The sequence below is a fragment of the Ammospiza nelsoni genome, chromosome 8, assembly GCF_027579445.1.
Source record: "Ammospiza nelsoni isolate bAmmNel1 chromosome 8, bAmmNel1.pri, whole genome shotgun sequence".
Lineage (NCBI taxonomy): Eukaryota > Metazoa > Chordata > Aves > Passeriformes > Passerellidae > Ammospiza > Ammospiza nelsoni.
The window spans coordinates 2144192-2205139 of record NC_080640.1 but is presented as its reverse complement, the minus strand read 5'-3'; the positions used below and the strand labels follow the sequence as shown (position 1 = coordinate 2205139).

At 43.4% G+C, this 60948-nt stretch overlaps 1 protein-coding gene across 4 annotated transcripts; it reads left to right on the top strand.

Annotated features, from left to right (window-relative positions):
- Positions 1–1717: 1717 nt before the first annotated feature.
- Positions 1718–19295, top strand: MKI67 (marker of proliferation Ki-67). Of its 4 annotated transcripts, none has more exons than XM_059477307.1 (16): positions 1718–1742; positions 3121–3234; positions 4009–4090; positions 4172–4287; positions 4628–4697; positions 5287–5347; positions 6435–7868; positions 8173–8411; positions 8942–9338; positions 11106–11221; positions 11611–11782; positions 11871–12005; positions 12384–13831; positions 14617–14689; positions 15016–17994; positions 18675–19295. In XM_059477307.1, the coding sequence occupies exons 2-16, from the start codon at positions 3143–3145 to the stop codon at positions 18806–18808; spliced, it is 7548 nt and encodes a 2515-aa protein (XP_059333290.1). In that variant the 5' UTR covers positions 1718–1742; positions 3121–3142; the 3' UTR covers positions 18809–19295. The 4 variants fall into 4 exon arrangements, with proteins under 4 accessions (XP_059333290.1, XP_059333289.1, XP_059333287.1 ...); XM_059477306.1 differs by having other exon boundaries at positions 5284–5347; XM_059477304.1 differs by having other exon boundaries at positions 5269–5347.
- The last annotated feature ends 41653 nt before the right edge of the window (positions 19296–60948 follow it).

The following is a 60948-nucleotide window of genomic DNA, read 5'->3' as shown; positions in this document are numbered from 1 at the left end:
CCAGTAGCACACAGCTGTAGTAAAATAATAATAATAATAATAATAATAATAATAATAATAATAATAATAATAATAATAATAATAATAATAATAATAATAATAATAATAAGTGAGCTAAATTAAAGGCCCGCCAAAGCTTAGGAAATAGACTTCAAAGTCATTTATTTGAAAAAAATAACATCAAAAAAGCTGCTTACATCTGACTGTATCACATCTAAAGTCATCACAGCATATAAAATAGTCTTTGAGGCAAGCTAGATAATAAAATAGGAGTAAAATCAAAAGTTCTGCTTTGTAAAAGATCTGAATAGTAGAATTTTATCCCCTGAAGCACTAAAGGCTGGGTGACCTTGTCGTGTATCCCCTTCCCAAGCATCAAACTTGGAATGAAGGTCACACTTCAGATCTCAATAATGCATTGTGGTTGTTGCTGTTATTAATATTGTTATTTTTTTCTTCTGTCTTCAATCACAGATCAACACAGTGTTCATGTTGATTCTTGGCCTCACAGGTCCTCAAATTCCAGTCTCAGTAACAAATTCCTGTTTGGGAGCAGAGATGGGGATCAGATTTATATCTAAATGAAGGTAACTAATTTGTGGATTAAAATGGACTTAAAATACTAATTTAACTTTTATTTCTGCTCACTTGCTCCCTTTATTCTTCTCCCCCTCACCTTTGTGATTAATAGTATTTTTTGTGGCTAGTACTATTTTAATCTGATCAAACACAGATGCTGAAATCACTTTATAAAGCCTAAGTGAAGCTGAATTGATATAAAGCGAATCTGGGTGGGTTTTGTTCATCTGGGGAGGTGCAAATTTGGGACCACTGAGCTCCTTGCAAGTCCCCCTCCCTCAGAGAGGGGCTCGATGGGGCTGGACAGGTTCAGGTTTGGGAGCAGGTTTAGGTTCAGGTGCAGGTTCAGATACAGGCACAAGTTCAAGTGTAGGTTCAGACACAGATCTAGATAAAGGTTCAGGTACAGGTTCATGTGCAGGTGCAGCTATGGACAAAGGTTCAGGTACAGACACAAGTATCAGCACAGGTATTTTTTTGGGTACAGGTGTAAGGACAGGTTCACATACAGACTCAGGCACAGGTACAAGTACAGATTCATGTACAGGTATAGACACAGGTGCAGGTACAAGAACAGGTTTGTGTACTGGTTCATGGACAGGTACAGGTTCAAATTCAGGTACAGGTTCAGATTCAGGTGTGGTCAGAGGTACAGGTAGAAGTTCATGTACAGATACAAGCAGAGGTACAAGCACAGGCTTTGTCAGTGGTACAGGTTCAGGAAAATGTTCAGGTTGGGGCACAGATACAGCTCCAGGCACAGGTACAGATCAGGCACAGATTCAGGAGGGGACACAGGTACAAATCAGGTACAAGCATAGGTGCGGTCACAGGTACAAGCACAGGTTCGGGCCGGGACACTGGTACAGATCCAGGCGCAGGTACAAGCACAAGAGCGATGCCAGCTCCTGTTAATTTCTCCGTGTCCGTGCCGGTCCCACCGTGAGGGACCGGCCGCTCCCGCCGCAGTTCCCGGGCAGCGCCTGAGGCGCGAGCGGGTCCGCGGGGCGGCGCCTCCGTTTGAACTCAAACCGCCCCCGCCGCTCCCCATTGGCTGCGCGGCGCATCGCGCGCCGCCCCCTCCGCCAATTAGAAGCCACCGCGCTCCTTTTCGAATGTTCAACGGTCGGCGCGGTGCGTTCGTTTCTGCTTCCGCCGATCCGGTACGGGGTAAAGCTAAAAGAGTCCCTCTGCCCGGTACCGCTTGTCGCGGCCGGGGGGGTTGGGTGCTGTTCCGCCGCCATGGCTGCTGCCGGCAGGCGCGAGCGGTGGCGGCGGCTCCCAGTACATCCGTCTGCGCGGTTCCCGGGGGCTCTGTTTTGGTGCCTGGCGGAGGGATACAGCGGGGCGGAAAGGGGGACGCAGTGCGAGGGCTCGGGGGCGGCGCGCGCGCGCGGGAAGGGCTCAGTCGGCGCCGCGCCGTGCCGGGAGCGCGCGTCGGACGCCGCCACACGGGGCCCGTCAGCGGCCGCCAGCGCTCCGGCTGACCCAGGTACGGGTGTGCCAGCGGGGAGGGGAGTAGGGCCGGGGGACGCGGCTTTGGGGTGCCGCGAGGAGGTTGGGCTGCCTGACACCCCGCTTCGGTGACCACCTGCCCTCCCATGGTGGCCCCATGCTATGGCGGCTGTTGCCCTCTTCTCCCCCGGTGTGTACCTGTCCTGTGACCGCCTGAAGCCCGTGCTTATCAATTTCTGCTTCTGCAGCTCCTGTGGCTCGTTTGCCCTGTGGGCGCTTGTGGCTGCCGTGGGCAGGACCCCGAGTGTTTGCGTGCCCTAAAGCCTGAGGGACGGCCGGCTTCCCCTCCGAGTTGTGTCTTGTTTTCAACAAGTGTTTTATCGCATGAAACCCACCTAAAAATTACACGAGAGCCTCTCTTAACTGCGTTTAATTGCCTTGTTTTACTTTGCTGATTTCAAATAGAGTGTTAATAAAGGTGCTTCTTTGAGGCTCGCTTGTGGTAGTCGTAGTTATACGTTAAACAATTGTATGAAAATATATAAAAGGGTATCTTTTTGCGCTGTGGGTTTGGGGTTTTTATGCCAGTTCTGAGCTGTTCCTCCTTCTGTCGCGGTCTGTGCACGATCGCGACAGAGCTCGGGGGCTGCCCCAGCTCCGGCCCCTTCCCAGCTGTTCCTGCCGCTGCTCCCCTCCTTTTCCAGGAAAATAGAACTACAGTCAGCTGCTCTCTGCTTTAAATTCCAATCTGAGCATTTCCCTTTGGGTAAGAGATTGAAGGATTTAGATTTAGGTGAAGACGAGTGAGTTTTTAAGTTGTTTATGGGACGAAATCTGTGTTGCCCCTGAAGGTTTCCTAGGTTATGATGGGTAACAAAAGTCACCTGAACACCAACATTAGTCTGACAATTTATAAACATATTCATAATTTTTACACAGAAAAACACATATAAACAGCACTGAGATTCTTCTGCTGTCCATTAGAAAATATCTCTGGTACAAAATAAAGCATAAAAATTTACATCAATTTTCTCTCATGAACATGTAAATCATAATTAGGATGAGTAATCTGGGTGTTTTTCATAGGTAAGGTTCCTTAAGTTCGAAGATGCCGCGCTATGGAACAATCGTTGTCATTAAAAGGAACGGGACTGATGGAATTGTTTTTCCTCTCACCTCAACTTCTTGTTTATTTGGAAGGTGAGAATTTGCTTGCATACATTGAAATAATGAGTGCTTTCCTACAGATGATGTATTTTAATGCTTATTTACAAAAATAAACGCGTATTTAGGAATGGTGTACAGAGGAGGGAAGGTGATACTGGACTAGGGTTGATGTAAGAGTAGAAAGTTGAACTTTATTTTATTACTGCTTTTTGTCCTTTCCTTGCCAGAACTACTTTTATTGATTGATTGATTTTAAATTTATGGCCACAGGAAATCAGGGGAAGGGATTAAAGGTGGTAAGACTAACAGCAAGTCAAAAGCATTAGAGATTAGCTTAAGAAAAGGACAGAAAGGAAAAGTCTGTACATTTATGAACATGTTTTAACTTGCTAATAACTTTTAAGAGGGTAGAAATTGTTCTGCAGGTGAGACCAAGGTCCAGTGACCTGTTGGCAGTCTCAGTCAGAAATGTAAGCCTGAGAATGGCTTTAACAGCTCATTTTGTGTGAAAATATTCCACAAGTCTCAGGAAACTCTGGAGTAAGTTAATCCCACAGCAGCAGCCGTGCTGTAGTTGTGTCTCAGCTTGTTGTGATCTGCTTTTTTCACTTTGGGTGTTTCCCTTGTTTTCTGATCTCTGATGCTGGAGGAGTGTCAGCTGCTATTTTTTACCAGTTTAAAAAGACCTTGGTAGTTAATTCTCTTTAAATGAGAGACCTCATGCTGCTGTACCATTGCTAACTAAAATATTGGGCAATGCCCTAATTCTGGCAGCGTTTGTGTGGAACTAAGCTGTGTTTCCCCCAGGAAATCAGAATGCGACATCCGCATGCGGCTGCCCTGGGTGTCCAACGAGCACTGCAGAATCGAGGTCAATGAGAACAAGGAGGTGAGCTGCTGGTGTACTGAACAGGCCCTGAGTGCTGCATCCCTGCAGGTCACTCATGCCTTGCTTTGCTTTGCTTTTCAGGCAGTCCTGACCAATCTGAGCTCGGTGAACCCCACGCAGCTGAACGGGGCTTGCTTTGAGCAGCCTGTGCCCCTGAAGCACGGAGATGTGTTAACCATCATCGATCGTTCTTTCAGGTGGGTGCCAGCCTCTTCACTTATTTCATTCCAGATAATAAACACTGACATTTATTTCATATTTCTCTGTAAAATCTTATAGACCTTCATCAGAAGGCAGGATTGCTAAAGTTATCTCTTTATTGCTTATATTACATTAAGCTAAATCAGTAAAGATAGAATTGTTTAGAGACATCATTCTTATTTTGTTTTAGGGTGAAATTTAAAGTTGCTGAAGCCTTTCAAATGGAGATGTATACACTGTTGGGAGGGGGCAACATTCCTAGGTCATTCCTCTTAATAATCAGAATCGAGTCATCAATTATTTGACAAAACATGGTGTTTTAAAATATTTGTTCAGGTTTGAATATCCTCTGCAATCAACACCGAAAAGGAAGCGTTCCAGGTCTCCAAAAGATGAAACTCTGCAGGTAACTTTGTGGCTGTGGCTTTTTTCTTTAGAAACATATTGGTAGTAGTGACATAATTTTATATCTTCTTGTTCTGTTTTCTTATTAAAAGAAATTACACTTTTCTTATTAAAAGTAACTTTTCAGCCCTAAACTTCCCTTCTGTCATAAAATGCAAATCAACTTTCTGATAAGTGCTTTGGAAAATTTAGTAATTTTTAGTCTAAATTTGAGTCAAAAATTTGCCACTGTTTGGTATTAGATAATTCATAATTCATGGTGTTACTAAGACAGAGCTATAAATCTTCCACTGGGTTTGGTAAGGGGAGGTTCAAGTGTTTTCATTCTTATTTTACAGCTGCTTTGACAGCTCAGAATTTAAGTGATAAAACAAGATGAACTTCTGCCCTCTAGGGCCTCAAATGTATTGGCCAATGTTAAATATTGAAAAGTTCAAGGATTTAATTTGAATACTTTAAAGCTTGTTTAGGGTCAGTGCATATTCTCCTATAAATAGGTTTTTTCAATGTCAAATTGAAAGCTGAAGTATAAAATGTTTGTTGCTCTGCTGTAATGTTGTACAAATTTACAGGTTCTTCATGTTCAGCAGGTGGCAGAAGTGGAATTATTACCCAAACAACCTCCAGGAGCTAAAAGTCTTGATGCTTCAGGTTGGTGCCTGTTTTATGAGGGCTTTGTTTGCTTTTGCCCCCTTAACTGCATTTATTATTGGCATTAGAATTGAACCAAAGTTAAAAGAGGGGAGAAAAGGCATTTTAATACTTTCCAATCTGAGAGCACCTTGCAGTGTCAGTGATTATCTCATCATGTTTAAATACTGTGGATTCACCTTCGACATTAAAATGTAACTTGAACTGCTCTGCTGACCTACAGCTACACTTTTTTTCTTAGCAAATATGGCATTATCTCATGCATTCTTTCCTAATGAATAATTGAAAAAGTGTAATTTTGAAGGTACACAGTATATATTGAAATGTTTACAGGAACTGTTTCCTGTAGAACCAGAAAAATCCAGAGCTGCTAATTCTGGGTAATTATAACCCATAGACTACTTAAATGCCAGGACTTCACCTTCCCATCCTTCTTGTCTTAAATAATCCTAATTTTCAGAGAAGGCTCTTTATTATCATTTCTGACTGATTTTTTTGTCCCAGTGAAAAAAGCCCCAGGTGCTTCCAGGTGTTCCATTTCAGTAGATCCTGTCACTGACATCTTTTCATAAAAATCCTTTCTTTAGGATTTTTCCCCCTTCTGAGAAGCTGTGGCCTCAGCAACAAAATGTAACCAATGGTTATCTGCTGCTGTGGGATGCAACAGGTGCATCTGGGATTGTGTTTGGATTTACTGACCACTCACAGCAGAGCTGGGTCTCACTCTGTGCTTTATTTATTTATTATAGCCCTTTGTTTATTCATTCCTTTTCTATTCTTAGCTTAGCTAGCTTCTGAGAATCTTCCTTCTATTCCTTTTAGCATAGTAATAATGTAAAATATATAATAAAATAATAAATCAAGTCTTCTGAACATGAGGTCAACATTCTCACCTCTCTCTTCACCCTGAAAAACCCTTGCAAGCTCTGTAACAAGACCCTGGCTGACAAGGAAAGTCTTTGCTGACCTGGATCTTCCCCCTTGGGAGGGAAAATAAGGAATTTTCAATCTGTATTGATGGAACTTTTATTTTTAGTTCTGAAATGTTAAAGTAACTCTGTGTCTCTATTTTTGTTCATCTACAAAGAAAGCAAAGCAAATGCTGAGTGTGAAGAAAAAAATGCCAATGAAAAGAAACAAACTCCAGAGAAAAATCTTCCTGAAGCTTTCCCTGTCAAACTCCAAACACCCAAATCTTCACAGAGAATACATCATGTTCTTAAAAAGCAAAATGAAATGTCTCCCTTTAGTAAACTCTATGAAAGAGTGAAAAATGAGCTGAAAGTGGAAAAACCTCTGCACAGGAGAAGTTCCTCTCGGCCAGCCACAAAAGGAGACCCTGGGAGTGTTCTGCCAGAACCAAGTGCCCCCATTTCATCCCAGAGTTGTCCTTTTGATCTGGGCAGCCTGGCTAAAAGAAAGGAATCAGGCAGGATGGAAAATATTGAAAAATGTGTAATTGTGAGAAGAGAAGAAGAAAACAGCCCAGGGTTTAAGCAGCTGTCAGCTGGGGGGAGAACTCCCAGGAGGAGTTTTACCAGGAGTCCTCAAGGTCCCACTTCAAAGGAGGTGTCAGGAGAGAGCAGTCAGGGTTCATTGCAGGATCCCAAGGGATTGAGGACACCAGGCACTTCCAGAGGTGCTGCAGTTACACCCAGACCCAGCAAGGAGCACCACAGCAGCTCGCTGGTGCTGCTGGAGCAGTGCTCCATAGAAAGGTTTGAGTGCCCAGTTCAGAGGGCAGTGTGCAGCCCCAGCAGCTGCAGTGCTGCTGCAGCAGCTCCCCCGAGGAGGAGTCCTCGCTCTGCTCCTGTGTCACCTCCCAGAGGGAGCTCTGGAGTGAGCCCTGGGAATCCTGGCGCTCCAGGGACCCCACGGCGTGGGTCCCTCAAGCTGAAGCCACTTCCAGAGATCCCAGCTGCAGCTCCAAGGGAAGATCCAGCGTGCAGAGCTGAGGACACACAGCTGCCTTTGCCAGAAGAGAAAAGCTTAAAGCCAAGACGAAACAGCAAACAACAAACACCAGGAAAACCTGCCCAGGAGGTGCTGAAGGAAATCTGGGATCAGGCAAACCTGGAGAACTCAGAGGTGGGACATTGTGAAACCCCTGCCTCTCTCTCTGATTCCAAGAGTCCCAGAAGAAGCAGCAGGGAAAGTAAAGAATTCTTGGACAAAAGTGCCCATTCAGAGGCATTGGCTGCAGAGGAGATGTTGGCATCTCCTGCTGGTCAGACACCTGGAAGGAAAAGGGGGAGGCCAAGGAGCTCTGGAGGGCTGGCTGAAACAGCACTGCAGGCAAACACTGCTTTGGAGCAGCACAATTCAGGCAGAAAAGCCAGGGGAGCTCCAGCAGAGCTGGCCATGGGCAGGAGTCACCAAAACCAGGGTTTGGAAGTCACCAGTGCTACAAGACCTCGGAGACCATCAGGCAGGAGATCTCCTGGAAGTGCTGCTGAGCTGGGAGACACTGAGCCTGGCTCAGAAACCAAAACTTTGGGCCTCTTGCATGGGGAAGACTCAGGTAAATACATTGGATTCCCTACTTGGTTTTTGTATGAGAGAAATTCTGTAGCACTTTCCTAAGAATTCTCCTACTTGGGTAAAATGTACAACCAATTACTGACACTAATTGTAAAATATTTATCATGGAGTTACATTTGACCTTAACAATACCTAGTATGTATAAAATATCCTGGATTTAATCTATTTCCCTTTAAGGTAGGTTTCTCTGAGTTTTGTTTCCAGCTTTGAAATGCACCAGGAGAGGTTAAAATGCTGCCTTGGATTCTTGAATATCTAAAAATCATTTCAATTGTTCTTTTCAGGCAAGACAAAAAGAATCTCTCAGAAGAGGAAAAGTGGTGAAATGCTCCCTCAGGCTTTGAGCAAAAGGAAGAGAGTGTCCTTTGGTGGCCATCTGAGCCCAGAACTCTTTGATAAAAGTTTGCCTCCCAACTCTCCCCTGAAAAGAGGAGCCCTCCCTGCCAGGAGGAGCTTACCCCATGGAAACTCTCCTCGGGCTGTGCTCAAAAAGGCTCAGAGCTTGAAGCACTTGATAGATCAGGTAAATGTTCAGAGTAATCAAGTTGCTGAGTCCATTACTGTCATCAGAATTTAGAGATTCTATTATATATGTATTAATTCAAAATTAGTAGTAACCCTTGTGTGGTGCATGCTGGTGTCACTCATGAGTGTTTGGGATGCTCAAAGAATCATCAGCTAAAACAGCTTTATTATAAAGTGAAAGTACAACCAGGTTCCCTGGCAAGGTCACTCTGCTACTTTGTGGATAGGTAAAACACACAAGGAAAAATCAGGCTAAAAGTTTAAAATCAATCAATCTGAAATTAAATGGACAAAAAAAGGTTTAGTTGGTGGCTGAGGATGGATGAAGGGTATGGATGGGAAAAGATGAGGATCAAAAGTAAGGTAAACCCTCCTGCCTAACTTAGCCCAGACTTGATCAACAGTTTAGGAATCATTTATCATTTCTGAAAAAGTAAAATCCAAGTCTCAGGCAGGGTTTGCCTGCACTGATCACTTCATTAAAAAGAAGGAAAAAATTCTTAATTTACTTTTTTATTTTTTTCCTAGGAAGAGAAAAAGTCACCCAAGAATTGCCCAGCCCAGCAGCCCCCAGGTGCCTCACCCCCTGTGCCAGCCCCCAGAACCCCTGCGGGCTCTCCAGCCCCCTTCAGGAAAGGGCGAGTCTCCATCTCCCAGCCCCCCACTCCATTCCTGATTGCAGAGGAGAAGGATGCTGGCACACAGGGCTTGGATCCCGAGGGGAAGAGTGGTGCCCAAGGGAGAACCCCCAAATCTGCTGCTGCTGCTGCCCAGGATGCCAAAGCCTCGGGGGCAGCGACGCCTGCCAGGTCAGCCAGAGGTGCCCAGCTGTGCCTGAAGGGCTCTGCCAGGAGGAGCAGAGGTGGGGCTGTGGCTGTCATCAGTGCCAAGAGGAGAAGTGGTGCCTCCAGTGCCAATTTATTAGGTTGGTTTCAATAGTTAATTTCTAATACTCACTTTCATGCTTTAAAATACAGGAACCACACTGGAAATTACTTGTTTGGTTATGCAGAGACCACCAGGTAATTGGTGAATCTTCTGAAATCTGCTGGCCTTACTGGAAGTGCAAAGTGTTGCAATTTTTTTGTCCATAAAGCACATTTATTAAAGTATCTATGAACATAATTAAACACAGATATTAATGTTCAGAAGTTTTTAAATGGTAAAATTAACATTCTCTTTGCAAGGTTATAGTCATGATCTTTAAAATCTGTCAAGTTCAAGTAGTGTTAAACTAAACAATGTTTATCACATCACTTTTGTTTTGAGAAACTTCACCTTTCATAGCAATGCAGCTTCACTTTGGTTATTTTGTGCCTTCTTTTTATACAAGGCTCAGGAATAATGGAGTTATTGTCAAGGAACTGGGCTGTATTGAACTGCTCAAAGTGATACTTAGGTGATAGAAATAAGAAATAAGATCATAACTGGGTGTTACTTTCAAATCCTCAGAATTCCCAGTGTTGAGCACTGATTGGAAATAGTTTTGACAGCATTGGAAACTGTAATAGTGGAGTTCTGGTTCTTCGGGTTTTGACTTTTGAATAAACTTTGAAGTAGGGTGTATTTCTCACCTGTTTTCATCAGTTAAATCAGTTTGACAAAGTCCAATTCCCCATTCACCCAGGAATTTTTATTACTTTATTATTCTGTCCATTTTAATGGCAGCAGAGCTCTTGACAAATACCAGTGGCATTCCATTTCTCACCACCTCTGTGATGTGCTTTTTAATATCACTGCAGCAATTCCTTCTGTAATATGAAAAGAACATCACAGCTCTTAAAAACTTCAGATCCAAAGTAAAACTGTTTCCAGAGCTTTTTCAGGTAATTTCCTGGATGCTTGGCATATTCCCCTGCATCCTGCACACCCTGGCAATGTCAGCTCTTCAAAGTTCTTTTTATTTACAGACTGACATAGCAATTCTGACAAGAGAATAACAGCATCCTTTTCTTGGATGGGAAAGGAACAGCATTCCCCTTTTTATCTGTTTTAAAACAAGTCATTTCTTTTATATGATCCCTTTGTTCTGATAGCTTTTTTTCCTGAAGTAAACCAGGCAGGTGTCCTACAACTTCCAGCTTCATTTATTCCACAGCTGTAACTCCCTGCTCCCTCTGCTGTGTACAGAATGATGCTGTGATGAAGATGACCTTGCTGTGGGAATTTTGGGAGTGTGTCACAAGGAGAAAGTGATACAAGAAAAATTATGGGAAGGTTGTGTAGATCTAAATTCAGGATAAATAACTGAAATTCCTCAGGAAGGTGGAAAAGAAACTTCACTTAGAAACAATTTCTCTTCTGTTAAATCTCACCAGAGTAAAGCTCATCTATAATGAACAAGGCTGAAAAGCTCAAGTTTCTGTTGGGAAAAATGAGTTCCTTCCAAAAGAGAGAGGAAGGAACTGGGTCAGTGTTCAGCTGTAGGATCTGAGCTGTGTTTGACACTGTGTGAAACTCATTGTTTTGGTGTGGAAAGCCACACTGGGTACTTGGAGTCTCCTTAAACTTCAGCTGAAATTGGATTTTCAAATTGAGAATGTTTCAGAGAACACTTCAGCCGTTACCAGATTAATAACAACCACTTTCCTCTGCCAGACTGCAGAAAATGTATTGGAATCATAAAGGAATAATTGTGAACTTCCATTTACACAGCTGAGAGTTAAATTGGTTCTTTCTCCTTTTCTTCTAGTTGCAAAATCTTGGGCAGAAGTGGTAAAACTGGGAGTTGCAAGACCACAGCCAAAGACTGCTAAAAAAACTGTCCGTAAAGGAAAAGCCCTGAAGAGATTAAACCACCCACCAAAGGTATCCTTGTCTTTCTTGTGTTGCTTTGTTTTATTTTCTTGCATATCCACCAAGCAGCTTGGATGGATGTTGACTGAGAAGCTGAGCTCTTGGTGTGATATAAAATGGGAGTTGATGTCTCTCACAGCATGTGGGAAATGGAGGTTTTTACAAAAATAATCACAGAATTAATAGGGTTGGAAACGACCTCAAAGATCTTGGAATCCAAGCTCTGATCATAAAAATCAGGCAGGACCTGCCTTTCCTGAACTCAGGCTGGCTGGACCTTCCAGCCCTCATCCTGCAGCCTTCTGGAACCTCCCAGTTCCATAAATAAATTATGGAAGGAGCTTGGCCACCTCTTCCACCATGAATCTTCGCTTAATAACTTTTTTCTTTTCCCTCTGCAGACTCCAGAGAGGAAAATAAAAGGTCACTTCAGCACAGGTCATGCAGAGTCACCTGCTACCATAGTTGTAGGTAGAGCTTATTCCACCACAGTCAGGTCAGCTGGACAGGTCCCTAAAGTGGTAAAAAATCCCAAGCTGAAGCTAAACATGGACATGGATGAAAGTTTCACAGGTGAGATTTCAAAGTCTGTTGCTTCCTCTGCCTGCTGTGCAGTTCTTTTGTCAAAACCTCTGCTCATTTCCCCAAATGTCATTTCTAGGGGTACCTGAAATGTTCCAAACCCCAAAAACTCAGGGAGGAAGAACTCTTCCTTTGGCTGCTGCTCAGAATGCTGATGTTACACCCCCATGGGCTGCAGGGGACATTTCTGACTTGCACACTCCTGAGGAATCTGGTAGGCTTGGTATTTTAAAAAAAGAATATTGAGGTATATTATGGGTTAGCAGCAGTCTCAGCCAAGCAGATGTAACTGAGGTGAAGCATCCAGCAACCTCTGAGAGGAACCATTGAGATTTATCAGGTATTAAAAGAAAATGTAGTTCCAGTTAGTTTCTGAGTAGGATATTTTATTATTCATTGTGTTTGGTGTGGAACTTCAGGCTGCTGGTGAGACATTCAGACACTGAATGCCCAATGCACGTGTTTGGATTTTGATTTCTAGAAGGGTCTATTTGAATTTGAATTGGAATTTTTTTATTATGCACCAATTAAAATGCTTGGATTTTCTGCTTAATTTATTTTCCAAATGACATAAGTCTACTGCTTATTTCAGGAGAGATGCTGGTGTCACCATTAAATAATTCAGATGCTTCAGAGCAGAAGCAAGAGAGTCCAGGCATATTCCACCTTCTGAGAGAGGAGTCATCTCCATCTATGTTTGATGAAACAGCCACAAAAACTCCTGAAAAGAGAAAAGCTGTGCACAAAGATACTGTGGGTAGTTTGGCAGTAACTCCAGCAAAACCAGCATCTCTGGTGAAGTCAGCAAGTAAAAGGAGGACTCCAAAGCAGAAAGTGGAGCCACTTGAGGTCATGTCAAGCAAAAGGAAGATTTTAAGGACCCCTGAGCAAAGGTCAGAACCAGGAGAGGTTTTGTCAGGTATCAAGAGACTCATGAAGACCCCAAGGCAGAAGTCTGAGCCTGTAGAGGTTCTGTCAGGCATCAAACAACTCTGGAAGACCCCAGATCAGAAATTGGAGCCTACAGAGGTTTTGTCAGGCATCAAACACCTCTTGAAAACCCCAAAGCAGAAACTGGAGCCTGTAGTGGTTCTGTCAGGCATCAAGCAGCTCTTGAAGACCCCAGATCAGAAGCTGGAGCCTGTAGAGGTTTTGTCAGGCATCAGACACCTCTTGAAGACCCCAAAGCAGAAGATGGAGCCTGTAGAGGTTCTGTCAGGCATCAAGCAGCTCTTGAAGACCCCAGATGAGAAGTTGGAACCTGTAGAGGTTTTGTCAGGCACCAAGTACCTCTTGAAAACCCCAGATCAGAAGTTGGAGCCTGTAGAGGTTTTGTCAGGCATCAGACACCTCTTGAAGACCCCAAAGCAGAAGTTGAAGCCTGCAGAGGTTCTTTCAGGCATCAAACAGCTCTTGAAGACCCCAAAGCAGAAACTGCAGCCTGTAGAGGCTTTGTCAGGCATCAAGCATCTCATGAGGACCCCAAAGCAGAAACTGGAGCCTGTAGAGGTTCTGCCAGATATCAAGCACCTCTTGAAAACCCCGAAGCAGAAGTTGGAGCCTGTGGAGGCTTTGTCAGGCATCAAGCACCTCATGAGGACCCCACGGCGGAAGGCAGAGCCACTGGAGGACCTGTCAGGCATTAAGCAGCTCCTGAGGACCCCTCAGCAAGAGCTGGAAGCAGTCACAGATGAAACTGCCTTGAAAAGGTTGCTGGAGACTCCAGCAGAGAGCAAGCAAGCAGTGAAAGCTGTGCCAGGTGTGACTTCAGCCAGGAAAAGGCCAAAGCTGAGATCCCAGCCCGTGGAGGACATGGTTGGCGTCAGCCGCATTTTCCAGACACCAAAGGAGAAGGCGCAGCCTGTGGAAAACACGTTTGGGATTCAGAGATTGATGAAGTCTCCTAAAGAGAAATATCAACCAGTTGAGGATTTTGTGGGGCTACAGAGGCTCATGGCAGAACCCAGGCAGAAAGCTTCTGATTCTGAAGTGGACTACGCTGGTGTGACTGAAATGTTTGGTACCCCAGAGGAAATGAAGGTAAATGCTTCAGCTTTTGGAAAGGATGTTTTTAGATTTTGAAACTTGTGGTTGAAATGAATTTAGGCTTCCTAGTATGATACTTTCCATCTTGCAACATTTTATAGGGACAGCTGCATTTGTGTGTATTAAAATGGATTTATTTGAAAGGACCTGTCACAAATGAGTGTTTTAAGGTTGTTTAGGTATCATTAAAAACAGGCTGAATATTAAAGTGACATTCCCAGCATCTCATTCACCATTCCACACTGACCATTGCAGGTAGGAGAAGTGAAGTTCTGCAGTCAGTGGGTCAGGGCTGGTGATGTCTGTGCCCAGCCTGGTTTGTTCTGGTGCTGCTTTTTATTGTGACAAGACTCTTGATCCTCAGTGGAGATGTCTGGCATCACTGCCAGTATCATTTCCTGAAAAAATTATTTTGATTCTCACGTTCCATAGGTAAAATGCTGAGTATCCCTGGGCTTAGTGCTTAGAACTACAATGAAACACTACAGAACACTCAATTTCTCTTCAATACCCCAAATTCCCTTTGAGCACTCATTTAGGCACTTCTAAACCTCTCCACAGTGTTGTCTTTCACTTGAGATGGCAAGAATTGAATTTGATATGTTTATGGGTTTATATCACATAAATGGATGCATTTATAAGACTAATTGGTTTAATTTGTAAAGAAAAGGGTTTCACAAGCATTTTTATAAACATTGCTGTACATTCATCTGGCATTGGTTGGCTCCAAGTTCTTGTCCTGTCAGACACGCATTTATTGGTTTTTTTTATTCCTTTAGGTCAGATCAGTAAATGTTATGGATTCTCAGGGAGAAATTTCACCTCCTGGTTCTAATTCCAATCATAAACATGGTAAGGACAAATATTTTGCTTAGAGGAATAATGAATATATAAAATCATAAATGTTACCATGAAATTCAAATGTTGTTCAAACCTCTCTCAGTGAGCCCAGCTATTTCCTGAGCTAAGATATTTTTTTTCCCTTCGACCTATTCAAATAAATTAAACAACTTCAGTCAGAAGCCTGGCCTTTAATCTAGGAATTTGTTAAATATTTCTTTATTTGTTGTATGATTTGTTTGAGCAAGATGGTTCTGTGAAGGGAATGGGAATACACAGATACTTTGATCAGGCACAGGAATATTTAATTTTTGCTTGTGCTCTCTGCCCTGCTCTAGAAGAGAAAGGAGAAGTTTCCCAAGGTGAAGATTGCCAACAGAAGGACTCAGCTGGTAAAGAGCAGCCTACCCAGAGAGCCAGAAGGGGCAGGAGGGCTGTGCCTCCTGCTGCAGCAGAGCCAAGTGAAAATGGTGTGAGCTCAAAGGAGTTGCCAAGTCCTGACAGCCAAGAGGAGATGGGAGTGATCACACCTGAAAACAAGGGAAGAGCAAGGAGGACAAGGCGTTGCATACAAGAAATTGTTCCGAAGTGCCCTGATCAGGAAGGGCTTGACATTGTTTCATCTGTGGAACCACCTGGAGCTGCTCAGAGAGCAGGGAGAGGTAAAAGGAAAGAGCTGAAGGAGTTAAAACCTCCAAATGAACATCTGGAGTCTTGTGTGGAAGATTCCTCAGTGCTACAAAAAGCACCTGCAGATACCAAACAGAGTTTGCAGGAGTGTGGCACCAGTGAGACTGAAGGTGATCCAGGCACAAAGACAGGAGCTGGAAATGTTCAGAGTGAAATGTGGCAGCTGCAAACAGGTTTAAATAACCCTGATAGCAAAGCTGCAGACAGTGGGATGGAGGACAGTGGGGAAGTGCTCCTGTCACCGAGGAGGAGGCGCAGAGGAGTGGAGAACACAGAGCCAGTGATTCCACCAAGGAGAGGGAGACGAGCAAGGAATGACCAAGGTAAAGCAGCTTCCCCAGGAGACCTTCATGGAACAACCAGAAAGCTTCGTAAAGACCCATCCCCAAAGGTTTCACAGAGACAGGAGCAGCATTGTGACAAAGCTCCTGAGGCTGTCACTGCACAAGAATCTGAAAATGGCACTAAACTTGAACTAGAGGCAACAGAGAGAAGAGTTAAGTCTCTTAGAAGTGCTAGAAACAGAAAGCACTCAGCTGAAATAAAAGCAGACACTGGTGGGGTCGCACTTGAAAATACACAAAACGTTCAGAAAACTGAGGAAACATCAACTGAAACTGATGCTGAAACACAATCCCACGTGAAAAATAAGATGAAAGGATCTCAGGGATATGAAACAGAAAATGCTCAGGAAAATACAACAGAGGCAGCTCAAAGATTAAAGGCAGAGTCACCTTCTGCAGAGACAAACAAAATGCCAGTCAGTGCTCAGAACGTGGAAGCAAACAGGGCTAGAAACAGGAGAGGCAAAAAAGACTCTTTGGAGCAAAAAACTGAGGAATTTACGGAAAACGTGAACAGCCTAAAACCAATTGCTCCCAAATGTAAGTCAGAAGTGGATGAGTCTTCTCTGCAGGACGCTGTGGGCTCTGTTTGTGGCAGTGCAGCCCAGGGCAGGGAGGAGCAGCCCAGCCCAGGTGCCCCATCAGGCCCTGCTGCAGACAGTGCCAGTCCTGCTCAGGGCACTCAGAGGAGGACCAGGAATGAACGGGGAATCCTTAAAGCAGAGCAAACCGAAACCCGGCAGGGCAATCCAGCACAAAATAATGCAGTGGTGCCTAGAAGAGGAAGAGGTAAAAAAGTTAATTTTCAGCTTGAAGAAAGCAGTTCCAAAGCAACTGAAGGAGAAAGTTTACCTGAGGGTGATGAAGGGGTGACTGACAAAGATAATCCACATGAGAGTTCCGAAATTCCTCCTTCACAGGGAAGGAGGAGCAGGAGAAAGCAACCTGATTCCATCCCACAACAAGCTAGTCCTGCCTTTATGGAAAAACAAACATCAAGTGCAGATGAAAGGCGAGACGAGGCTGTTGTGCAGGAGGCAGGAGCAGCTTTGGGAGCAGAGGACAATGCACCCAGGCGGGGCCGGAGCCGCGAGGCGGCCGCAGCCCCACAGAGCAGATCTCCCTCTGTCAGAACCAGGCGTGGGCTGCTCCTGGAAGGTGCTGCCAAACAGGTGGCACAGAGAGAAGAGGAAAATCCAGCTCTGGGGAAGAAAACTCTACAGGCAAAAGGGAATGCACCAGCAAGGGACAGAAGGAAAAAGAAGGATCCAGCAGCAGAGGCAAGTAGTCCAACTCCTCTCCTGGGAAAATGTGCCCTGTCAGAGACTCAAGATGAAGGTACTCGGGAAGAACCAAGTGTGCCTTTGGAAGCACTGTCCTGTGCCAAGGAGAGGGCACCAGGAAGGGGCAGAAGGAAAGAAGCTGCTCTGGCATCACACACAAGCAATTCCATCTCTCTTCGAGGGAAGCGCAGGTTGGCCACAGGTGATGGAGAAGAAGCTCCCACAGAAGAGCACAATGTTCCCTTAGAAACTTGTGATCCATCTGGAAAGGAAAATCAACTGAGAAGAGGCAGGAGGAAGGAAATTGCCCCCTTGGTAGAAGCCAAAAGTTCTGTTCAGGGAAACCAGGTCCTGTCAAAACAAAGTGGTAGGAAAAATAACAGTAGGGAAGTTAAACAGAATTTGGACAATTCTTCCCAAGAAAATTTGGAGCTTGTAAAAGAGAGCTCGAGGCAAGCAGCCACTTCACTGGCTCTTAGTCCCACCTCACTTCAGGGTTTGCCAGAAGATGGTAAAGACAGAATTCCTGAAGAAAAAAGTAAAGTTTTGGACACAGCTCCACCTGCAAAAGAAAATCCATCAAGAATGGGCAGGAAGAAAACAACTTCTTCCACTTCTGAAGAAACAATTTCCACTTCTCTCAGGGGAAAACCCAACCTGCCCAGAGGCAGAGGTCAGAAGAGGGTTCTTCAAGAAAGTGAAGATGCATCTCCAGAAGATGCCCCATGCCAAGGAAGAACAAGGCAGTTGAGAAGCAGTAGGAGGAAGGTGGAGGTGTCAGAGGCAGCTACTGCTGCTTCTCCCCACAAAAGCAGTGACTTGGCAGGAAAGGGCAGCGCTCTGGGAGCTCAGGATTTGAGTGGAGCTCCCACTGGTTCTGAGGAGAATCAGCCAGGACAAGGCCAGGAGGGTGCCCCTGCTCCACAGGCAGCTCCCCCCTCTCGCAGGAGGAGGTGCCAGCTGCCAGCAGAGGATGTGCCAGCCAAAAAACTAAAATCAGGTGAGGCAAGGCTTGGCTTTCTCTTTAAGGTTGGCTGAGTTTGTGATGGACAAGATCCCAGCTCCCTCAGCTGCTCCTGGGGCTCTCCCAGCTCCATTCCCTTCCCTGTTCACTCCCCAGCCCCTCCATGTCCCTCCTGAGCTGAGGGACCCAAACTGGGCCCAGCCCAGAGCAGGGGACAGTCACTGCCCTGTCCTGCTGCCACCTAAAGTGGGCCCTGGAGTTTTCAGCTTAACTTAAAAACTCCCAATTAGAAAATATTATCAAATGAGTGCCTTGAAGGAGAAATGGCAGCAGCTCTGTAGTGCTACAGCAAGGAATTGCCTGCCATGAAACTTGCTCTGTTTTCACTTTTGCAGGACTTTGGTGTTGGTTCTGTTTTAGTTTCACATAGCAGTGGAAGGAATTTTAGCTAAAATGGCAGCTAATTGGTTTTGGTGCTCTCATTAATGTTAACCTACTTTCAGAAATAGCTGTGAATCCTCAGGGATCCAACTTCAAGGATATTGGATGTGCAGAAGTGTGGGGTTGGTATCTGCTTTGTGGAATTCAGAGCTGTAATCTTTGCAATGTTGTCATTGGGGACATTTCCTTTCCAAACAATGGAGGTGAAGATGGAATTTTGTGGGGAATGTTTGATTGATGATACAAATTGACATTTTTGTTCCATGTGCAAATAGGGAATGATGAAAATGGGTCTCTCCAAAGAGGAAGAAGAAACCAAACTAAACCTGGAGGAGAGGATGCACGGGCAGCTCAGACCACTGGAGGGATGGAGAGGAGGACAAGATCCAGCACAAGAACAAGGAAATAGCCTTAGGAGTCCCAGAACTAGTTTTTAAATCAATTCAGTAATTCCAATTACAGGTTTTTTAAATGTGAATTGATTTGCACTCTGATTTTAAGCTAAGACTTGGTAATTACATGGTTGCTTTGCAAAATATATTTCTTAATGTGCCTACAGATAGAAAGTAGATATTTCTTTAGTGGCTTTGCCAATATGTGGTGGTTCCTAAACCATGGAGTGCTTGTGCAAAGCTGCAAACACAAATTCCATTTTGTTTATCAGTGTTTCTACCCTTTTTCCTGTTGATCAGTACAACAATCAGGAAGCTAAAGCTATTTTCTGCTGAAATTTTCCTATGCTTAAGTTTTATTTTTCGTTGAAGTTCTGTAAATATTCTTAAAAAAAATAGTTGTATTAGTGGAAGTATTATGCTAAATTTTTAATAAGTTTTTTAAAAAAATTCAATTTGTATTGAAAAGTGCAGGTTCTGAAGTCATTAAACTTGTAAACACTGGCACTTGTGTGGTTTTTTGGGTTTAAGAATGCTTAAGAATAATTGCTGCTGTCTTACGTGTTCATTTCTAAGGTTCATCCTCTGATTGATGTGGTTTGCAGACAGAATTTTTAGGACTTTTTACAGATAATTTGTCTTCAAGACTGGGGGCTTCTGAAATGCTCAGAAACAGAGAAAATTCAGCCTGGGCATCAAATTTGTGTGCAGTTTCTAGACCTGATTTAAAATCCTTTGTGTATGTGGTGTGTGAGGGGTTGGGGATGGTTCTGCAGCAGAGCAGTTGGAACTGGAATTGTTCAGGTTGGAAAAGACCCTAAGACTCCAAAACTCAAAACTAATATAATAATATGATTTTTTTTTTATCTAGGTTGGATTTTTTGTCTGTTTTTTATCATATGAAATATGCTGTACCCATATCCACAGAGGGTTTTTATTGAATTATAATGCAGTTTTATTTTAAAATCACTTTATTCTAGTTTGAAAACTGCAGTATGTCCATACATCCAGGGTTGCTCCATCCCAGGTGCAGAATCTGCTGCTTTCCCTTGAACTTCACATGGTTGAATATGAGAACTGGGATACTGTATGGTGAGGGGGTCTTTTGGTTTGGTTTGGGTTTTTTGTGGCTTTTTTTAAACCCTGTTTCCCAAACATGACATTCCTAAAACTTTAACCCTGAAATCTCAGAGGAAAGCAAAATTTTAGCATCTCCCCTAAATTCAAAACTGTCTCCTTTGTATAAGCAATGCCATGGTTGGGAAATACGGGGATCCGCAGGAATATTTTTCTGGTTCTAAGAAGTTTGGGTTTTTTTCTCCAGTCACTCAGATCAGATTTGAGTTTTGTCCTAATTCAAATCTAACAAGCTTGGATTAAATGCCTCAGTTCTCTTCCACAGCTGGGGTTTCTCCCCAAGATGGAATTTGTGGATAAACTAAACTTGAGGAACATCTCCTGAAGTAAATTCTCCTTCTCTAGTACTCAAAAATCAGGAATTGTCTCCTCTCATTGCCACGTTCCCAGGTGCCTCACTGGAGCTGGTGTTGAGTCTTGAGCAGGAATCCTGGGCAGAGGCTGCTCTAAGGTGGGCAGAGCCTCTCCAGGAATTTATCCCACTGCTTTGTAGGAATGGGAGAGATCTCCCTGAGGAATTTATCCCACTGCTTTTGCAGGAATTGGAGAGATCTCCCTGAGGAATTTATCCCACTGCTTTGTAGGAATTGGGGAGATCTCCCTGAGGAGTTTATCCCATTGCTTTGTAGGAATGGGAGAGATCTCCCTGAGGAATTTATCCCACTGTTTTGTAGGAATTGGGGAGATCTCCCTGAGGAATTTATCCCACTGCTTTTGTAGGATCTCTCTGAGGAATTTATCCCATTGCTTTGTAGGAATTGGGAAGATCTCCCTGAGGAATTTATCCCAATGATTTGTAGGAATTGGGGAGATCTCCCTGAGGAATTTATCCCACTGCTTTGTAGGAATGGGAGAGATTGCCCTGAGGAATTTATCCCATTGATTTGTAGGAATTGGGGAGATCTCCCTGAGGAATTTGTCCCACTGCTTTGCAGGATCTCCCTGAGGAATTTATCCCACTGCTTTGCAGGAATTGGAGAGATCTCCAGATCTAGACCCAGTTTCTGTAATGCCAGGAGCACACACACATCCTGTGGAGATCTGTGCAAGGCCAGATGTGTTTGGTGGAGATGGACAAGGTAGGATGGGAATTCCCAAAGCAAATGTTCACTTGTGGAAGTCTCGGAAAGTGATGTTGTTGTTGTGTCATGTTGATTCAAATTTGATAAAGATGTATTTTATTTTATAGGCAGCTCCACTCTGAAAATCTGAAACTGCAGATCTTCCTCAAGGTAGACAATTCTGAGGGAGAGCTGAGACAAATCTTTTACCTCAGGGGTCAATCAAACAAATCAAAATAATGCAAGAAGCTCTTTGCTGCTTCTGCTGCCGACAGCATCCACGCCGGAATTCCCTCCGATGCTGTGATCCGTATGATGTCTTCTCCTTGTTGCTCGCTTCATCTGAAATCTCTTCATCTTCGTGAAATCCCGAAGTTGAAGGATAATCCATTTGCTGCGTTGTCATTGTTTTCTTAGACGCGGTTTTCTTTTTATACGTTGTGGGAAAAAATCGCCGCATTGTTGCGGTCTCGCCGCGAGATGGCGCTGTGGCTCCCCCGAACAGATCCGGCACGTCGGGCACCGCGGTCATCCCCCCGCAAGGTGGCGCTGTCACCGGGCTGGACACCGTGATGGCGGCATGAACTCGGCTGCCCCTCGTTCGGCAGCCTGCCGTGCCCGCGATCTTGTTTGAGACCGAGTCTGCATGGCTTTTGATTCAGCTGACAATGGAGCCTGAATACGTGAACGCCTCCCTGGGTGGAAGAGGCTTGGAGGGTGGGGACTGAAGGCACCGGGAGCGGAGAGGGGGTGGAGCCCCCGAGCACGGCCCCTCCTCGCCCGAGACGTCACAGGGGACCGGCCCCGCCTCTGCGCACGCGTGCTTTGGGGAACGCCCCCCGTCTCCCCCGGGCTGACGTCACTGTCTCCGTCCCGTTCCGCCTCCGAGGTCTCCTCCCTACGATCTGTCCCTGACTCTCTCTCCTCCTCTGACGCTGCATGCCCGCCTCCCCCCGGTGCGTGCAGCCCGGCCCCGCCGGTGCCCCCGTCCGTGCTGCGATTCGGGCCGATCTCCGCGTCCCGGCTTCCGGGTTTGGCGTCACCACCGCGCGTCCCCTGCGTCTCCCTACGGTAGCCGGCTGGAGCCCTGTAGCCGCCCCTAACTCGCTGCCCGTGTCTGACGCTGCCGCGTCGGTCTGAGCGCCCTCCCCCGGAGTCCCGCGGCCTTGCCCTGCACACGCGTTGTTGGCACCGTGCCGGCTCAGGCAGCCGCCGCTCCCGGCGCTGCGCTCGCAAAAGCCGCACCAGAACCCGCGTCTCCCATCGCCTCCACACGCGCTCCCCCGCCAGCCTGCGCCGCCGCGAGAAAGCGCTTCCACCCTCCCCTCCTGTCCCCCTTGGACCCCCCGCTCCGACCCCGCCGCTTGTCCCGTCCCGTCTCCCCTGGCCCCTGCGAGTGGAAGGGCGCGCCCTTAAGGGGCGACCCGCGTCCTCGGTCTCGCTGGGAGAAAACCTCAACTCGTCTGGGAGTGGGACGGGGTCATCTGTGCCTGAGTCGGAGCCTGAAGCCCCTGCACTCTCTGGGGTTTCAGGGCGTTTTAGGGATCTCTTGGGTTTCCGGGGTGGTGGGACCGGAGGCAATGACATTGCTCCCCGCTCCCTTTCCTCGAGAGCCTTTTCCCCCTGGCTAACTGGGATCGGAGCCAATCTCCGTTTCGAGCCTTGCTCACCTTCCTCCGCCCCTGTGGGATTTGCAACAAGTTGTTGCCTCGCCACTCTTTTTGACTGCACTGAGGTAGCTTCTAACATAATTCTTGCAGGAGACAGCAATTTCAAGGCTGTCTCATCCTTTTTCGTAGCTAAGAGATAAAGGTGTCTATTAATTTCTTGCCAAAACCCCACTTCAAACAACAGACGTGTCTCCGAAAACGGGTAATTGAGTCTCACCCACAACAGAAGGTCTTTAAGCTCCTTCTTTGGGATCCCTGCCGTGTGTGTGTCTGCCACGCCTTGTAAGGCAGACAAAATCCCTGTCCCTGGGAGAGTGTGCCCCCCATGTTCTTAATTTTGACTTTCTCACTGAGTTTGTGTTGTCAGAGCAGTCTGAAGGCTCCTGATCTCCGAGCAGGTCACAGGAGATGGATCCAGAGGCGCCTCTCTGGTTCCGCTCCGGGCTGTTCTGCTGCGAACCTTCTTGGGCAGAAGCTGAGTGTGATGGTCTTCTCAGGGCTGCTGCTTTTTCCTTTCAGACTCTCCTGGCTGCTTTCCCAAGGAGTTATCGGTGCTCTCCTGGGAACACGTCCAACTCTCGGCTCTTCAGGGCTTCAGGGTTGTCCCTTGGTGGGAGAGCCCGGCCAGGAACGCCAAGTGACCGGTCCGGCTGTTCGTCCCTGCACGGGCACACACAGCATGGCCTTGGGACAGCCCACGCTCCAAAGGACGAGTGCACTCTTCAGATTTTCAGTCTTTGATATTGTTATTTCTTACCTACAAAATTTTCTTCCAGCCTGACAGAGGTGTGACCAGCAAGGCAGCCAAGGGCACTCTGACCTCCCACTGGGCGGTCGTCTATTTTTACACTAAAAACTACGTATTTTATATTTACCTTTATTTCCCAATACCTTTCACCCATATTAGCAAGTCCACCTTCACCAAGAACCAATCCCAAAGTGCCAACACCACCACAGAAAATGGATGACAAGAAGAAGAAAGAAGGACAAGACACGCCCTGATTCCTCCATCTTGTCTCCATAACCCCCCTGTACCAAAATCCTAAAACCTATATTTCCACCCTGTGAATACTTAATTCTTACACCATTTATCCCCAAGTGATTCTCTTGTCCTCAAACAGGTGGCACATCCTGTGCAGGGTCAAAATCCAATCACCAAGCACTCCTGGCAACATTCCAGGATTTCTGAGTCCCCCAAGGGTTGTCTCGGTAACTCTGGACATCCGGAGTGATGTGCTGAGTTCCCACAGGAAAATTTCCAAATTCTCTTCTCTATAATTTCTGTAGAGTTACATCTTCATTGTTGGTTGTGTGGCAGTGCAAATTAAAAAAAAATAAAAATAAAAGGAAATGGTAGGAAAATTTCATTGCAATCTTTCTGCATTGTCAGTCTTTTTTATTTTTAATCTGGGCAGATGATTTTCTTAAGGAAAGAAGGAAAAGAATGGGACATAACATCAGGAAGCAGAGGTTTCTCTTAGTTATCCATGATTGTTATTCACATTTACAAGTTGCTGGGTATAGATATATCTATATGTTTTTATATCTATGAATTTATTTAAAGCTATTTTCTTCAGTGATTTTGGGTGATCAGTAAAGAAGAATGAGTATTTTAAATTTTGTGTAAATTTAGAGAGCTGCCTGTTGATGATATTTAATCTCTCAGCCTCATTTAGGTTGGAAAAGTTTTCCAAAACCATTGAGTCCAAGGCCACCACTGTCCCATGTCCCCAAATGCCACATCCTCATGGCTTTTAAATCCCTGCAGAGTATTTATTATTTAAGCAGGAGCATTGTTTTTCCAGAGGTTTTGGTTTGATCCTCCTTGTGATGGCATTGTCACCGCTGTGCTGTCAATTGTCACCGATCCCTGTGGGAACCTCCATCTCTCCTCTAAATTCCATCTCCACACTTATTAAAAATAGATGGACTTCTTGCTTCCACCACATAAATAAGGTTGAAAAACCAACCTGATTGTCACAGAGAGTTTCAAAACCTTCAAAACTTCCTGACAACAAAATGATTTTAATATTTCAGCCCTGCCTTGCCATCAGTGCCACAGCCCTGCCTGTTCCTGACAGTCTCTTTCATATCCAATTTCCTTCCAGGCTCCTTGGCTTGAAAGAGTTCCCTGACAGCAAGACAAGCTGCTTAATTACATGAAATATGGAAAGAAAATGGTTTGAGTTTTGCAGCTTTTAATTTGTCTCTTTCCACGGCATTCCTCCCTGCCCTGACCCAAGGTGTGATGCTGTTTTGGGAGGGGAGTTGTTAACCTTGGAGCTGAGCTGTAAACACCCCCAGAATTTTGGGAAATTCTGTAATTTCCCACAGGCTGGGCTCTGGTGGAGGCAATTCTCAGAGGTTTCCAGGGAGCAGGTAATTGCTGATCTTTGAGGATGTTTTCTCCATAGATTCCCACTCAGCTTCCTTCCCTGCTCCTTTAGAATATCATTTATGGCTGGTACCCACAGGAGGTCACAGAAAAATCCCAAACACAAGTGGGAACTCCCATCCTTTTAAAAAATTCCATGTGAGGTTCCCTGCCACTCCAAAAGTTGTAATTAGTGAATATTCTCAGGTTTGCCAACGGAGGCTGGAATCTGTGGATAAACTAAACTTGAGGAACATCTCCTGAAGTAAATTTTCCTTCTCTAGTACTGAAAAAGGTAATGAAAACATCTGGAAATGAAATATCAGGGTGTGGGGTCATCTGGAAACGTTTGATGGTGCTCAGGGCAGGTGTTGATGTTTTTGTGAGGGGCAGGTAGGTCAGGACTTGTCAGCCTGTGACAAACAATTAACACTAAAAATAGGGAAAAAAATCAGTGTATTTGAGAGCTAAAACTCCAGTCCTGTTCTGATCTTCACCATTATAAATTTCCCTTTTTTATTTAATGAATTTAAGCAAATTCTCCATATTTATGTAGTACATTTTTTCTCCAGAAGTACTTCTTAAATTCCAGTAGAATGCAGGATTGTGCATGGCTAAAATACACCCTTGTAATTCCAAAGTTTGATAACCACAACTTTTATAGAACACATGGCAGAAAGAGTAAAACTTTATACTGTATTTCACTGAAAATATCAATTTTATCAAGAGATAAAACCAAATTCTGCAGCCAGAATTTGGAATTAAGTGTGGCATACCATAAAACCGTGATGTTTTATGGTCATGGTGCTTCAATACCCACCCACTGCTGATTCTGAGCAGCATCATTCAGATCACCTTGCCCAGGAAATATTTTCAGCCAAAGCCAGAAGAAATCAAAGCACTTTGAGGCAAATATTCCTGTGTCTTTGTGAATTAGGGAAGAAACACTGACAAAAAATCAGTGGTTTTAGCACTACTTTTAGTGCTGCTATTAGAATTATCTGAATAAGTACATTACACATTTTAAAATTTATTACTTACTACATTTTAAAATTTATTTTATTAAGATACAAAAATCTTGCCAGAAAGTTTCTCATGGCTTATTTTCCTACCTAAAATTGGGTGGATATTCAAAACAAAACCTGAGTGAGAGGAGTTTCACTCCTCAGTGTTCATTAAGGAATTAAAAAATCCTATTTTGACTTCAGCAGTTTAAAGTCTGCTGCTGCAAATCCTTCAACACAAATTTCCCAGCTCCAGGAGACACCTGGACTAAGTGAAGTTCAGCACTTAAAAAGAGGAGCTTAATCTAGTTTAATCCAAGTTTAAACTTGGACAGATGCAATAATTTGTTGGAGTTGTTTTCATATTTTACCAGAAGAGAAACTTCTTAACAAGAAATTGCAGCTCTTTAATTAAACAAAAAAACTTATGATTTCCGAAAGAATACCACTTTTTGTGGTAGGAGATGAAAGGACTGCAGAGCTTTGCAGCCATCTGAAAAGTAGAAATTTATTTATAAATTTCTCAATTCAATTATAAGTAAAAGTTTGTTTCAAAAATTAATTTAATGTTAATATTTAGCTTTTTAATATAAATATTATGAAATAAGTTATGTTAGTATGAAATTATTGTAGAATCTTTCTATATGTAATATTCAGCTTTTTAATTTTCTTAGTATCATTTTCTTCAGTGAGAGGATCACATTTTCTAGGACATGATGGAATGAAAATTGGGATTTTGTGCAATTTAGAGAGTTTTCCAGGCTGCTTGGTGCAAGAATGTAAGGAAATCTTGGTGGCCACTGTGTGCACAGGAACGAACTCCCGATTTTCTCCTCTGCTCCTTCCAGAGAGAGCTGCATCTCCATGTGGATCTGACGCTCCCAATTTTGCAGCTCTGGAGGTATTTTAAATTTTAAATTGCAATTTTTGTGAATACCAGGGAAAGATGCAGCTGCCACTGCCCTCAAGAAGGTCAAACAAATTTTTCTAAAAAGCAGCTAATTAGAGCTGTAAATTAGATTAGACCAGGCTCTTCTCGCCCACCTACGAGCATTTATGCTGTGAATCTCCCCAGAACCCACTGCCATAAATCCTTGTTTTTCTTTGAGGGGAGATGCCCCACCAGCTGACCAAAACTGTGCTGGTGAACTTTGTAATTAATATTTTGCATGTGTTCCTAAAACTCTCAATGACCTATTTTTAAATAATGGGAAATGAGAAACCCCTCCAGGAGGGTCAGGCAGATCAGAAATCATCCACGAGGCAAGCGAGGGGCCAAATCCATTTTAATTGAACCCACTGAGAGCATCTCCTCAGTCAAAGCCTGAAACTAAGTTTAAAACTAAAGCTGAGACTTTCAGGAGCAGGACCAGATGAAAACCCACCAGCTTTTTTTTTAATTTTGAAGCCGAATCCTGTCAATTTACCAAAGCCCAGCTCGTTATAGATATGCAAATCACTCCAGCAGTGCCTTTTGGGGTGTGGGCATCGCTTTGCAGCCCTCCCGGTGCAATGTGTGATTAATCCCAGCCAAGTCAAGCCCACCAATTAGCACCAGCTCATTTTCCTCCCTTTCCAGCGAGTGCCTCCTTTGTTGCACTGCTCCCTGTTCATTAGTTGGAGCACCCCGTGCCAATTAGGCAGGCAGAGGCACTAATTTGATCATCTGGAGAGTTGATCCTCCCAAGATCCGCGGCCGTTCCTCCAGGGCGCTCCAGCTCGGCTTGGGGCTCGCGTTCCCCCTCTGGAGAAGCTCCTGCTTCCCATTAACTAAAGGGAAGGCCTGCTCCTCAGGCAGAGCTCAGCCCCACGCCTGGCTCAGCGAGGGAACCCCAGGCAGGCTTGGCTGGGGCGTGCCAGGGCTGAGGTGGCTCCTGAGAGAGCAGGAACACGGACACCACCATCCCGGCCCAGCCTGGCCAGCCTGGCACGGCTTTCCAGGCTCTGGCATGGCTGTGCTGGGCCCGGGGATCAGTTCTGGCCATGGGATCAGTTCTGGCCATAGGATCTGTCCTGGCCCTGGGATCAGTTTTGCCATAGGGTCAGTTCTATCCCTATGATCAGTTCTGTCCCTCTGATCAGTTCTGTCCCTAGGGTCAGTACTGGCCATGGGATCAGTTCTGTCCACAGGATCAATTCTGGCCCCGGGATCAGTTCTAGCCCTGGGATCACTTCTGTCCCTAGAATCAGTTCTGTCCCTAGGATCAGTTCTATCCCTAGGATCAGTTCTGTCCCTAGGATCAGGTCTGTCCCTCTGATCAGCTCTGTCCATAGGATCAGTTCTATCCCTAGGGTCAGTTCTATCCCTAGGATCAGTTCTGTCCCTCTGATCAGTTCTGTCCCTAGGGTCAGTACTGGCCATGGGATCAGTTCTGTCCACAGGATCAATTCTGGCCCCGGGATCAGTTCTAGCCCTGGGATCACTTCTGTCCCTAGAATCCGTTCTGTCCCTAGGATCAGTTCTGTCCCTAGGATCAGTTCTGTCCCTAGGATCAGTTCTATCCCTAGGATCAGTTCTGTCCCTAGGATCAGCTCTGTCCCTAGGATCAGTTCTATCCCTAGGGTCAGTTCTGTCCCTAGGATCAGTTCTGTCCCTAGGATCAGCTCTGTCCCTAGGATCAGTTCTATCCCTAGGATCAGTTCTATCCCTAGGATCAGCTCTGTCCCTAGGATCAGTTCTGTCCCTAGGGTCAGTTCTATCCCTAGGATCAGTTCTGTCCCTAGGGTCAGTTCTGTCCCTAGGATCAGCATTTCCCCCTTGCACAGCTCCCGATTTCCTCAGGACACCACTGCCCTCACCAGCACAGCACCAGGGAGGGATGAACCTTGCCAGGAGTCAAAATTCCTGAGTGATGTTGGCTGTGGCACCTATTTGATGGAATTCATGGAATTCTAGAGTCATTTAGGTTGGAGAAGACCTTTGAGTCCAGCCGCAAGACCAATTTCCCAGAGCTGTCCCTTGCTGTGGGTAGCAATGCCCACTCTGAGCCTGCACTAAAACTGACCCTAAAGACAAACACCCCCTTTGCCTTGCCCACCATTGCTCCCCTATAATGCCAACTTTTTAAAGGCCAAATTCCCTTTAGGATCTCAGAGCAGACCTTGGCTGGTGAGGCAGGACTCAGCATCCAAAGGAGGTGAATCCTCCTGGAAGTTTGGGAGAGCCCAGCCTGAGCAGTCCTGACCAGAACCAGCTGAAAAAAGAGCAGCGTGTGAGTGGATTTAATAACTTCTCATATTTAAAATTGCCTTGTCATTTGAGTAATGAGCTCTCTGTGCTTTCTGCTGGAAAGGATCACCACAGAGCTTTGTTTTTGGTGGGGTACCCACTTGGGCAGCCTAGGTGTGTTGCTAACTGAACCCAAATTATTAACCTTAATACAATTTTTAAACAATTATTAAGCTAATCAGATGCAAATTAAACAAAATGAACCTATAAATATATGTGTTTTTCAAATTAGTAATTGGATTTTTTGATGATCTTTGGCTTGACATTGATAAGCTGCTTCTCATAACAGTCTAATTAGGCAATATGTAAACTTTGGCATTCGGTTCTGTCCTAGTGGCTTTTTCAAATGATGTTTGTAAAATTTGCAATTTCATATTACAGATTAAAAATTAAAAACTGCAGGAGGCTAACATTAAAATGAGAATTCATTTCATGGAAAGCCCTGTAGACAAAATTCACCCTAATAGAATTGTGCATAAGGGGCTGCAAATCATGATCTATAGTTACACAGGGGAAGGCTTGTCAAAACCAGTATTGTTGGCCTGTAGTTCTATTCACAGTATTAAACCCATCAGTGGAGTCACTTTGGGGAAAATGCGAACATTATCAAAGAACAGTAAATTAGCAAGAAATTAAAGCATATACCCTTGCATTTCCAAAACAAAAGATCCCTTCATTAAAAACCTTTCATCAGTGGTTTAATATTCATAGCAGTAATTTGCATAACTAAATCAGTTTTCACTGATGAGAGACGACCAAAGTTTTTTTTTTTTTTTAATTTTTTTTTTCTTCACTAATTTCTTTTTTGAATGAGCTCTCTAGTTTTTTGATTAAAATTTCACACCAGTAGTTGAGCAAAATTGAATACATGACTTCACTGTATTTGTGAGCATCCTCCTTTCCAAGCCCGGGGTTAAATGCTGCTGGGTGAAAAGCAAAGCCTGGGCTTGCTTTGTTTAGCCCTGTGCACCCATCCCCTGTCCCTGCCAAACTCCAGCCCCAAACCCCACATTTCTTGGGGTTTTATTGCCTTTTCCACCTGTCCATAAACACAGGGATTGGTACAGGTGAGTAGGAATAAAGAAAAGTCATTTGAGTGCACGGTTTGAACTTTCTCTGAGAGTAAAACCCTTTTTCTGAGTCCTTTTTGATGTTTGCCAAGGACCAATTCCCTTGTGAGCAGCAGGGAGGGAAGAGGAAACAAGTTTGCCTTAGGGAATGAAGACAGTAAAGTCTTTTTCAGTGAAAATCAGTTTTTTTCAGGAACTGTTTCAAGGTGTTGATGGTAGGACTTGATGATCTTTAAGATCTTTTCCAACCTTGCTGATTCTATGATTCTATGCAAAATAAATGGATATTGTGCTGGCTGAGTAGCCTTTACTAGAAATTATTTTGGGAAATAATGAGATTTAATTCATTAAGAGATACAGTGAGCAACCAGTCATGCAATATTTACATGTGGGCTCTCTGGGCAGTGATTCATCCATCTGAAATAATCAAATTTATTGGAATTCTGGCGTGACCTCAGTCACAGAAAACAACTCTAATAACAATTAGCAAGGACTTCATTTCTCCTCTTATCCAAACTTTTGGTCATTTATTTTTACAACTGGATAGAACTACTTTAAAAACTTTAATCTTTCCCTTTGCACCCTTAATTATTCAAAGGTGTGATCTCCCCAAGTGTTTCTGCTCTAACCAGCAAACAATATTTCGTACAATTCTGATCTGTTAATTCTAATTAATATTGAAGCAGATATTGGCAGGCCCTTCCAAGTTTTTCCTCTATTTTTAAAGAAAGGCTTTGAAAGAGAAGGACCTTAAAATTTCTTCGGGTTTTTGTTTTTTTTTCTGACATTTCTTTGAATGATTCATTCCATGAGAACTATTTTATTATTTACTTTCACTCCAGAGTGGTGATGAACAATGTCCAATGAACAATGTGGAGAAATGAAAAAGAAAAATCAAAATGAACAACATTGTTGTTCATATTAATGAAATCAAATTAATAAATTTTTTTAAATTATAAAAAATGTTGGTTATGTGAATAAAATCAAAGAAATCACTAATTTATTTCCAAGAATACCAAAGTGTCCCTTGGTTGTTTCAAAAGGCAGGGGAGGAATGATCAGAAAGTTGCTCCACTAATAATGAATGATCATTAAAATTCCTTAAAAAAGAAGTAAGGGAACCCCTCTAAAATAAAAATTATATGGTCTTACTGCAAAAATAAATGGCAGGACTGCCTTTGGAGAGGTCCATGGAGAACTGGCCCATGGGAACCAAACTGGAGCAGGGCAGGGCTCCAGTCCCAAGAGGGGGAACAGGGGGTGAAGAAGTGACCATGGCCCCTCTGTGTGCCCAGCCCAGGGAGGGATGGAGCAGCTTTGGTGATCCCTGGGTCAAACCACACTCGTGGGCCTTGGACCAGCCCCAGTCCATGCAGTGGTGTCCTACAGAACATCCTGGCTGTGCCAGGGCCACCCTGCATGGTCCAGCTGAGGACGAGGTTTGAGTCCTGCTCTGGGTGCTCCAGGTATGGCAGCTGATGGTTCCAAGGAGATATGTTTTAATCACAGAAATAATTCTTTAATATTTTAATTTATTTTTTAATATGTTAATAATTTTAATTAAATAAATAATACTTTTCATTAAAATTCAGCCAGGATGTTTCTGCGGGAGCAAATCCCCTAAGTTGGTGCCCGTGGGCTGAACATGCCCTGATGCCAGGGAATGTTTGCAGGTAAACCTGGGCAGCTTCCAGTCCAAGAACGGGAATAATTCCCTCACAGAATCCCAGGTTTGGGGTGGAAGGGACCCCAAATCCCCCCCAGTGCCACCCCAGCCATGGCAGGGACACCTCCCACTGTCCCAGGGTGTCCCAGTGTCCAGCCTGGCTTTGGGCACTGCCAGGGATCCAGGGGCAGCCACAGCTGCTCTGGGAATTCCATCCCAGCCTCTGCCCACCCTTCAGGGAACAATTCCTTCTCAATATCCCATCCAAATTTCTCCTCTTTCTTAAGCCTTGCCCAGTTTAATATAAATTTACCGCCCAGGTATGAGAAGAGCAGAGCAAACTTCATTAAAATCCCACGAAAATCCAAATGATGAAAAATCTCCATTTAAAAACCCAAATTTCACTCTGCATGTTGTGTGTTAATCACCTGAAGGACAAGACAGAAGAACCTAAAAAAGGCAGAGAGATTTGTTATTTTGTTTATTTATGCAACTCTCATAACCTTGGGCAATGAAACACTGACTGCAGTTTAAGGATCTATATAAAAATGACAAAGACTAAAATTTTGGTTTTTATCATTGACTTATTCCTAATAAGATTTATAGTACTTAAATTATTTATGTTAATATAAAAGTTAACACATCTAATATTGCTAAGCTAGAGAATTCACTAAAAAATAAGTTTAAGTGTACAGATTGCTTCAATTAATATCTTTCCATAGTAATTAATCATAAATGTGTGAAATGCCTAATTTAAACTGCAAGCTGAGACATTTGGGGAGTAAATTTACAATGTATAAGTGACAGAGTAAAATAAACTTGGTTCTAAATCCCATCCTGCTCTAATTTGCAGTGCTAATTATTATTGTTGTATTCACAACTTCCCAAAAAATGCTCCTCACTAAACTTTTTTGTGGTCGAGATTTTATTTTTTTATTCTAATGGAATATGATCCGGCTTCCTAAAGAAATCCTGGTGGTAGCCCCTGACCCAAATGTACACCAGGAGCCGTTCCCCCATGGCCCTGGCCTATTTATTGCTTTCCTAACTCCTCCAGCTCAAACAGGAGCTCAGAACAAAATTGAAAATGAGCTTGGGGTCTTTGCCTGGTCCCAGTTTGTTCACTTCCAAAAGCACTACCCAATTTAGCCGGGCTGCTCGCCAGAGGGCAGGGGCTGCGCGAGGGCAGGGCTGGAGCTGCTGCCCCAGGAGCCTCCCCAGGCCGGGCAGCTCCTCGGCTCTGACAATCTGCAGCACAAAGTGCAGAAGGGACAATAAAAAAGGTTCTTTTTTAATAGTCCCCACTCGAAAGATGCGTGTTTATCTCAGTCATGGGCTCTGGCAGCGAGGCAGGTTGCCGCTGAGGGCTAAATAGCAATTTCTTGATATTTATGTTATCAATCTAATATATTACACTTATTTTCAATAGCATACTTATTATTGATAATATAAGTATATATTATTGGTAATATAGCTATATTATAAATAACATATAATATATACTTATTATCAATATACTTATATAATTAAGTATATTAACAATATACTTATATACTTAAGTATATTAACAATATACATATATACTATCAAAATAATATATATACTTAAGTATATATAAAAGTATATATACACCTATATATATATAATTTATGTGTATATTTTATATATATTTCTATATATTTATATATGTATATATAATATACTTATATATATATAAAAACACAAATTATCAAGATAAAATACTTATATATTATCAATATACTTATATTGACTAATATACTATCAAAATAATATACTTATATATACTTAAGTATATATAAAGTATATATACACCTATATATAAATAATTTATGTGTATATTTTATATATATTTCTATATATTTATATATGTATATATAATATACTTATATATATATAAACACATATAAACTATCAAGATAAAATACTTATATATTATCAGTATACTTATATTGACTAATGTACTATCAAAATAATATACTTATATGTTTATATATATATACTTATATATATAAGTATAGATATACTTATAGTTATACTTATATACTTATATATAATTTATGTGTATATTTTATATATTTTTATATATTTATATATAATATATTTATATATATTTATATATGTAAACACTCATAAACGATCAAGATAAAATACTTATATATATATAAACACATAAACTATCAAGATAAAATACTTATATATTATCAATATACTTATATTGAATTATATACTATCAAAATAATATACTTATATGTTTATATATATATATACTTATATATATAAGTATAGATATACTTATAGTTATACTTATATACTTATATATAATGTATGTGTATATTTTATATATATTTTTATATATTTATATATAATATACTTATATATATTTATATATGTAAACACTCATAAACGATCAAGATAAAATACTTATATATATATATAAACACATATAAACTATCAAGAAAAATACTTATATATTATCACTATACTTATTTTGACTTATATACTATCAAAATAATATATGTTTATATATATATACTTATATATATAAGTATAGATATACTTATACTTATATACTTATATACTTATATACTTATATACTTATATACTTATATACTTATATACTTATATACTTATATATAATTTATGTGTATATTTTATATATATTTTTATATATTTATATATGTATATATAATATACTTATATATATTTATATATGTAAACACTCATAAACTATCAAGATAAAATACTTATATATTATCAATATACTTATATTTATCAAGGTGCTGCTGGCTTGTAAAGGTGGGAAACATCTGATCAGGATGTTCATTTTTATCAGGAAAATATTCCTGTTTTCATCTGTGCCTTGTGCTGGGGGAACTCCTTGTCCTGTACACAATTAGGGGTTTTATGGCTCAGAGAAAAGGGCTGTGGTGGAAAAAACAAGGTGCTTCACACTCTCATTGCCCACTGCAAAGTTTTGTTCTAACTGGTTGCCCAGAATGAAAAGATGTATTTTAATTTATTTTATTTTATTTTTACTTTATTATTCTATTTTATTTTTATCTTCATTTTTATTTTACTTTATTATTTTATTTTACTTTATTTTAAAATTTATTTTATTTTACTTTATTTTATTTTACTTTATTTTATTCTATTTTATTTTAATTTTCTACAGAGGTCTTGCTTACTTTGAATGGTTTGCATCAATGCCTTTTCAGAATGGAAAAAAAGTCATGTTAAGGTATGTAAGAGAATACTGACCTGAGAAAAAATGTGAAAATGTAAATGAAAAATGAACAAAAAAATAGGTCTTATTTTTGTCCTACTGGAAAATCTTGAAAATAAAATTTAGCATTAAATTTGTGTGGTATTTTTAGAGGAATATCTGGAGCAGCCTTGGCTTTTCAGGGCTGGTCCTCCAGCTCCAGGTTATTTCCTGGCATCAGCAGCTCTGGATCTGCCCCTGAGTCAGTAAATGTCCACTGGCAGTTTAATTTAGCAACAAAAAGAGATTTAGAAATAAAAGAAATGCTTTAGAAATCAAGAGAGACACACAGGAGAACTTTCCTGCTATAAATTAGGAATAAAACCAACTCGTTAAACCCAAAAACCCCCACAAAGTGTGAGAGAAATACAGAATTAAAGATTTAAAAATGAAAGCCAAAACTCAAACAAGGTTTTTTGTTTACTTGAGGTATCGATGGAGTGCAAAAAAGCCACACACAAATATTACAAATATTTCTTGTGACTTTATTCCTGTTTTCTCCTGACATTTCCCACCTGGCTTCACACGGATTTGGTGTCAGGAGACACCCAGCACTCAGGTGCTCAGTCTGGGCAGAAATCAAATCACACCTTTAATAATCATTTTCATCATTAATAATTAATTTTTTTAAAAAATAGTTTTGCTTTGAAAATATTGAGCCTTGCTTCACCTGTGCTTTTAAGGAGCACTAATTTAAAATACCTGTACTTGAATCTGGGATTTCTATGGATGGCACAGGGAAGAGAATTCCTGCTACAATTGATTGTGGAAAATTTTACTCTTAGCAGGTAAAAAAATCTGTTCCATGCACAGGTATAAATATTTTTAAATACTGTAATGGGATGGAGGATTTCAAGAATTTGGTATGAATTATATGCATACTTTTTTTTTGTTTGTTTAAATGAATGGATCTGTCTTCAGAAAAGCCAAATTAGTTAAACGTGAATGAAGAATTTATTAAATGTGAATGAAGGATTTGTTAAATGGGAATGAAGTATTTTTCTCCCCAAGTCCTGCTCTCACTGGGATCAGCCGGCAAACAAGATAAACTTTTTTTTTTTTTTTCCACTTTCCCTGTCATTTCTTCCAGGTGAAATATCCTGGGAAGAAAATAACAAATGTTTCCTGCCAGCCATAAGGCACAACTGGAAATGCAGGAGTTCAGTGCAGGTTTGGTAACTGGGGTTGTTCAGGAAATATTCCCAGGATATCCCCAGAAGAATATGAAAACAGAACTGAGGTAGAATTAAACTGAGAATCTGTATTTTTATACACAGGGTGATAGGGAGTGACACTTGAAGTTTTGTCTTTAAGTTTAAAAATGCTGAATTTCATGTAAAAATCTCTTTTTACAGAACTAAAATTTCTAATATTTTAGAAGACCTTCAGGGCCACAGGCTGTGTGTGGGTCATTCACCACGAGGAGAAAAGGAAGGAACAAATTTGCCACTTTGCTGCCAGGATGTGGATTTGATCCATCCAATTTCCCAGCAAATGCCCAGTGCTGCCCCTCCTGGATCTCAGGACTCTCCTGTTGGAAATGTGTTCCTTGGGATGGCTCCTCCCTGAAAAGTGCTGCCTTTCCTGCATCTCCAGGTATTCCTCAGGGTGGTTCCTCCCTGAAAAAATGCTGCCCTCTCTGGATTTCCAGGACGTTCCTGCTGGAAATGAGTTCCTTGGGATGGCTCCTCCCTGGAAAATGCTGGTTGCATTTTTCCTTTTCATTTTTATGGATTTCCAGGACATTCCAGGACATTTTTATGGATTTCCAGGACACTCATTTGCATTTTTATGGATATCCAGGATATTCCTGCTGGAAATATGTTCCTTGGGATAGTTTCTTCTGGAAAATGCTGCCTTTCCTGGATTTCCAGGACATTCCTGCTGGAAATGTGTTCCTCAGGGTGGTTCCTCCCTGAAAAATGCTTTTTTTTCTGGATCTCAGGACACTCCTCGTGTTCCTCAGGGTGGTTTCTCCACCCTCTGGGCTGGAGGTGCTGCCCCAGCTGAAACTTTGGTTCATCACTTCCCACTGCAAATGCCACAGGATCTCCTGCAGGGAGAAAGCAGCTCCAGGCTTGCTGCCAAAGTGCTCTGACCTTGTCTTAGACATTGTTTGAAGTCTTTTCTCCAGTTTTTACAAACTCCAGGACTCCTGGAGGCTCCCAAGGTCTTGGAGCTATCTCGTTTTGATGACCCAGCTCAGGACAACCAGCGCTGACTCCAAAAGGGACAAATTTCTCCTACAATCAACTCAGCATCCTCCCATTCCCTGCCACACTCCCATGGCAGATGTTACACCCTGAACCCCACTTTTAGATGCTCAGCTTGAAGCTTTTCCAGGCATCCTCCAGGAGAGAAAACAAGGAGCCAAACCATGGGATGTCCACGTGGCTGGGCTCCCTTCCTCAGCTTTCCTCAAGGGGGGAATAAATCAACCCATTCATTCCAAAAGAATTCCTTCCCTACAGCTGGTTTGGCTTTGCTTGACAAGGTTTTGGTGGTTTCTGGGAGAAGCTGCTGGGAGTTTTCCCCATTTCCCACAGAGCCAATTCCAGCTCCAGGCCCTTCATTATGTACAGGACAAGGGACAAATGAAACCAGGACTATTTTTGCTGATAAAATGAGCCTTTATAACCCAGCAGCAGCTTGATAAACAGCTCCAGGATGGAGCCAGTGCTGGCCAGGCCGAGCCCAGCTGCCAGGGTTAGGAAGGGGATTTTAAACCCTGCACAAGCTCAGCTGAGCAGGGGAGAGAGGACGGGCAAGAGGAGCAGCTCTGCAGCCCCAGGGATGAGGAGGGAGGGCCAGGAGCTGTCCCTGCACCCACGGAAAGGGGCCCAGGCTGCAGGGGAAGGGGTGAGGGGGACAAAGTGACCCCAGCCCCATTCCCCATCCCCTGTGCCTCTGGGAGCGGGGAGGGAGAGGAAACGGGGAGTGAAGCTGAGCCAGGTAGAAGAGAGGGGTGGGGGGGATGTGTTTTAAGATTTGTGCTTCTCATTATCCTGCTCTGATTTGATTGGTGATAAATTAAATTAATTTCCCCAAGTGGAAGCTGTTTTGCCCATGAGGGTGAGGGGTGAGGGATCCCTCCCTGCCCTTATCTCCACCCTTGGGTTTTGGTTGTGTTTCCTCTCCCCTGCCCGGCTGATGGAGGGGCTTTGGTGGCATCAGCCAGGATCAGCCCTCCACCACCACTGTCGGTTTCTCGGCTGTTTAGGTGGCCTGGAAAGGCCCAGGGATGGCCTTGAAGAGCCGACGCTTCAAAGGACGAGACTTCTGATCTTGTCTCGGTCTCGGTGTTTATTAATTGTTTATCTAAAAGATTTTCTTTCAGCCCAACAGAGGTCTGCACAGCAAGTCAGCCATGAGCACACTGCGAGCCCCCGGGGCGGTCACTTATCTTTATACTCGAAGTTACGTATACAATATTTATTATTTTTCCCCAATACCTTCTACCCTTATTAACCAGTGCACTTCTAGTAATAACCAATCCCAAAGTGCCACCATCACCACAGAAGATGGAGGCCAAGAAGAAGAAGAAGAAGGACAGGACACGCCCCAATTCCTCCATCTTACTTCTTTAGACCCCCTGTACCAAAATCCTAAACCCTGTGTTTTACACTCTAATTAACTTATCCCTTCACCATTTACCCCAGTCCTCCCATCCTCATACAGGTGTCGTCTCCCGTGCAGGATCCAAGTCCAGCCACCAGACACTTCTGGCAACATTCCAGGACTCCCGAGCCCCCCAAGGGTGGTCTCGGTGACTCGGCACATCAGTCCTGAGGTGCTGAGATCCCACACACCACAACTGAATATTGTCACCATTGAAAACTGTGCATTCTTTATTATTAAAAAAAATTAGATACAAGTCAGAGTACTGAAAAGTGGCTGCTGTGTATGGGGAGTTAGTATATTTTATCAAAAATGTAATGTAAATATTTTTCAAACTTAGTGGCTCCTCAGACTAAAGGCTGCCAAAAATCCACGGTGACACACAGGGCTGGAGTCCCTCTCTCCAGAGAGGTGCATTTGGTGCCTGCCCAAAACCAAAAATGAGCTGTGGCACTTTCTGTGGCCAGAACTTAATTTTTGATCAGCTTGCTTTATCTGCAAGCTCCATTTCTGTAAACATTTAAACTTAAAGTTCTTGTCTATGAGTGTCTGTACCAAGTGTAAATTTTTAAAAACTGTTTTGGTTTGTGTTTCAAAGAGCACTTTCAATTAAAGAAAAATCACATCAAGCTAAACAAGAATTAGACTTAAAAATGTAAAAAGTCTTTGCATTACCCAGAATTAAAGAAAAGGTGTTGATAAAAGGTTTTGCCTTTATAATTAAGTAGAACTATAAAAACTTTGAAACTTTGCTGTTCCTGAGTATCCCATCTAAGCAGATTTTGTAGTGGTGGATTATGGAGAAATGCCCGAAATTGTGTGTAAATGTACATTTCTAACAGAATCATTGGTCACCCTGACTTTCTAATTGCAGCTTGGAAATAGATCTTGGGATTTGAAAATGTTTTTCCTGCCGTCCTCTCTGAAGCTGTAATTCCCATTATCAGGGGTTCGCCTGCCTCCTCCTGTTTGAGTTCTGTTCCCACTGTTCCCCCTTTTGAGAATTGTGCAAAGTGGGTGAGAAATTATAGAAAATAGAAATTATGGAAAATCTGGGCACGACTTTCCCCCCATAAACTGCAATTCCCGTTAATTGTTGTAATTGTTTCTTTGATTGGGGCATCTTTGTTTGATCTATTTTTATAAAGTGTCTCAAGAACCTCCTGTGCTACCTGTGCTGCACCAAATACCCAAAGATTTCACTTCTTTTCTTCGTCCTTGACATTTTTCAGGTAGAATTTCAACCTCTTCTTCATGAAATACTTTCCATCCTGCTACTGCTTCCCGTCTCTTTTAGTGGGACTCTCCTGCAGTTAGGATAGAAGAAGAAGAAGAAGAAGAAGAAGAAGAAGAAGGAGGAGAAGGAGGAGAAGGAGGAGAAGGAGGAGAAGGAGGAGAAGGAGAATATGTATGTGTACACACACACACTATTCTTTTTATAATAACAATAATAATTATTATCATCATCATTATTAAAAGAATAACATATATGTATATACACACATATATATATACACACATACATATATATATACATATATATATACATACATACATATATATACATACATCACATATATATAATTAAATATTATTACTATAATATTATTAAATAGTATAATATTATTAATATTATCATCATCATCTATCTATACCGGCACAGTTTGACACTCTGGGGGCAGTGAGAGATCAGGAAATCTGTCCCAAAAATCCAGGGCAGGAGCAGCCCCTGGGTCGGTGTCACCACCTGGGCAGTGCTTGGACCCGCAGCAGTTAAAGGCGCATAATTAGCATTTAATTGTTGGTAATTAAGTGCAAAACGCCACCGCCCAGTTGCCATTTTTTACCGGCCACGCTGGGGAATTATCAGGTGAATGAGTTCCTTCAGTGATGCTTTTTATTCCAAAATCCTGTCAGTCGCGGGGTGCTGCTTTCCAGGAGGGATTTTAGGCTGGATTTGCATCTCTAAAAGGTTGATAAATTCTGATTCACCCCGAATTCTTTCAGGTTTTATTTGTATCCCCACCAGCCCAGTGGAACTCCTCAGTTCCACCCGAGGCTTCCCAGCTTTGCCCACAAGGTGCATCAAATCCTGAATTGTTTATTCGGGGAGCCCCAATAAAAAATTCAACATTTTTAACATTTTAAACATTTTTTAAACGTTTCCCCCCCAAAATCCAGACAGGAATTTTTACAGGATCACAAGAGAATTGATTTCAGTCCTCATATCTTCCATCCTGGCTGCAGTTCAGGTCGGTGGCTTTCCTGGAAATTTTGAGAATAAAAAGAATGTTCCATTTGGGTTATTCAGGTGAGGAAAAGCAAGGAGAATTACTAACAGCCCAAATTCCTGGGAGCAAATGGAGTTTCTGGTAAGAAATTCAGAGCTTGATTCAGGTGTTGTTTATCAAGGCCAAGCCCAAGGAGCATTTCTGAGAGCACAGAGTGGCCAAGGAGGGCTGCAGGGATGCCCTGCCACAGATAAATGTGTCAGTAATATAAAAACATGAATTTTGTTGTTTCACTGAGCTGTGTGACAGAGGATCAAGCATTTCTCAGTGAGCCTCTCCAAAAGAGAGAAAAGGCCCTGCCCTCTGCCCCTTGGGCTTGGGTGAGATGCAAATGTGAGACATGCCAGTGTTTGTGTGTGTGATTCCCAGTGGGACTGGGAGAAGAGGGATGGAAGCAGCCTCTGGCTCTGGGAAAACAACCCCCAAAAAAGCAGTCTGGTGTTTTCTCCCAAGCTCTCACGATTTACACATTTAAACAAGTGGTGCTCAGCCCATCTCCAGCCTGAATTTTACTTTATTTTATTTTACTGTATCACAGTCTCCTGGGAGGGCTGGTTTGTACACCTGTGAAACTGGAGTTAGTGCAGGCTTGAAAATAAACTGGTTTTTAATGCTCTCCTTGTTTTCCTTTTCCTAAAGTCTGAAGAGGAAGTCGTGCCTGCATGCACAAACTGCAGTGTTATAAATAATTTGTTCTGTCCCTTCTGAGACTGTGAAAATGGAAATGTTTGCTTTCAGCAGAGCTTGTTTGCTGTTGACTTCATTTGATAGCTGTCCAGATAAAAATATGAGCTAATATAATTTGACATATTTCCTCAGAATGTGTGTGACATCAGCTGGCTGCTGCTATCTCAGGGAATGTCAGAGTGATGTCATGCAGCCTCTTGATTTTAAATGAATTAAAGATGAAATATGACCCCTCTGTATGTTGTTGTGCTGTATTGAAGCTGCACAGCCACATTCATTTACTATCAGCTTTAAAGTACTTCAAGTTTTGTTGCAGGAGCAGAAATTCTGATCTGGTGTCCAACAGATGGGAGAGATAAAATCCACCCCAAACCAGGCTCTTCTTCAGGATATTTATCCTTGCATGCTTTGTAATTTCAGTTTATATTTGCTGTCCAACCTGGTTTTCTACAGTCCTGAGAGTCACAAGGGCGGCCATGGACTCTGACTGATTCATGGAGGAGGATAAATTACTTAATTGATGCCTCTGCATCTTTTCTGCACTTAAGCCAAGAGCAGGGGAATGTGCAATCCTCAGTGCCTTAAAACCTGACAGAAATGTAAATCCATTTAATTTCATTTTTTAAATTTCTTTTAAAAAATGAAAACTATCTCAACTCTTCATAGATCAGCCCAATTCATATTAGGAATATGCTTGGCATTTCTCCCTCTGTCTATCCCTGAATTTCCAGGGAAGGGAGTTATTCCTTTGCTGAAGTTGCAGCAATTTTGGCTGGTTCAGACCCCTCAGAGTGATATCCAGGTACAAACAAAACCAACCAAAAATTCCTGCCAAACTGATGCTGTTTGTATGTGATCTCCTCCTCATGGAGCCAAAAATCTGCTTCCATTTAAAAATTCCCCTACAATTTAAATTTCAGTACATTTCAATAAAATTTCAATTTTAAAATTGCCCTAAAATAACTGTTAAAGTCAGAGCTGTGATTTCTAATTTTGCCATGGCCTCTGAGCTTCCCTTTGGCCACCTCCCACAGTCCCAGCTCTGATCCTCACTGCTTTATCCAAACTCAGGGCTCCAAATCTAACATTTATTTCCATGTCCTAATTCCCTGGGCTCCAAAGAAACAAGTCTGCAATGACTGAGCCGCGCCAAATTCCTTGACTTTCCTTAAAATTCCATTTAAAACAGCCTGGGACAGTCACAGCAATTGCTGTGGATTAATTATCCAAGGGGATGCCTCTGTCATTTATAGTGGGTGCAATCACTTATGTAATGGAGATTGAATTAGATGGAAGCAGAGGCCACATGGACACACTTCCATAACCATCAGAAAGGCTGGAAAAGGAGCCAAATCCCCATTTTGTCAGCCTGGTAACAGACAACTCTTCTGGGAGATGTTGTAGGATACCAACCAGCATCATACGGACAATGAGTTGTCAGCAGAAAGAAGAAGAGTTCTCCAATTTAATTTATTCTCCAAGGTTAATAGGGAACAAAGTCCCTGAGCTTCACTTGAAGTAACTAAAACTGGAGGGTTTAGGAAGTTAAAATCTGAAGAAGACCCTGAGTTAATCCTGGAGGTGGCACTCAGAGCTCTGGGGACAAGGTGGGGATGGGCACAGCTGGGATTCTGGGACTTGATGGTCCTGGAGGGTTTTCCAGCCTCAGGGATTTTGTGATTCCTTCCTTCCTTCCTTCCTTCCTTCCTTCCTTCCTTCCTTCCTTCCTTCCTTCCTTCCTTCCTTCCTTCCTTCCTTCCTTCCTTCCTTCCTTCCTTCCTTCCTTCCTTCCTTCCTTCCTTCCTTCCTTCCTTCCTTCCTTCCTTCCTTCCTTCCTTCCTTCCTTCCTTCCTTCCTTCCTTCCTTCCTTCCTTCCTTCCTTCCTTCCTTCCTTCCTTCCGCCACTTCCTTCCGCCACTTCCTTCCGCCACTTCCTTCCGCCACTTCCTTCCGCCACTTCCTTCCGCCACTTCCTTCCGCCACTTCCTTCCTTCCGCCACTTCCTTCCTTCCGCCACTTCCTTCCGCCACTTCCTTCCGCCACTTCCTTCCGCCACTTCCTTCCGCCACTTCCTTCCTTCCTTCCGCCACTTCCTTCCTTCCTTCCGCCACTTCCTTCCTTCCGCCACTTCCTTCCGCCACTTCCTTCCGCCACTTCCTTCCTTCCTTCCTTCCTTCCTTCCTTCCTTCCTTCCTTCCTTCCTTCCTTCCTTCCTTCCTTCCTTCCTTCCTTCCTTCCTTCCTTCCTTCCTTCCTTCCTTCCTTCCTTCCTTCCTTCCTTCCTTCCTTCCTTCCTTCCTTCCTTCCTTCCTTCCTTCCTTCCTTCCTTCCTTCCTTCCTTCCTTCCTTCCTTCCTTCCTTCCTTCCTTCCTTCCTTCCTTCCTTCCTTCCTTCCTTCCTTCCTTCCTTCCTTCCTTCCTTCCTTCCTTCCTTCCTTCCTTCCTTCCTTCCTTCCTTCCTTCCTTCCTTCCTTCCTTCCTTCCTTCCTTCCTTCCTTCCTTCCTTCCTTCCTTCCTTCCTTCCTTCCTTCCTTCCCTCCTTCCCTCCTTCCCTCCTTCCCTCCTTCCCTCCCTCCTTCCGAATTTCTGCCCCAAATTCTCTGCCTCAGAGCTGGTCTCTGCAGTCCCCTGAAGGCAGGAGGAGCCCTTGGCACGGCATTTTCAGGAGGGCACGTGCCCACCCCAGTCTTCTGCTCAGATATTGATTAGCAAAACAAGCTCATCGCTAAATTGCTGAATTTAATTTTGATCAGTTTTGTCTTGCCCCAGGGAAAATTCACACTTATCTTTTTTCCCCTTTACAGGCAGAGTTTGAGTTTTCATGTTCTGGGTTTTACTCGTGACCATCTGGTATTTTGTAGACACTTCGCTGGTGCTGGATATTGATTTCTCTAACGATTCCTGGGCAACCCAGCTCTAATTATTTGCAATTTTTACTGGTTTTAAAGTAAATTAGATGCTATTTTTGATGTTGGCTCTGGTGATTTGCTTTTTCCTCCGCAGCAAAAATGGACCATGCCTAAATTGAAATAACTGTGCCCTTCAGTTGCATTTCTTTCAAAGAAACTTCAAACTTTGTCATGTTCTTGCCATACTGTGGAGACTGTGGTTTTATTTTATTTTAATATTATTTTTATTTTATTTGATTTTATTTTTTAATATTTCATTATATTTAAAGATATTTTTTATTTAATACTTTATTCTATTGGAAAATACTTTATTTAATTTATTATTTTATTTTTAATATTTTATTTTAAAATATTTACTATTTTAATATTTATTTTATTTTATTTTTGCAAATATTTAATTTTATTTTTTTATTTTATTAAATTTTATTTTTAAAATTTTATTTTATTTTTTAAAAACACTTTCTTTTTCTTTTTCTTTTTCTTTTTCTTTTTCTTTTTCTTTTTCTTTTTCTTTCTTTTTCTTTTCCTTTCCATTTTATTTTAATATTTTATTTAAAAATAATTAATATTTTAATATTTTCAATTTAAAATATTATTTTATTTTTTAAAATATTTTCTTTGATTTATGTTTTATTTTATTTTATTTTATTTTATTTTATTTTATTTTATTTTATTTTATTTTATTTTTTTGTTGTGTTGAGCAGGGACCTGATGTATTTTATGGAGAATTGTGGCTTCCAGGAGACTCCTCAGCTCACCTGATGGGTGCGGGCACAGTGTGGACAGATCCCCAGAGGGTGACAATGTTCCCATGCTCCAGGGTTGTGCAAACCCAGGGCACCACAGGGAATGTTTCTGGGTCTGCTCTGGGGTGCCCTGACCCCCAGAGGAGCTCTGACTCTGACCCTCATCCATGGAGAAAGTTTCCCAGACTTTAAGATAGACTGGAATCCACAAAAGTGTGAAATAGATAATAGAGAGTGGTGTAGGTGAGAAATTGAGGGTTTGGGATTTTTAGTATCTTGTGGATGGCAGCAAGATGGAGGGCACAGGGTGTCGTCCTGGGTTTCTTCTTCACGCTTCTTCTTCCTCCTTCTCCATGGGTTTGGGTGACATTTTGTAACTGGGCAGAAAAGTCCCCATTGCAACTGTGGGATCAGTTATTGGGTTAAAAGAGAAAATAATCCAGGTGTCAGCTCTTAATTGGATAGTTTAGTCTTAAAAGCCCTTGGAACAAGAGATTGTTGGCCATTTTGGGCCTTCTAATGAAAAGCTGCAGAACTCACAGCAGTGAGACTGTTTTACTGATAAGAAATAATAAACACCTGAGTGTGAACATGGACTGCCCTCTCAAGTGCCTTCAATCCAGGCCCAGAGAAACCCACAACTGGAAAAGCCACACCTGGTGTCCGTGTGAGGATGGAGCTCAGGACCTTCAGATCCTGTTCCTGCTCCCAGGGCTGGCTGTGGGGTCAGGGCTGGAGCCCAGTGAGCCCCTGGATGCTCCCGTCCCACCTGGAGCTAGGCAGCAGCACCAAGGCTCTCAAGGTAGGAGCCCTCCCAGTCCTGGGGGTTTGGCAAACATCTCCTGGAGCCTGAGCTTGGTCTCCAGATGAGGCTTTGGGCTCAGCAGGACCCTCCCAGGCTGTTCTGGGCTGTAAAGCTCCCGGGGTGCTCAGAGGGAGAGGCTGGGACATGGGCACCAAAATGGGGTGAGGAGCAAACCTGAGGAGCTGCTCCAGGGCTGGGACATCTCTGCTCTGGGACACGGGCACCAAAATGGGGTGTGGAGCTGCTCTGGGACAGGCTGGGACACCTGGGGGACTCACCTGGACAGGAGCAGCTCCAGGGAGAGCTCAGAGCCCCTGGCAGGGCCTGAAGGGGCTCCAGGAGAGCTGGAGAGGGACTGGGGACAGGGATGGAGGGACAGGACACAGGGAATGGCTTTAAGCTGACAATGGGCAGATTTAGATGGGATTTTGGGCAGGAATTGTTCCCTGGGAGGGTGGGGAGGAGCTGAGATGGAATTCCCAGAGCAGCTGTGGCTGCCCCTGGATCCCTGGCAGTGCCCAAGGCCAGGCTGGACATGGGGACAGTGCAGGGTGTCCCTGCCGTGGCAGGAATGATCTTTAAGGTCCCTTCCAACCCAAACTACTCCATAATTCCAAAGCCCACCTGGCTCTTGTAACCCCAGCCCAGTGTCCTGCTCAGGTGTGGAACAGCCTTCTTTGTATCTCCCAAGAGGAGAAATGATCCCAAAAACCTCTTGGAAAACCCCTATTTTTTGTCAAAACACTTCCTCCTGCATCCTGTTCAAGTATTTATAGCAGATCTGTTTTCTCATCCCTACATCAACATTGAGGTTTAATGTCAATATTAGTATGAAGTGTCTGTGAGGGTTTGGAAAATGGGAATCAGAGCCATCAAATCTTTTATTTATGCGCAGTGAATTTTTAAAGTCTCCCCTGTGTTTTGATCGAAAATGCATATTACTGAACAGTTTAGTTCCCAAAGTCTGCCTCCGATGGGAAGATTTATTTGGGATCTGCCATGGGCTGATTGAAAGGTGGGAAAAGTCAGCGTTGCCCTCACCTGCAGCCCGGGCAGGGCAGCTGGAAAGTCTCTGCTGGGCTGGGGTTGCTGGGTTAAAGGGAACAATATTCCAAACTCTGGGCATGTCTGAAGGAGTGAGCACTGGGGAAATGGGATGATATTCCCAGATCCTTTAAAATTCCCCCCTGGCACGACCCCAAGGCTCCTGCTGCTGCCCCAGGAGCTGCTCTGAGCACTCCAGGTTTTCAGTTTTTCCAGGGAAATTCTCTTGGTTCTGCTCTTGGGAACACAGAGCAATACCCTGGAAATATTATTATTGTCATTAAAATAATAACAGTAACAACAAAAAATTAATAATATTATTAATAATAATAAATTAATAAACATTAAATTAATACACTATATTAATATTTAGATATAATATTTAACATAATATTAATAATAATAATAATAATAATAATAATAATAATAATAATAATAATAATAACTAATCATTATAATTAATGGCTCCTAGGTTTTTATTTCTAAGGCAACATTTTCCCTCCTTTTCCTTTGAAACAAAATGTTCTAAGTGAGAACAATAATAAAGTGAAAATGAAAAAACCCACCACCCTTTGGAGACAAGTTTGTTCATTCTTACTATTTTTTTTTAATTAATGGCAAATAAACGTGAGTGTCCTTAATATCCCTTAATTCCTAATTAATGTCAAATAGCATTCCCTTCACCTCCAGGTGATGGCTCCCACTAATTGAGGCTTGGATGCTTTGGTGGTCATTGTTTACACAAATAATCCCTTTAAAATACCACAGTTGTTAAATCATAGGAAATGGCAGACTATTACCATTTTTTGTTTTTAATTTCAGAATATTTGGGGGTGTTTTCTGTTCATGTCTTTTTGAAACTGGAGTTTCTGACAGTGCAGAATGACAGAGACTTGCAGCTGGTCCCTGTTTCCATCCCTTCTCCCACATTTCATTTCATGCCTTCAGAAACTGAGCCCAGTTCCAGGAGAGCCTGAGCCAGTTTTGCCAACATCCCCATTGTGGATCTGACAGTGTGTAGAGCAGTCTAAATTATTATTTTGGTTTAATTTACGTGTATAATTATGGAACCCTACAATCCTGGGATGGTTTGGGTGGGAAAGGACCTTAAATCCACCCAGTGCCACCCCAGCCATGGCAGGGACACCTCCCACTGTCCCAGGGTGTCCCAGTGTCCAGCCTGGCCTTGGGCACTGCCAGGGATCCAGGGGCAGCCACAGCTGCTCTGGGAGTTCCATCCCAGCCCCTGCCCACCCCCACAGGGAGAAATTCCTTCCCAAAATCCAACCCTGCTCTGCCTGCCCAAGTGTGGCCAGCTATGAATTTTCCTTGAATCACCCACACCTGGCTGAAGATCCTGCTCTTAATTTAAATTTTACGGGTAAATCCTTTCATGGCAGAAGAAAATTACAGCTGGGATTCCCTTTAAAAAGAGAAAAACAGGAAGGTTGAGTACCAAGCACCAATATCCCAGGATGGAGATCATGTCTGGCTCTCAGAGGGTCCAGGGCTCTCACTTTGGGTCCCAGTTTGAAGGGACACAGAGAGCTGCCTTTAACCCCCCTGGCTTCCATCCTTTAACCCTGCTGGCTTCCATCCTTTAACCCCCCTGGCTTCCATCCTTTAACCCTGCTGGTTTCCACCCTTTAACCCCCCTGGCTTCCATCCTTTAACCCTGCTGGTTTCCATCCTTTAACCCTGCTGGTTTCCATCCTTTAACCCTGCTGGTTTCCATCCTTTAACCCCCCTGGCTTCCATCCTTTAACCCCCCTGGCTTCCATCCTTTAACCCTGCTGGTTTCCATCCTTTAACCCCCCTGGCTTCCATCCTGGCCACGATTTGGGTCAGGAACTGCTGGTTCTTGGCTTCTTTTCTCCTCTGTCGATATCTTTCTTTATAAGGTCTTTTAAGGCTAAACTATTTAATTAAGAAATGACACTTAAAATATTTTCACTTTTAGCCCAGTAACTGATCACTCAGAGTCTGCACTGTGGACTTTTCTGTCCAATTACAAAATACCACCCAAACCCATGGAGAAGAAGGTGAAGAAGAACATCCAGCCTTTGCCCTAAAACCTTTTATGTCCCTCTCTATATATTACTATATTCTAAAACCCCAAACTCTGTGTTTTCCACCCTGTGATATTACACACTTCTAATCAAACTCCACACCCATAATTCCAGTGCTATCAATCAATTTTGGAAGCTTTCTCTACAGCTTCAGGTCAATGCAGTGTTCTCTTAGGGCTCAGTCTGTCAGCACAGAAAGTCTGAAATTCTCAGCATCCAGAAATCCAACAAGGAACTTCCTTTGCAAGTTTGATAACAAAAGTATCTTCTCCCATGTGTTGTTATCCAGGTAAGAAAATTCAGTTTTTGAGGCCGTTGTTTAAAAACCTGGAGCTGTTTATCCAGCCTGAGTTCTGTGGGAACTCCACCTCCTCTTTACTTTATATTTTTCAGCTGAGCCATGATGACTTTTTTTGGCATGGAGACATCACTGCTGGTGCATTCCTTGCCTCACATAACCCCAAAGCACTGCCACTGGTGCCCTTTCCTGCCAGGGCTGTTGGCTGGCACGGGGAGCAGCAGTTTGTGATTAATCCAAGAGTTCATTAGAGCTGTTTATTTTCCATGGGAGCACCACAGAGGTGGTGGCTGGAGGTGGTGGCAGTGGCACTGCGTGAGCAGGATCCCTGTCCGAGGGCTGCAGCGTAATTATGGCACTGCTCTCATTTGCATATTGCCAGGGTGCTGCCAGGAAATATTAATGGATTACTTTTTGTTCCTTTAGCCCGTGGTTTTGAAGGATGCCTAAAAACAAAAAGATCATATCTGTATGTTGTTTTTTAATTTATTTTCACCTTTTTGTCTCCTTTGGAGACCCCTGGTGTATCAGCACTTTGTTTACCACAAATTAAACCTTAGCTGATTGTTTACCAGGCTGAAGACCCTTGTGCATTACTCCAGCACTTTCCCTTTTTTTAATAATCACAACCTGGGATTCATTTGCAAGAGGCCCTAATCTGCATGAGAATTATACAATTAACTTTTGATTAACCGCCTAGTTCTTTTGGAAACCGCAGTGTATAGGATACTCTGCATTTAAATAATTTCCCTTAAATTGGGAGCAGGCCTTTCATTAAAGCGGCGACTTTGACTAAACAACAACATTTGGAGATAATCAGGGTCAAGACAATAGGCAAGGCTGCAAGGCTAGAATGTCATCTTTAAATATAACAGCTGAGATAAAGGCACCCAGATTGTGCCTTATCGAAACACAAAAAATCAAAGCTCTCTCTTGTCTGTGGCAAAATACCAGGCCCTGGTGTTTAGGGCGCCCATTGTTTGGGCCTGGAGGGTGGCAGGATTTGCATTCAGAGAGCCGGCTCTAACACACATTACATCACGTAGGGTACTTATCTCGCAGTCTGACAATAATTATCAGGAAGAATATACTCAGAATGACTTTTTTGTGATTTTTATGCATCCCCGACACAAGGAAAGGGAGATAACGGCATTATGAAAAAGGGGAGAGTCTCCAAAGGCTCTCCCTGGAGCTGCGTTCTTCGATTAAATTTGCTGTGCCACTTTGGTGTGCTGAACAAGTGGAAAGAAAGACTGGGAGGCTTTTATGGAGGGTAATAATAGTCCTGAACACAGCCCCTAGCAAAAGATAAGATCCATTGTCAAAACAAACAAAAGGAGCGGTATTAAACACCACTTGAAGAATATCTATGAGCAAAGTTTGAAATCCTTGCCTCTCTTTTTCATACCTTGAACCTGGCTCTGTGGCGTGGCCATCTTCTAACCAGGCACCTCTGCCAGCCCTGAGGCTTCCACTGAGGCTTCTCCCCCTGTTCTGCTCCAAGGGGGTTTGTGGTGGGACCTATCCATGGTTCTAAGAAGGATTTAAACCATCCCAGCCCAAGTTTGGTATCTTTCCTATGGGGGATTTTTGGGCATATTTGTTGCCCAAAGAGTATTTTGTTCCTGCAGTGCCTTTGCTGAGGGGTGCTGCAATGGTTTAATGCTCATTTTTCACAGGGTGATTGTGGCCTTGCACCAGAGCTCATCTCCAGGTCAGCACAGGAGAGCTGAGTGTGATGGACACCTCAATGGATCTGCAAGAGCCAGAAAAGGGGGAATGGCTCCCACTGCCAGAGACAGGGTTAGATGGGATTTTGGGATGGAATTGTTCCCTGGCAGGGTGGGCAGCCCTGGCACGGGTGCCCAGAGCAGCTGTGGCTGCCCCTGGATCCCTGGCAGTGCCCAAGGCCAGGCTGGACACTGGGGCTGGAGCACCTGGGACAGGGGAAGGTGTGGAACAAGATGGGTTTAAGGTCTCTTTCAGCCCCAACCAGGCTGGGATTCTGTGATTGTAGGAAGTAAATTAGAAAACAGTGGAGGTATTTCTCAACATCCTCCCTCAGTCTCTTCATTCTGCCAACACCTCCATAAAGGCACAGGAGAACTTTTCCTGGGACTGCTCCTTGTGCACCCCCAGGCTTCCAGGAGAGCTGTGGGGGCACAAAGTGTGTGTTTGTTGTGCTGAGCAGGAGCAGCTCAGTCCCTGCAGCCAGGGCTGAGTTCAGCTGCTGCTCCTGCTTCTCCTTCTGCTGCCTCCCTCCTGCTCCTCATCCAGCTCTCCTGAATCACAGCTCAGACCTGGGCACTGACCAGGGAGGAAGGGCTGGAGAGGAGGGTGATGGAGCCCAGGGAAGGGAATGATTCATTTGGCACCTCAGAAAGTTCAGAAGTTCAACCCTGACAAAGCTTTGGTGCTTCAGATCAGTATCTTTAGAAAGGTGTGACCCTTTCAAATCTTTGTTTCAGCTCTCCACTCTCTCCCACCCCTTTCTCTACTTCTTTTCCTAAGCTTTTATTGCTTCCAGGGCACCCCATTCTTCTCTGAAATTGAATCCAGGTCTTCCTTCTGTTCCCTTCCTGCATGTTTTGCCCATTTTTCCCCCAGCAGGCACTGCACCTTCTTGTTACTGCATTGTTGAGTCATTCGTGGAATTCAGTCCTTCATCAGAATGTTCTCTATGCTAATGACAGAGAATGTCTCAAAATGCACAAGCAGTCCCAAGCACTCAGGAATCAAGGTGAGTCTCCCAGATCATGTCTAAAAATTAAGATTCTTAAAAGAAAAATGTAATTTGTAACCCTGTATTTGGCTGCTGCCTTTTTTTAAGTTCAGAGGGTTTTTTTTTAGTTTAATCTTATGGGTACTTAAAGAAAAAAGAAAAAACAGGCAAAGGGAAGGAATGTGAGAAGTACAAAAGCTTTGTGAGTAATGTGAAGTATCATGGGGCTTGTGATTAAATCTGTATATAACATTTGAATGCAGCAGGAGGAGACACTTTATTTCCTGAGTAAATCAAAGTGCTCTGATATGGAATAAACTGCAAGAGTGGATTTATAGGCTCCAGGGCCTCACACCCACTCCAGACACAGCAGCCACCACCAGCAGCAGCCCCAAAGCCCAAGGGTTCCTTTGATTTGGGTGTGGGGTTGAAGCCTTGTGAAGGCTGAGCTGGAACAGAGACCAGAGTTCCAGAATAAAGCAGGGATTGATTCAAAGCATCTCCTCCATGGACCCACCTTGGGCAGCACCAGAGCCCAGCCAGGGCTGCACCCAAGATGAACCAAAATGGCCCCAAAATGCACGGCCGGGCACGGGCTCTGTCCCTGGGATCAGCTCTGCTCCATTTGCACCTTGCAGTTCATTGTCCCATTCCAGCTTTAGCCCTGCAGTCCCACCCTGCTTGTTTTTCTCTCTGCAGCCCACGGGGTTTGTGCTCCTGGGCTGAGATTTGGGTCATTTGTCCTTGGTGCCCAGCTGGAGCAGGAATTGTTTTGTGTCCCTGCTCTGTGCACAGAGCTCAGCATCCCTGATGTGAGCCCAGCCCCACACACTAAAGCAGCACAGAATGTGGAAAACAGAAAAGCCAAACCTGAGGATCAGGGTGGGAGGTGATGAGGGACCTGCCAGTGCTCCCCAGGCTGTTTCCTCAGCTGATCTCACAGGATTTGAGTGCTGCCACAGCTCTGGATTCATGGGGAGATGGCAGAGTGACACAAACTGGCTGAAAGGGATGTGCCACAGCCCAGAACAGCATCCCAGAATGGGGACTGGGGGGACTGGCTGGCAGGCAGCAGCTGTGGCTGGGAGATGGGCTGGGGATTGGTCAGGGCATGCTGAGAGATTGTGTTGGGCATCACTTGTTTCTGCTGGATTTTGTTACTCTTTCTCCCTCTCCCTGTAATTTCTATACTATTATTATCATTACTATATTATTATTATTATTATTATTATTATTATTATTATTATTATTATTATTATTATTATTATTATTATTATTATATTAATAATTTATTTATTTCTATGTTAATGTCAGCAATACTATTATTATTAAAATAATAATAATATGAATGATAGTTATAAGAGTTAAAATAATGGATATTTTAATATTATTAAAATAATAATAATATTGATAATATTAATTGTATTAGTTAGATATTATTATTATTATTATTATTATTATTATTATTATTATTATTATTATTATTATTATTATTATTATTATTATTATTATTATTATTATTATTATTATTATTATTATTTTGGTTGTTGCTGTTAAAGGAGAAGCCACGGCCTGAGCATAGATCAAGGATTCACCATCCCTGGAAGTGCTCAGGACACCTCTGCATGTGGCCCTCAAGGCCATGTTTGAGCAGTAACACCTGAAACTCTGCAATGGGGACACCAGAAATCATAGGAGGGACTCAAGACTCTGCCACCAAATGAACATCCCATGGCAGGGCCAGGGTGTGCTCTCTTTTTTGGAAAGAATGGGACAAACTTGACTTCCCTTCATGCTACCGGCATGGCTGGAATCCCAGATCAGTCTGACTGCAGAGGATTGCCCAGCTCCATTCCTGATTTCCAACTGTGCTTCCTGGGAATTGCTCCTTTCTCTCCCTGCCAGCACCCAGGACCACCCAGACCTTTTGAAGGTATTGGCAATGAAATCGGCCAGCTCAGACTTCTAATGGGCTAATCTATGATAAATATCTTTGCAGCACTGAAACAACCTCTGCAAAGCTGCCAGCAGTGATTTCTTGGCTATCTTGAATTTTGAACTCCCTTTAAACCAGAGTCCAGCTTCAGCTGATGCTCCTCACGACCTGGCAGGCAGCAGTGGATGCTTTCTTCCAGACAATGCCTTCCTTCATTCCAAAAAGAAAGGTGTGAAACCAGCATCTTGTACAGATAGAGAGGCTCACTTGTGTCGTGACAGAGTGGAGAGGCCTTTGGGGGATCCTGAAACATCTCCAGCCAGAAGGGTGAGAGGTGCAGCAGAGACAGAGCCTGGCCGGGTCAGGAATTATCATCCTTAAAAAACTGCTGCAGCAAGCAGGAAGGGAGGCAGAAAACCTTGGAGATCTGACAGCAGCTGTGCTTTGCAAACAAATCCATTGAAATGGGAGTTTCCCCAGGAATTTCTGCTCCTTGCCCTGCCCTGATAACCAGGAGTTAACCCTGATAACCAGTGTCCTTTCCAAGGTGGGCAGAGCCCTGTTGGGGTCTCACACTGGCTGACGTTGCTTCCGCTGCCCTTGGTGATTAATGAGCTTTTAAATTTATTTTTTTATGGGCAGGGAGCAGGGAGGAACAAGGCTCCTGCGGGGCTCCTGAGGAGCAGGAACAGATGCTGCAGCCTGGATCTGAGGCTGGGCTGCCCATGAGCTCCAGGCAGCTCCTGGGGGACACAATTCCCATTCATTTGATATGCTGGGAGCACCTGGATTAGGTCCCTGTTACTGGGAGAGTGTGGATTTACAGTTTTATTGTCCATAATGCACTGTGGGGTTTGTTTCCTCTGTCCCACCTTCCTGAGGCTGGGAAAGCAGGAGAGGGATGACCTGGGAATTGGGAGTGCATTGTCTTCTTGAATGTCCAAACCTAACCTATAAACTTCCCTATTTCATCTTATAAACCATCCACTGTCATATTTCATCTTATAAACCATCCACTGGCATCCTCTCCAAATTAGAAACTTTAAAAAAGCATATCTTGCTAATACTTGTAATATTTTTCCCAACACTTCTCTGGTTTTTCTTCCCCATGAAAATCATGGAGATCTGTGTTTTGATCTAAATATGCTTAAATTGGAATTTTCCACAAGATTTTCTGCTCTTTACCCTGAATTAATAACCAGGAATATGGGAGTTGTGTGTGTGGGAGAAAGGTAACGGGACTTATTTCCAGATTTTGGAATTAGCACGTCCAGGCAGAAGTTCCTATTGACATAACATTTTTTTACTGATAGAAATCAAAGTTTCATGGCTACATTTACAAATAATAGCACAGATCCTCATTATCTTCATATCTCTGTCAGCCAAGTCACCGTTAATTGGCTAAAATATTAAAGATGGGTTGTCATCACCTGTGACCACCTCATTTATAGCCCTGGATGACAGGAAAATGAGAATATTGACAGGGCTGACAGCGAATTTGGGAAGGAAGGATGCTTAAGAGGAAAGAGCAAGACTCCAATTTTGGTCACTTTAAATTAGAATTTGCAGGAAGAGGTGCCAACAGAGAGAGAGAAAGGCAAGGCTGAATGAAAGGAGACAAATTGGGGAGCAGGGAGGAGGATCTGAGGGTCATTTCTGTAAGAACAGACATTAAATATCTGTGTGAATATCTCTGTTCCACCCTCACTGTCAGGAGAAGCAGGAGGCCTTTCATGGAATACTCTGGAGAAGAAGGTGAAGAGGAGAATAAAACTGAAGGGGAAGAGAAGCAGGTGCAGAAATTTCCAGAGCAGCTCATGAATCCTGAGTTTTGGTCAAAGGCTGCTGGGATTGGGTCGGAATTCAGGTGGAGATGGACAGAACTGTGGAGCTGCCCTTGATTCCCCTGGGAAAGGAGCTTTCCCAGTGCTGAACCCCAGCTTTGTCCCACCTGAGCCACTCTGGGCCCTTTCAGACCAACCCGCAGGAAATCCTGCACTTGAACAGTGTGGGGATGAATGGGAGCTCCCAGCTGCTGCTCTGGGTGGATAATTCAGCCTCAGCCAGCCCAGTTATTGCATGGCTCTCATCAATGTATCACAGATACCAATATTGCATGGGGAGGGCATTTGGAGTACTCAGCACCTACAGAATTTTGTTCATTTATTTGCTTGTTTGTTTTTGGTTTCTTTTAAGGCAAACTCTCTTTGGAGGGCATTTGGAGTACTCAGCAGCTTCTGGGCCACTCTCCTACAGAATTTTGTTTATTATTTTATTTTATTTTATTTTATTTTATTTTATTTTATTTTATTTTATTTTATTTTATTTTATTTTATTTTATTTTATTTTATTTTATTTTATTTTATTTTATTTTATATTTTTTAAGGCAAACTCTCTTTCAGAGCAGAGGTGTGATGTCTGTATTATATCAAAAATGGGCTCAGGACAAACCCTTCAGTGTCCTGTCCAAAGTGAATCCGTGTGGCCCATCCCAGCACAAAGGTGAGGGGTGAGGAGTTGGTACTGCAGCTGTGCAGGTGGGGAAATGGGATGGAGAAAATGGGGAAGGGGAAATGGGATGGAGAAGGGGAGAAGCCCAAGGTGACATCCAGGATTGGGAGCAGAGCTGGAAGCAGAAACCAGGCTCTTTCCCCCAGTCAATATATTAATAACATCAATATATGAATATATTAATAGCATCAATGACCACCTCACCCCTGCAGCATTACCTCAGTGAGGATCTCATTGCTAAAATCCTCGTGTGATCAATCAGGGCTGCTGCAAACAGCACTGGGCAAGGGCTCCTGCTCTGCCATCATTGCTGCTTCTCCCTCAAATTAAAGAGGATGAGCCAGGGCACTGATGGCATCATCACCCTCAGGAAGAGCTGAGGTGGGGTTGAGCTGTGTTTTCTGCTCTCTCACCTTTAAACTGTCCTGGAAAGGCAGAGAGCAGTGATGTATTTCTGATTGCTGCCTTTCAGCTTGGCAAAACAACTCCTAAAGCCAGTTTGGAGCTGTTCCAGGACCATTGCTTGTGGTGGACGTGCTGCCAGGGCCACTGAACAGCAGCAGAGATGAAAATGAATCATTCCAGAGCATCTGTTCTGCACTGCTGCCAGGCTGGGAGGAGGAAAAGCAAAGCAGTGGGCAGAGTTGGTGCTGAGTTATTGGTGAGTGGCTGAATTCACAGCTCTCCTTCCTTTTTGCATTGTCCTGTTTTTGGCTCCCTGACTCAGAGGAGCCTCATCCCTGGCTGGCACTGAGTGAGAGCTCTCCAGTTACAGCCCAGGAGTGTTAGAGGAGAGCTCCTCGTGCATTATCACATTATCCTTGCTATCAGCTCGAGGAAATGGACACTTGATTCATCTTCTCCCATCTATTGATTCAATCCTGCTTTTAATTCAGCACTGGAGCAGGCTCTTAGCCTCCATTCACATTGCCCTGAGATAATGCACCCTGATAGCTGCTCTCCTGATCCATTATGGAGCAGGGGTGGAATAGTTTGGTTTCTGTGTGTGAGGAGCTATCGACTCACCCTGCTGCACTCCCAGCACTGCTGTCCCCACTCCTGGATGCCTCAATGGCTCTCACAGCTGGGGACTGATGGAAGATGCTCTGAAGAGCACACACAAAGCCTTGGGCAATGCCTTATGCCCTGGAAAGACACCCAGCCCTCTGCCTGGACCTTCCATGGAGGGTGTTAAGGCTTGAGGAGAACAAACTCCATCTCTGCCATCACCATCCACCATCCTTTCCCATTTCCCAGGCTGCAAACCCCAGGCAGGTTTGTGCTGCCTGGGTCCCTCCCTCCACCAGCATCCACCAGGGATCCTCCAGCTGCTCCTTCAGCCACATCCCAGCTCCAGCCCAGCTCTCTGTGTCCTCAGACCATCCCCACTGCTCTGAGGACTGGCAACTGCTCATTTCTTCCTTTTTTTTTTATTTTTAAAAATTTATATATATATATATATATATATATATATATATATATATATATATATATATTCTATTTTCATATTTATTTTGTTTACTTGTCAGTGTCAGCCTGCCTTGTCTCACCCACACACAGCTGCTGCCTTAGGATTCTGCACGCTCCCAAGTCATGGAATCACAGAATGGTTTGGGCTGGAAGGGACCTTAAATCCCACCCAGTTCCATGGGCAGGGACACCTCCCACTGTCCCAGGTGCTCCAAGCCCTGTGTCCAGCCTGGCCTTGGGCACTGCCAGGGATCCAGGGGCACCCACAGCTGCTCTGGGAGAAATTGAAATCCTGGGCAGGTGCTCAAGAACCTTTTTCTTTCATTCAAAAATCAGCAATATTCTATTAATTCTCAGTTTGGGGTGATCTTCTGAACAATGCGTAAAGTAGAAGATGAGATACAGAGTGGAATTTTTTTAAAATCTCGCCCCAGACCTGCCTTTCCCTCTGACAGAGTTGCAGGGATCCATTTCATGTCTATTTCTGTTTCCATTTCTCATCCAGGCTAAAATATATCAAATATTAATTATGTTGTCACAAAAAAGAAGTTTTATTTTGTGCTAAGATAGACTTAAAAAAATTAATAAAACGCCTTAAAAAAGTGCTAGTTCTAATTGTTGCTACCCTGGAAAAGGTGCAGCTGAATTAAATTAATCCATGGGAGACTTGTTTTGTTGTGCAGCAACCACCACTGCTCCTTGAAAGGCCGTGCTTTTTCTTTTCCCAGCTCCTTATCTGAAAAGGTTTGCCATGTCTTCATGCCAGCACTTGTCATGCTTTAGAAAAATCACAAGCAGCAAAAAGTCAGAATTGTCAGTTCAGAAGACACTGCTTGTTCCGCTGGGTAAAAGCCGCGGAAGCAACGTCGGCAAACGATCTTTAGGAGGAGGAAAAAAATAAAACCCCCGATGGAAGCAGGAGTGGAATGAAGATAAAAAGGGTTGCAGGCTTTATTCTCGTTGAAGGTTGGCAGTGGGAAAGCTGTTGGGGTAGAAGAAGAATATCTGATAGGTCATCTGTTGTGTAATGAAGAATAGAAGACAAGCGAGGAGAAGCAAGGTGATTCCAAACCTCCGAGGGATGGAAGATCTTGGGAGAGAAACATGAAAGCAATACCTTTATAAACTGACCAAATTTAATTTACTACCAACGAGCCTTGTAAGGCTGCAGGCTGACAAAATCCATTTGTAATGCTCTGGGTAAGGCTGGAGTCAGGCATTTTTCTCCTGTGGAATCGTTTTATTATGTATTCCCTTCTTTTTTGGTGCAGGTTTTCTGATTAAAAATTACCATGAGGACGTCAAATATTTCCTTGTTCTCCTGATATCTGGGCTTAGTTACCCCATAACTGATCCCACATATCCATCTTCAATAGGCACAAGTAAAGGGGGAACAAAAGCAGATAAATATGTTGTCATTTCAAATGTCCAATTTCCTGCAAAATGTCCATGTGGTTCTGCTCTGGATGTTCCTTGAGAGACACTGGAGGTGTCAGGGTGTTTTGGTGCAATATTTTCAATGCATCTTATCAAATGCAATCCTGATTTCAAGTGGGAAGTCAGGAAATTCTCTGCATGAGGTCATGAATGCTTTCCTTTCATTTGTGGCTCAGGGACAGAATTGAAATCTGGATCCTTTTGCTGAGAACGGGACGGGACGGGATGGGACGGGATGGGATGGGATGGGATGGGATGGGATGGGATGGGATGGGATGGGATGGGAGCAGATTTTCACTGGGTAATGGGAATGGTCTCTTTGGCTGCGTGGAGAGAGAAAAATGGGTTTTAAACTTAATTTCTAATTCAGTGGTGGGCGCAGTGACTAAATCCTATCAGTGTTTCTGAGGTCTGGTAGCAATTTACCAGGCTGGGAGAACCAGGCTGCTCATCCTGGAGAGGAGCAGCTCCAAGGAGAGCTCAGAGCCCCTGCCAGGGCCTGGAGGGGCTCCAGGAGAGCTGCAGAGGGACTGGACACAGGGAATGGCTGTAAGCTGGAAGATTTGGAGAACTGTGTCTCATTTTAACCCTGACTTGAGGGGTCAGATCTGCAGGAGGAGGAGTTCCTCCTCCTCAATCATGGAAAATTGGCTGGAAAGGGTTAATTTTAGGGTTAAATGGGGTTATTTTATAAAAGGATTGAGCTGGAGTGGGGAGCACCTTTAGCACCACAGGTGAGCACATTTCAGAGATGCATCTCTATGATGTCACATAGAAAAATGTCAGGGCTGTGATGTCATAGAATGCCCAAAAGTAAAATGAGTCAAAACAGCATTTTATTGCATTGTGACCCTGTTTTATAATTAGAATTCTTTGTCAGTAGAGTTTCTCAACTCATTATAAGAAGCTCTGTGCGTGGACATGCTCGTTTTATTTCATCTTGTTTTACAAATCTAATAGAGAAAAACCCAGCTCAATTAGGCTAAACCACTTGATTCTGCTCTGCCCTTTTAAATGCTGTAAAGTAAGAAGATTATGTTACCCCCTTCCCCATAAATCAGGATTAAACTGGTGTTTTCAGGGTTTTGTGCCAACAAAATCCCCAATTTGCTGAGCTCAAAT

Bases quoted from the DNA above. Each gene is read 5' to 3' on its own strand.
- MKI67 (XM_059477304.1), top strand. From the start codon at position 3,143: ATGCCGCGCTATGGAACAATCGTTGTCATTAAAAGGAACGGGACTGAT. The intron at 5,348-6,434 runs GTTGGTGCCTGT...TCATCTACAAAG, and splicing joins TAAAAGTCTTGATGCTTCAG to AAAGCAAAGCAAATGCTGAG. The intron at 17,995-18,674 runs GTGAGGCAAGGC...ATGTGCAAATAG, and splicing joins AGCCAAAAAACTAAAATCAG to GGAATGATGAAAATGGGTCT.